Source organism: Schistocerca americana, chromosome 1 (assembly GCF_021461395.2).
Source record: "Schistocerca americana isolate TAMUIC-IGC-003095 chromosome 1, iqSchAmer2.1, whole genome shotgun sequence".
Classification (NCBI taxonomy): domain Eukaryota; kingdom Metazoa; phylum Arthropoda; class Insecta; order Orthoptera; family Acrididae; genus Schistocerca; species Schistocerca americana.
Window position 1 is genome coordinate 1,217,399,217 of NC_060119.1, and position 72,089 is coordinate 1,217,471,305.

A 72,089-nucleotide genomic window follows, 5' to 3' on the forward strand; every position below is an offset into this window, starting at 1 on the left:
AGGAATCGCTCTACAAATAACAAATTTCCAGCCTTATTAGCCAAATTGGGATACCAGTATACAGTAGTCTGAAATACGGATGCGTGTTTGTGATAGAGTAGATAACGGCGTCTATTGCGTTTTACTTTCAGTTACTCTGGACAGCAGGGGTCGGCAGTAGGTGAGGCTGCAGTCTAGCCCGCCTGATGGCCTGCAGGATTAAAGAAGATTCCGGCCCGCCAAGTTAGCCCGGGCGCATTAGCCGCCCCGCTAATGGCGGACGCCTGTAGCCAGCTAACGCTGTTAGCTCCGAACCGTCCCAAGAATCGCTGCTGGCCTCCCGGGAACTCGACGGTAAGCGGAGAACCGAGTATGCTGCGTAGCTGCTCGTGGTGCTTTATCTACTCCATTTAAAATATGAATCTCCATATTTTCACCTGTTTTACATGGTTCTGCATCTCATCCTAACTTGATAAAAATCCATGATAACACCCGTCATCCATTTCAGTTTCTCAGCTGACGCTCAAATTCGGATGTTAGTAGTGGAAGAAAACTTCACCACCATTTTTCGGCTGGCTAGATGTGAGATGATGCGTGCGACTCAGTGTCTCTAAACCGCGAGTCTCTGTACAGCGAAGTGACAAAGGCGTGAGACAGCCATATGAACATATTCAGATGGTGGGAGTATCGCGTACTCACTGTATAAAAGCTCAGCCATTTGTACTCAGGTTGTAAGTAGGCTGTTTAGGTTTTTATGTTGGTAACGCCACATAGCGCTCTATATGAAAATCGCTGACTGTGCTGTGTGAAGTCTGTGGCTGGTTTTCATTGTTGGAATATTTGCTATTGTAGTGTTGGGCAGTTGGATGTGAACATCGCGTAGCGTTGCGCAGTTGGAGGTGAGCCGCCAGCAGTGGTGGATGTGAGGAGAGAGATGGCAGAATTTTAAGAGCGGACGATCTGGACGTGTGTCCGCCAGAAAGAGTAAATTTGTAATACTGGATATCATGAACTGATATATATATTATGACTTTTGAACATTATTAAGGTAAATACTCTGTTTGTTCTCTATCGAAATCTTTCATTTGCTGACTATGCCTATCAGTAGTTAGTGCCTTCAGTAGTTAGAATCTTTTATTTAGCTGCCGGCCGAAGCGGCCGTGCGGTTAAAGGCGCTGCAGTCTGGAACCGCAAGACCGCTACGGTCGCAGGTTCGAATCCTGCCTCGGGCATGGATGTTTGTGATGCCCTTAGGTTAGTTAGGTTTAACTAGTTCTAAGTTCGAGGGGACTAATGACCTCAGCAGTTGAGTCCCATAGTGCTCAGAGCCATTTTTTTTATTTAGCTGGCAGTAGTGGCGCTCGCTGTATTGCAGTAGTTCGAGTAACAAAGGTTTTTGTGATGAAAGGTATAGGTTATTGTTAGTCAGGGCCATTCTTTTGTAGGGATTTTTGAAAGTCAGACTGCGTTGTGCTAAAAATATTGTGTGTCAGTTTAGTGTTGATCAGAATAAGTAAAGAGAGAAATGTCTGGGTACGTTCAGTTCTGCTCAGCTGTTTGAAAATCAAATAACGTAAGAGGATTTCCAGCACTGGTGACTCATGTGAAATGGTTTCCAACGTTACTTTGGTCGCAGGACGACAGTTAGTACACTGAACGCGGTATAGTAGCGGAAAATGGACACATGGGACATTACATTTCGGAAATCGTGAGGGAATGCACAGCGTCAAGAGTGCGCAATTTCAGGGATTATCGTGAACTAAGGACAACGCAGCGGCCGACAGCCTTCACCTAACGACCGAGGGCAGCGGCATTTGTGTAGGGTTGTTGGTGCTAACTGACAAGCAACACTGTGAAATCAATGTGGGACTACAACGAACGTCTCCGTTAAAACAGTGCGGCGGAACGTGGTGTTAATGGGCTGCGGCAGCAGACGACCGACGCGAGTGCCTTTGCTGGCAGCACGACATCGTCTGCAGTGACTCCCGTGGGCTCGTGACTATCAGTTGTACCCAAGAGGACTGGAAACCGTGGCAGGGGCACATGAGTCCCGATTCAAATCGGTAAAGGCTGATGGTAACTTTAGATTGTGGTGCAGGAGCCACGAAGTCATAGCCCCAAGTTCTCAACAAGGCACTGTGCGTCCTGGTGACGGCTGCATAATGTCGTGCGCTGTGTTTACATGGTAGCAACCGACCCCTTGGTCCAACTGAACCTATCAGTTGTCCCTAGAGATAATTTTTTTTCGGTTGCATTTCATTTTCACGATTAGTGATAACAGGGTTGCCCTTTGTTGTTAACGGAGGAAATTGACTGTTACCTTCAAGGCGGACATCATCTTGGCCCGCTGCGTTAACATCCTCAACCAGTTGATCGGGACTATTCTTTGATAACAGGTCATTTAAGTTATGTTTCTGACGCTGTATCAGATTACTTTTAAGAACAAAATTTCGCCGCGGGCATGTCTGTCTGAAGTGGCCGATTTCGTTACATATACGACCTGTAGCTTCCTGACCTGTATAAAGGAGTTGTGCCTTATACCCATAAACAGTTATGAGAGACAGAATATTTGTCTTAACATCCACCTCTACACGACGGACCCCGTTGAAACATTGTAGTTTAAAGCGAGGCGACCATCTTTTATTTGAAATTGGTTGAACGTCCCCGTAGTTTGAAAGAGCTTCCTTAATCTTATCATTTTCAGTTTAAATGGAAAGATTCAAGACACGAACGGTTTTGTAAGCAATGTCAGCTCTGTAGATGGAAACCTTACTTTTATAACCAGTTCTACGCACAAAATCTACTTCATAGCCCCACTTTCGTAACACTTTATCAACAGTCGCAGTACTGAATAACTTGACAAAAACACTGTAATTTTCCTGATCGAGTTGCCAGGTATGGACGGTTTCGGAATTGAGACCAATTACCTGTGTAATCCAGTCATCTATTTCCAGGGATGTCGGCTGAACGGGACAGGATTCCCTGTAAAAAGCAAATACCAGAGTATTCTGCCGGAGGTTTGTAGCCAATGTTAATCCAGCGACGAAATGGCGGTGAAATAACATAAATTACAATTAGCAGCAGCACGACTAGAAGGAGCTGTGAGATCACAAGGAATATGAACGAACACTGAGATTAACGGACGGACAGCACTCGGCGAAACACAAGTACAGCAGTGTAAACACAGAAGTGCAGAGCATCAGTAAACAACGCCCACTCGCTAGCACGGCTGAAACGGAACAGTGAATGGCAGACGCTCTATCCATCTGTTCTGAGCTACCCAAGCACGACTCACGCCCCGTCCTCACAGCTTTACTTCTGCCAGTACCTCGTCTCCTATCTTCTAAACTTCACAGAAGCTCTCCTGCGAAACTTGCAGAACTAGTACTCCTGGAAGAAAGGATATTGCGGAGACATGGCTCAGCCACAGCCTGGAGCATGTTTCCGGAATGAAATCTTCACTCTGCAGCGGAGTGTGTGCTGAAATGAAACTTCTTGGCAGATTAAAACTGTGTGTGGCACCGAGACTCGAACTCGGGATCTTTGCCTTGCGCGTTCAAGAGCTCTACCATCTGAGCTAAGCAAACGTTCCACGTTCGAGTCTCATTCCGGCACACGAAGTTTCATATCAGCGCACACTTGGCTGCAGAGTGAAAATTTCATTCTGGAAACATCCTCCAGGCTGTCCCAAAGCCATGTCTCCGCAATATCCTTCCTTTCAGCACTGCAGTTATGCAAGTTTCGCAGGAGAGCTTCCGTGAAGTTTGGAAGGTAGGAGACGAGGTACTGGCGGAAGCGAAACTGTGAGGCGGGTCGGCACACAGTTTTAATATGACAGGAAGCTGCTGCAGTGATTGTTCCTTCGGATGTGCATGCATGTTCGAAGGAACTTTGCATCGTATTTCTGATCAATATAGGCACCGCAATATCGTATTTATGCGCCGGTACCGGGCAAGCGACTACCAATGCAAATGTCTCCCCTATACAGGAGTATACATAATGACTAGACGATTGCGGGTTGTAGACACATAGCTGACGAGATGTGGATGTTTGGGTTTGGTCCTGAGTCGGGATCGGATAGCCTTTACGGTAAGGCGGCCGTTCGCGACATGCGGAAAATCCAGGGTCGAGTCACAGTCCGGCGCAAATTTTCATTATCGTAATTCCATTATACAGTTAATGATTGTCCACGTTCGCAGATTCGAATACATGCAGTAGGGTTAATATAGAAATAAACTGATGCGTTTAATCATTTCCAAACACGACGAGTATGATGTATGTTAAATAATATATCGACATTAGATTACACCCAGCCGAAGTGGCAGAAAGGTTCTAGGCGCCTCAGTCTGGAACCGCGCTACCACTACGGTCGAAGGTTCGAATCCTTCCTCTGGCATGGATGTGTGTGATGGTCTTAGGTTAGTTAGGTTTAAGTAGTTCTAAGTTCTAGTGGGCTGATGATCTCGGCAGTTAAGTCCCATAGTGCTCAGAGCCATTCGAACCATTTTTTTATTTTTTTTTTGTAATTGTCCAGATGTCCATAAATACCGGAAACATTGAATCGACTGATGCAAAAATAGTTTTAACGTCATATACAACATTATCAATCGCCGTCATATACGTGAAGCGTACGAGCACGAGTCAGCGAGTTAGTTAATTCTTTTTTTGCGTCATCAGTCTTCTGACTGGTCTGATGTGGCCCGACACGAATCATGAATTCCCCCTTTTGTGCAAACTCTTCATCTGAGAGGAGCACTTGCAACCTACGTCCGCAGTTATTTGTTGGATGTATTCCAATCTCTGTTTCCATCTTCAGCTTTTACCCTCTAAAAATCCCTCTAGTATTCTAGTATGTTGGACGTTATTCCGTAATGTTTAAAGGGTGTCCTACCGTTTTTCTCTCTTTCTTGTTGGTGTTTTTCATACATTCCTTCCTCGCCGATTCTGCGAAGAATCTCCATATACCTTAACTTCAGTCCACCCAATTTTCAACAATTTACAACATCTTAAATGCCTCGATTCTCTTCTGTTCCGGTTTTCCCACAGTCCATGTTTCACTACCATAAACCTCAGGATTTAAAAAAAATTCTCAGATACTTATTCCTCAAAATTAGATCTATATTTGGTACCAGTAGACTTCTGTTGGCCAGGAATATCCTTTTTGCCAGTTCTCCTTGCTTCGACCATCTTGGTTTATTTTTCTGCCTAGGTAGCGGAATACCTTAACTTGATCTACTTCGTGATCACCAATCCTGACGTTAAATATCTATCTTTTCTCATTATTGCTATACCTCATCTTTCTTCAGTTTACCCTCAACCGATGGTCTGTACTCATTACACTGTTCATTCCATTCAGCAAATCCCGTAAATCATCTTCACTTTCACTCAGCATATCAATGTCATCAGCAAATCTTATCATTGATCTCCTTTCACCTTGCATTTTAATTCCACTCTTGAACCTTTCTTTTTGTTTCCGTCATTTCTTCTGTGTATAGATTGAACATTGGATATACACATACGCTGTTGGATATTAATAGTTATGTGCAAGTTGGACGTGTGTTAAGGCGTAAGTGAATAATTTCGGCGATATTAAAGGGAGCCGTAGAGGGGCAAAATGTAAGGGATGGGAGATGGCAGTATGTACAGAAAATAATTGGGAACGTTAAGTATATATGCTATACTGAGACAAAGTGGTCATCACGGGTGACGAAATTTTTGCAGGACCTATCGATTAGTCAGAAATCTGAAAAAAATGGAAATGTTCTACTAGGCCTGTGTCCATAAAATATCGAAAATTCACTATGCACGAGAGATTCGTTTTATTATTGGTTATTGGCCGGGTTAGATGATAGTAAATATCTATTAGCGTCGGAATAACCAGTGTTCAAAGCACATTATGTTTAACGCACCACTGAAACGTAAGTAAAAGATCACTTGCCTTAACAACACGAAATCTTCCAAATCATTACCAACGAATGACATCCTCGTAAAGTGAGGCATCAGCAGCTACAACCGAAACGGACGGTTGGTCATACGAGTATAACAGACAGGGCGCAAAACTGCGATGCTGAGAACTTGTTTAAACTGTTACTGTTCACGAGCAGAATTAGGATTGACTGCTAGAGAACTGTCATGTGGGTGTCACGATATATACGGGTAACGTAAGGAAGTGTATGTTGTTAGAGAAAGTAGTCTTATAAAATTCGAACGATGTCACCGAGTATTTAAACTTCATGGTATTGCTAATGAAATTCCCCGGAAAGTAACTATGGTATTATACAGCATGAGTCACTGACTATTGGTTCAAAATGGTTCAAATGGCTCTGAGCACTATGGGACTCAACTGCTGAGGTCATTAGTCCCCTAGAACTTATAACTAGTTAAACCTAACTAACCTAAGGACATCACAAACATCCATTCCCGAGGCAGGATTCGAACCTGCGACCGTAGCGGTCTTGCGGTTCCAGACTGCAGCGCCTTTAACCGCACGGCCACTTCGGCCGGTACACTGACTATTGCCAGCAAGAATAACTCCGAAAGTATGATAGGAACTGAAACGTTTGTGGGAGAAAAGTTGCATTGGGTAACAGGGGCCACGTTGTTTTTTTTTTTCCTAGGTGGGTAGCTTCAAAAATATGAAAGTCAACTTTGTTTCTATCTTAAATGGGATGATGTAGTTTGGTGCTTACTTTCTGAGAGCGGCTATCGAGACGAATCCAGTGATGTGTAACAGTATGGTCTTTGAAGATAAACGAGGATCACAAAGGTGGCATGAAAGTCCATTTACAGAAGGTGTTCCAAGTGATGACCGTTGGTATCAATGCAGTGTTGCAATCTTCTTATCATGCATTGAGATTCCTTATCACATCGGCACTTACCGAAGAACATGCTCTGACAATTGTCTTCAGCTGTACTTGGAACGTCTTTATAAAGAATGTCCTTTAGGAATCCCTAGAAGAAAAAATCTAGAGACGTCAAGTCTGGCGAACGAACCGGCCACGACACATCTCCTCCGCGTCCATTCCAACGATTTGGGTATTTTGTCTGCAACTCATTTCTAGCCATCAGCGAAAAATGTGGCGGGCACCCATCGTGTTGATACCAGATTCTGTTTCTTGTTCCTAAAGGTGTTTTTTCCAATAACAAACCTAATGTTTCTTGCTGGAATGTGGTGTACTTCCTACGAGTAAGATTTCCTGCGATGAAATAGGGGCCTATAATTCTCTCCTCCAGTATCCCACACCATACATTCACCGACCGCGGTTTTTGGTGTGGAACGTGTCGCAGCCAACATGGATTTTCAGTTGCCCAATAATACATGACATGCAAATTAACATTTCCATGGTTCGTGAATGTAGCCTCATCAGTAAATAAAATCAGAATAATAAATGTGTCATCCCTTCGAATCTGAAGTTGAGCCCATCGCAGAATTCAATGCGACGCATACAATCCGTATCAGTTAATTCTTGATGGAGACTGATATGGCAAGGAAGATATTTATGGCGATGCATAACACGAAAAACACTACTCTGGCTCATGCCAGATTACTTTGCGATTTGACGCGAACTAACAAAAGGATCTAGAACCACAGTCGCAAGAGTACCGGTTTCCGTTTCCTCGTTAGTAACTTTTCTTTGTCTGATATGCTTCCGATGCGTTAAAGATCCAGTTGTTCTCAGTTTATCGTACACGTATTTATGCATTAAGTGTAAGTAGTTCTAAGTTCTGGGGGACAGATGCCCTCAGATGTTAAGTCCCATAGTGCTCAGAGCCATTTGAACCATTTTTGTAAACGGACGTTCATACCGTCTTTTTCACCTTCGTTGACCTTCGTTGACCTTCTGTTACACATCATTGGATTCGTCTCTACAGCCGCTGTCAGAAAATAAGTGCCGAACTATAGCATCCCATTTAAGAAAACAAAGTTGACCTTCATATCTCTGAAGCGACGACACCTAGCAACAAGAAACCAACGTCATATTATGGCCCCCGTTATCCCATGCAACATTTGTCCTATAAACTTTTCAGCTATTATCATACTTTCGGAGTTATTCTAGGCGCCAATAGTTAGTGGCTCACCCTGTATGTATGGATCAGAACTGACGATATGTTCACAATCACTCGAACACGAAATACTGGGCATTAGTATGAGGTAAGTCCAACTTTCGCCTTTATAACGATTTGGACTCTGCTGGAGGAACACTCTCAGTGAGGTGTCTGAATGTCTATGGAGGACTGGCAGTCCCTTCTTCATCAAGAACTAAAACCATAGAAGCTACTTTGTAGCACGATGGGGTCTGATGCTAAGTCGACGTTATAACCCTTCCCACAGGTATTTCACTCGGTTCACGTCGGGTACGTGGGCAGGCCAGTCTGTTTCAGGAATGTTATAAATACGTTCTACAGTCGTACAACATATAATTTCCTTCCACATACGTCTCGCGAAATGACCCCAACGAGAAAGGTTGAGAAGCTAGAGCCAATACAGAGGCTTAGCAACAATCATTCTCCTCGTGTGCCATTCGCTAATGTGGAACTACGGAGGGTGGAAGGGGGAAGAGGGAAATCAGTTAGTGATATCTGAAGTGACCTCCCTTTGTGGGAGTACTGATGTAGGTGCCTTCCTGAAGCAGTCGTAGTCTCCGAGCTGTTTCTCTACTGCACACATCTGGCGCTTTGCTAAAGGAAATAAGGGGATCACAAGCCATCCACGAAAAACACCTACATACAGTGACACCACCTCCTCCGTAAATCATTGTTCGCACTACACATGATGGTGTTCGCCAAACCCGAACCCTTCCATCGGATTGCCACGGACGGTAATAGGATTCATCATTCCAAATCACTTATATCCAAACATCCACTGTCCAGACGCGTCGCTCTTTACAGCGTCTCATGTGTCGCTTAACACTGACTGGTCAAACGCTTTGCTTACGGCCCCTATCCGTAATTACATGAATGCACCCTGATCTTGGTTTAGTTGTGGTTGTTCCTTCGCGTTCCACTGCACAATCACATCACCAACAGTCGATTTGGGCTGCTTCAGAAGGGTGAAACGTCCACATGGTATACAGATAAAGCCCACTGGGTAGTCCAAGTTGGAAGTCACATAGCTCTCTTGACAGATGCAGTCTGCTGTTACAGCTCATTTGTTGACAATACAATACTATCTACTTCCTTCCATACTGGCGTCTAGTGGTCAGCTATGCATTATATAAGGGTTTCCGAGTACCTTTCTCAGATAGCGAGCTAACATCCCAAAGATTTTCGGGCTCACATGCGGTTCCTCTTCGTCAAAATGTCTTGGATCAAACTCGTCTAGGGGTTGAACCGCACGTGTCGCATTACACGCTCTAAATTAGACACATGTGACCCTTTGGTTAAACTGTCTGGCTGATGGCAAGTTTGCGGAATACAAAGTTAACATAACATATAACAGTAATAATAATACCGGGAACAAAATTAACAACCCATAAATGATGTACGCCACATAGCTGCGATTTGGTTAGATTAATGTTTACCCATCAAGGAAACTAACAGCGAATGTGGTCGTATTTAGACTTACCGTTACACATGAGCCCATATCCATTTTACACAGTTCGATCATTCGCAATCTCATCGTCCGATACTCCACCACGTTAACTATGCGAAAAGTTAAGAGTTCACACCAAGCGCGCGGCTGCTCGCCGCTCAGAAACTAAGTCCACTGATACCACACAACACGAACTTTTCTAAGTCGTTTCACTTCCTAGCTACCTGAAGACCGACCGTCCGCTTTCGCGCCTCCATCAGCACCGTACCCTTCGGTGTCCCCAGCCGAACTGTCAGTTTTTGCGTCTCCATCCGAACTGTCCCGTTTGTTGTCTCGACCAGAACTCTCCTCTGCCCGTCTCCGACAGCATTTCCCGCGCACCGAACATCTTCGCTCAGCTGACTAGAGCAGTTCTTTTTCCTGAAGCCGTCCATCTGATTCTATACACCTTATCATACATTACCATCCATTTCAACATATTCAAATAATCAAAGCTTGACCACTTTCACGTTCTAAATAAAGTAACAATAATATCCATTACATAATAAACGTTAAAATATTTTAAATAAAACCAATACTACTTCCTTCTTAAATTTGAAGGTCGCGGCCAGTAGCCTTGCACCAATGTGCCTTCTGATAAATAAATGAAGAACAAAAGTAACTATTATGCACTAAACTTTACAACAAATATTCTGTTACCTAATTATTCAATAAGGTGCCATGCTGTCATCGTTCAACGTGTTTTGTGTGGAGGAAATGATGATCTGACGCTAACTGAAAATACTGACAATTTAAATTTACTATATGTTTTAAAGAAATGAAGTTACAGAGTTGATATTTACAACGTTTGTCATTTTAATGACGGTGTATGAAATGTCGATCGTTAAGATCGACCAAATCGTTCAGATTTTAGCATTCAGGAGTTTGTTACGAAACCTGTTAACTTCACTTTAACAGTAAACCCTATCAATATTCAAGTTTTATTGGGATCACCATGAAAATTAATGACGGATGGCAGATTAAAATTAGTGTGGCTTGATTCCCTGCGCTACTACAGAATTAAATACTTTTCATAAATGTGGTCGATCTTAGATCCACCGTATTTAACACTGCTACGTCTGTAATTTCTTAGACTTTCCCGGCGATTTGATGACATCTCGTGGAAATCGCGTTTTCTGCCGGATAGCAGCGTCTTCCAAACACGATATTTCGACGTCATTACTTGACGTCTTCATCAGGTGTTCCCTGAGACTGGGAACACCTGATGAAGATGTCAAGTAATGACGTCGAAATATCGTGTTTGGAAGACGCTGATATCCGGCAGAAAACCCGATTTCCACGAGATGTCACTGCTACGTCTCCTTGCCCACAAAAGCCTTCTACTGGTTTTCCGTATGACGTAGGTTCTCGTCTGTCTCATCCGCACACTACAGCGCTTAGGCCTCAATAGACAATAGACGCCTGTGAGTTTCCCCATCACGAGGTAAATCCGTGCCCTTCATGGCATCCGGTCCTGGACGACTGAGTTTGTTTCACAATTTCTGAAGGCTGACTCTTTCGACCATATACTTAAATTAGAGCGAAATGCTCGTTAACTCACATGATCATTTACTGAAGTAACTAAACCTTGTACTCATACAGTGCAATCACACAACCAAATGGTGATTCGAATATGTCGGTGTTACTCATAATGGCCATGTAAATTATGTGATGATGCCCACTTCTTTTAACTTTAGTGACACTGATGTTTAATTTTTAACAGAACACGGAAGTGGTTCTGGAAGCACTGAATTATACTTCTGTTGCATTGTATCTTCAACATCTGAAGCAGATGTTTTGATCTTAGTAAACTGCACTTACTAGAGATTTGTGTGAAGAGATAGTAGGAAATAATTATACTTTTGTCACACTTATTATTCCCCGTTTGCTGCCTTGAATGATAACTTTGATCACTCATGTACAACCAATGGTTTCCGCACTACGAAGTGTGCTCATGTGCTCTCTCTCTATTTTCTTCTTTTCTATGAAAGGTGTCGGTTTGTTACGTTTAGAACCGTGGATGAAAATTTTATAAGTCGTGACGCTGCGTATATTTCGCACACTCGTATTAGCAACTAAAACATACGCTAACAATCATCAATGTTGTTACGGTGGCAAATGACTCTGATTAAAGGTATTGGGTCGGGTGAACACACATGGCTAGTTCAGAAATACGTTTGGTTTGTTTAAAGCTGTAGTAGTTAACGCCCGATAAATAAATATTGTTGCATAGAAAGGCACAATATAACCACCCACGTAGCTGCACTATTATTCTCAATATTACATAAACTCTTTGTTAAAACGTGCCCTTGTGTACTGCTAATTATGATTTAAGTAATATTTACGGCAGTGAAAACAAGATTTTTTAAAAGTCATCGATTTACTCAGAAGCTACATTGAGTCTCGTATTTTTATCTTTGCGTTTGTCTTGCGTATTTAATGAATACTCTTCTGGCAAAAGTATTTTCTTTTCGTGACAGCAAAAATATTTAAAGTATTTTTTCCTGCTATCTTGTTTATGAAGCCCGAAAAACATGTGATTAATTATATTTCACGTTATGACTGCGAATACGCCATTACGACAAAATAATGGCAGACGGCCAATGATAAAAATTAAATTCCAGAGATAATTCATTATTTTCACTTAATTATATCCACATGGAGGGAGAGGTATGAAATGAGATTACAAGGACAAATACTTTTTATACATATTCTGAAAAACCTTACGAACAAGTAACAAAATCTTGCGTTCAGAAGCAACCTTGTACAAGAGCGTCTAGCAGGTTCGAGAACTGACACTGGGTTGAACATTTTTTTTCATCCAAGTCTTCATCACACAGTTGTATAGAAATTCCTTGACATAATATACTCACAATATTTGTTATTCTCAGTATTTGTTACACAGAAATATATTTACTATTAATATTTTTATGTTCAAAACACGTAAAGGTGAAGAGTTTTTCTAGTTCAAAACTAATATTCGGCAATTTATAGCACATTTAAAAACATAAAATCACATAACTTTGTCCGTTAATCACGCACTTCACTTGTGGTTGTCTTAACATTTTATTACGGTTTTTACAAATCATTCGAGGAGACGCTATATGAAGCCAATGCGACGACACTGTTAGTGATGCTTGAATGAAGTTTTTGGTGAAATGGGGCGTACGCGACACAAGCATAAATGTGCGCCGGCACCCTTTCATGTGGCTGTTCGGGAATAAGTAGCACTGATTTCAACAACTGTTTATCCTTCCAGTCTCCTGGGCTCACCCCATTGAATTATTTTTGTGGTGATATTTAAAGGCTTGGTGTGTTCCAGTCCTGTTGATGGCGTCGATAAACTACGGGAACACACAGCGGACTGTTTTCCACACTCGTGATATGCCTGGGTTTTACGAACGCGTATGGGCATCGAAGAGGAGATACGCTGAAGTCTGCCTTCACATGACCGGTGTCCATGCGGGAACTCTTGTTGTGAAGTGTTTGTCCTCAAGAGAATATCAACAGTTTTGATCGCCGAGGACACTGTTAAAAGGTGGTCGTGTACTCAGTCGTAATATGTAGTATCGGGGAAACTCTTGGTTTTCGGAGCTATGTTAATTGTGATTATTTGCTTATTACATTTTTCTGCAGTCGTCGTTTCCGTTAGTACCTATAACAGTGAAAACCCTGTATACAGTGATTTTAGCGAAATTTGATGCAAGTTAAAGGTGGACCATGTTACAACATGTTGCTAGTGTAATCGTTTGAGCATAAACGATGACGGGAAGAACTAAAACACAAAGAGATGAAAGAGATTCGAGTGTTTAATCTAATACTCTGGAAGAACGTCGTCAAGAGACGTGGGAAAAAACTTTCCGAGACATCAGCAGCTATGAGCTTGAGTACTCAGAAATTTGCTTGACTGTTGAACTCGAGGAGAAACGAACCGAATTCGCAGTCTCGCTGAAGAGATTATTCGATTCTGAGGATAAAGCATTCACACTACGAAATGTCGCTAGTTATGAAATGTGTGACAGAAATTCTAAGACGTTTTTTGCAGTCGCATTGCAAAGAGTAAGAGACACTCGACAAAATATCTGGGAAATAATGAACGACCTTTGTTAGCTTTAGTAATAATGAAACAGTCTTTAGAAAGGACATACCCGCAATCACTGTCAAATCTGGATTTTTCTCCAATGTAACAACAAATATTGGAACCATGAATATAAATTTATAAAGTCAAACCAAATACCGTTGCCTCTTTCGTAATGTAGTTGTCGCCAAAGTTAAAACGTACAAGCTTCTTGCATTGGACACATTATTCCATGTCCTTGCTCCGCTGTAATCAAATATTGCTGATAGTTAACTTCAACTCTCAAAAACAATACAATGGTCTACAACTTCCATTTCGTTACTCTGGGCTTAGATTTATTTGTCCCAGTACGTTGTCAGATCAGCTGCGAGAGATACGGAGTAGAATGCCGTACACGACTCTTGTGACTTTTCATTCTATTCAGCTGGGTTCACGAATTGGAAACCGGAAGTACTGCTAAATAATTACGGCGGATTTTCCTTTTTCCGACATTTGCATACCACACCGAAGGAACATACCCACAGAGTTACTAAATTTTGTAGACCAAAAAATTATTTGCATCATTTACTTAATGTATTTAACTCTCCATCCAAAAGTTCAGATACTGAACTTCAAATCTATAATTCAGATTCCATTCAGAAGATCTGTCATTTAGATTCCAGTTAAGAAAGTTATAGGAGCCATTTCCGAAAGATCACTCTCATTGCTGTTGTCTGATGAAAGCCGAGTTCTCACACAGCAATCAACTGAAACATAGTCAAGAATATTTTATCAATGTTTTCGTTCTCTGTTATTCAAATTCAAATTGCTCCGAACGATCACTCTCATTGCTGTTGTCTGATGAAAGCCGAGTTCTCACACAGCAATCAACTGAAACATAGTCAAGAATATTTTATCAATGTTTTCGTTCTCTGTTATTCAAATTCAAATTGCTCTGACCACTATGGGACTTAACGTCTGAGGTCATCAGTCCCCTAGAACTTAGAACTATTTAAACCTAACTAACCTAAGGACATCACACACATCCATGCCCGAGGCAGGATTCGAACCTGCGACCGTAGCGGTCGCGCGGTTCCAGACTGTAGCGCCTAGAACCGCACGGCCACTCCGGCCGGCGTTCTCTGTTATCTCCGACGCTAGTTTCATATCGTCAGTGTTTTGAAACGTTGCGATGGCCAGAAGGGACCGTACAACATATCTAAAGTATCTGCTTGGTAAATAAACAAAACCAAACAAATGGTGATAAATCAAATGGATAGAGGTAAAAATGAGTTCTACTACAAGGATCGTACAGAAGCTAAAAACCAAAGATTTCTTCTTATCCTCCTAAATTATTTGTTGGAGATATTCACATCTCTCTTTTATCATTTATTTCTTGTACCTATTGAACATTAATCAGCTTTCCGTATGGTTTATATACGTTTTTCACAGAACTTCGAAAATCTTGCCAAATTTCATGTGTCTGAAAACCATTTCTCAGTCGACGAACTCTGTTAAACTGTCATGATTGTGCCTAAGTCGTGCCTCAATTATCAGAATTTTATGCTCCCAAACGTTATTTCTGGGCCTCTCTGTTGCCTTTATCTTACTCTCCTCTAATAGCTCCTCAGTTGTTTTTTCCCGCACTTATCTGCCCTTAGTGTTTTCTGTCTTACGTCGTTGGTGTTCTTCGGAAAGTCCCAAATAATGTCTTCATTGTCATGGATTTTACACGCTCGCGCGAATAATCGTTTCATCGATGCTCGCTTAATGAATCTAAATAATCTCGACAGACTATTATATATGCTCTTTGTCTTGTTTGATCACGTGTTCCAGAGTTCAGTCAGACCCTGGTTCTAGATCCCCTATGTCTTCCACATCGACACTCATCTCATCCTTTATCACTACAGAAGAGAAATATTCTACGTGGAATTGACCTTGAATGCGCTGTTCCCTCTGCCCGCCCTCTGAGCTGCGTTCAGCAATAGAATTTCTCTTGCTCCCTTAATATAGACACTAATGCTTCTAACTACCCAAAGTTACATTTACTTACCAATACGTGGAATCTGTACTTACAATGACCATTTCGTTCTGTATTTCTTCACATTTTAACTGGTTTCATTTCCCTTTAATCTATCTGCTCTGCCAGCTGGATTCAGACGTAAATGACTTTCTGTTCCCGAACTTTTTGATTTCATTCTTTCCTTGATGAATTTATATTGTATTAATTGACTGTTTCGTCAGTTCTTTATGTAATATTTTATACATCATGAATAAAAATACACCTCCAAAATGTGATAATCTGCAATGTATTGTAGACTATTTATTACACCAGTGCCACTAGATCTTTCATGTATAATTAAAATATTCATTAATTCATCGAAGGCTTCACCACAGTAACCTTCCTTGTACAGGTATTTCTCTGTGAAATATCTATGATTCTCATTTTAGTGGTTTTTCTTCACTGTCAAGGGAAATGCTTTCTGCTATATTCATTATCGCAGCATCTGCAATCTTAGGAATACCAGCGAATACCACGATTTCCCAATACTTCAGGACGTCATTTCTAACTTTTATCTTAAAATTCAGGCCAGTTTACAACATTTACTTTGAGTCTCTGTGTTGCTGGGATAACCTTACAATCCGATATCGGTATCTCTTACTCATCGTGCTAAACCAGTTGATTATCGTGTTGCATTTGGAGACCTCTTGTAAGTGCACCTCTGTCTCTTGTAATTCTTGAACAGCGAATTTGATACTACTCACCGAAATTAGTTGCGTTCCTAGTACCAAGTCAGTATTGTCCTATAGGTTCTATTCCTTCACTCAATAAAGGCATCCCGATCCATTATGATTTCTTAGATTTTCGTCTCCCTTTACAAACTTTGTTATTCGTTCAGTACCCTCGTATTTTGTTTCTATCTTTTCGAACTTATGTAATGGACTTTCCTTTGCTGTCAGTCCTGATGAGAATAACAATAACACTGAGTATTCTGTAGTGTAGCAATTTTTAATCTGTCTTTCTGTTCATAACTGTCCGCCTTCGTAACTTTGTGATAAGCGCGGCTTGACTGCCATGCGGAGGACCCGGGTTGGAATCCCGCTACTGCCAGGGATTTTTGCGTGGTGGTTGGACTGGAACAGGGTCCACTCACCCATTAGTAGCGGCACCAGGCCACGAAGATTGACCCATGCCCCTCCATATCGCATCCAGTGACGTCATTAGCACAGGATGACACGGTGGTCGGCCGCTACCTACTGACCCACCGAGGCCGGTGGATGGAGTTCGTTCCTATTCATAGCGAATCCTACTTTCGTTATATCAGTTTCTTCTTATGTAGGCATTACCCTATTTTCATCCAGATAAATACACTGCTGGACACTAAAATTTGCTACACCACGGAGGTGACGTGCTACAGACGCGAAATTTAAGCGACAGGAAGAAGATGCTGTGATATGCAAATGATTAGCTTTTCAGAGCATTGACACAACGTTGGCGCCGGTGGCGACACCTACAACGTGCTGATATGAGGAAAGTTTTCAACCGATTTCTTATACTCAAACAGCAGTAAACCGGCGTTGCCTGGTGAAACGTTGTTGTGATGCCTCGTATAAGGAGGAGAAATGCGGACCATCACGTTTCCGACTTTGATAAAGATCGGATTGTAGCCTATCTCGATTGCGGTTTATCGTATCGCGACATTGCTGCTCGCATTGGTCGAGATCCAATGACTGTTACTAGAATATGGAATCGGTGGGTTCAGGAGGATAATACGGAACGCCGTGGTGGATCCCAACGGCCTCGTATCACCAGCAGTCGAGATGATAGGCATCTTATGCGAATTTCTGTAACGGATCGTGCAGCGACGTCTCGACCCCTGAGTCAACAGATGGGAACTTTTGCAAGACAACAACCATCTGCCACGAACAGTTCGACGACGTTTGCAGCAGCATGGACTATCAGCTCGGAGACCATGGCTGCAATTACCGTTGACGTTGCATCATAGACAGGAGCGCCTGCGATGGTGTACTCAACGACGAATCTGGGTGCACGAATGGCAAAACGTCATTTTTTCGGATGAATTCAGGTTCTGTTTACAGCATCATGATGGTCGCATCCGTGTTTGGCGACAGCGCGGTGAATGCACATTGGAAGCGTGTATTCGACATCGCCATACTGGCGTATCACCCGGCGTGATGGTATGGTGTGCCATTGGTTACACGTCTTGGCCACCTCTTGTTCGCATTGACGGCACTTTGAACAGTGGACGTGTCAATTCAGATGTGTTACGACCCGTGGCTCCACCCTTCATTCGATCCCTGCGGAACCCTACTTTTCAGCAGAATAATGCACGACCGCGTGTTGCAGGTCCTGTACGGGACTTTATGGATACAGAAAATGTTCGACTGCTGCCCTGGCCAGCACATTCTCCAGATCTCTCACCAATTGAAAACGTCTGGTCAATGGTGGCTGAGCAACTGGATCGTCACAATATGCCAGTCACTACTGTTGATGATATGTGGTATCGTTTTGAAGCAGCATGGGCAGCTGTACCTGTACACACCACCCAAGCTCTGTTTGACTCAATGCCCAGGCGTATGAAGGCCGTTATTACGGCCAGAGATGGTTGTTCTGGGTACTAATTTCTCAGGATCTATGCACAGAAATTGCGTAAAATTGTAATCGCATGTCAGTTCTAGTATAATTTATTCGTCCAGTGAATATCCGTTTATCATCTGCATTTCTTCTTGGTGTAGCAATTTTAATGGCCAGTAGTTTATCTTTACGTAATTTCCATTTCACTACAAAAACTCTTGTTATTGAGTCTTCGCAATTCCCTTTCCCGATTTTCTTGTTTCCCTGCCACATTCAGACTTCCGTCATTTCACACTCCGACTCGCCGAACGTTACAGCTTCCGTGGTTCTCTGCCTTCGAAGTGATTCCCATTTCAGTTCCAGAACACCGATGTTACGCTTTCGTAAAGAATGCACATAAATACTACGATCATGGGCGAGAGTCTCTGAATTCCTTCCATACAGGCAGTCCAAGAGTAACTGACAATGTCTCGAAATAGATGAGCAATATACACTCCTGGAAATTGAAATAAGAACACCGTGAATTCATTGTCCCAGGAAGGGGAAACTTTATTGACACATTCCTGGGGTCAGATACATCACATGATCACACTGGCAGAACCACAGGCACATAGACACAGGCAACAGAGCATGCACAATGTCGGCACTAGTACAGTGTATATCCACCTTTCGCAGCAATGGAGGCTGCTATTCTCCCATGGAGACGATCGTAGAGATGCTGGATGTAGTCCTGTGGAACGGTTTGCCATGCCATTTCCACCTGGCGCCTCAGTTGGACCAGCGTTCGTGCTGGACGTGCAGACCGCGTGAGACGACGCTTCATCCAGTCCCAAACATGCTCAATGGGGGACAGATCCGGAGATCTTGCTGGCCAGGGTAGTTGACTTACACCTTGTAGAGCACGTTGGGTGGCACGGGATACATGCGGACGTGCATTGTCCTGTTGCAACAGCAAGTTCCCTTGCCGGTCTAGGAATGGTAGAACGATGGGTTCGATGACGGTTTGGATGTACCGTGCACTATTCAGTGTCCCCTCGACGATCACCAGTGGTGTACGGCCGGTGTAGGAGATCGCTCCCCACACCATGATGCCGGGTGTTGGCCCTGTGTGCCTCGGTCGTATGCAGTCCTGATTGTGGCGCTCACCTGCACGGCGCCAAACACGCATACGACCATCATTGGCACCAAGGCAGAAGCGACTCTCATCGCTGAAGACGACACGTCTCCATTCGTCCCTCCATTCACGCCTGTCGCGACACCACTGGAGGCGGGCTGCACGATGTTGGGGCGTGAGCGGAAGACGGCCTAACGGTGTGCGGGACTGTAGCCCAGCTTCATGGAGACGGTTGCGAATGGTCCTCGCCGATACCCCAGGAGCAACAGTGTCCCTAATTTGCTGGGAAGTGGCGGTGCGGTCCCCTACGGCACTGCGTAGGATCCTACGGTCTTGGCGTGCATCCGTGCGTCGCTGCGGTCCGGTCCCAGGTCGACGGGCACGTGCACCTTCCGCCGACCACTGGCGACAACATCGATGTACTGTGGAGACCTCACGCCCCACGTGTTGAGCAATTCGGCGGTACGTCCACCCGGCCTCCCGCATGCCCACTATACGCCCTCGCTCAAAGTCCGTCAACTGCACATACGGTTCACGTCCACGCTGTCGCGGCATGCTACCAGTGTTAAAGACTACGATGGAGCTCCGTATGCCACGGCAAACTGGCTGACACTGACGGCGGCGGTGGACAAATGCTGCGCAGCTAGCGCCATTCGACGGCCAATACCGCGGTTCCTGGTGTGTCCGCTGTGCCGTGCGTGTGATCATTGCTTGTACAGCCCTCTCGCAGTGTCCGGAGCAAGTATGGTGGGTCTGACACACCGGTGTCAATGTGTTCTTTTTTCCATTCCCAGGAGTGTAGAATCTCCCGCATTGAGATCTTGTATGGGCTTTCCCTTACAGTACTTTTCTTCATTATATCCCTTCCTGAAATTATATGTTTTCCATTCTCTCTGCTTATGTTCCCTGTGTGTGACGTGTTCGTCTGTCCCATTTTGTTGCGTTTGCAACCATGTGAACGATGCACGCAGATGTTTGCCACAACTCTTGTAATCGATTACCCTCGGTCTCTTTCTGTTTAATTTGAACCCTAAACAAGACAATTAGAGCAGTCCGGTGAGCTAACTCGCTAAACAACACAGTAGCGTAAAAATGCTCACACTTCCGACTAGCTCAAAGGCTGGAGTTCGCTGGATTTGCGGCGGTGTGTCGCTGTCCACGACAGTAGTCTACTAAACTGAGCGGCGTGTCGCCGCCAGATTGGAGCCTAATTGGATGGTTAACCGGTGCTATAGTTGGCTCATTAGCGCCACGCTTATGCACACAGGCCGAACGCGGCCGCGTCACGTACATCGAACATTTGCATGGCACACGGCCAGGCGCAAACGCATTACTTGAGAGTAGCTGACTAGGTGAAAGGCAGCGCCGCCCACGATGGAAATACGTGCGTTGCCCAAGAGATAGCTACCTGTCGCGCTGCCCACTAAAAAGAGCTAACGTCTGCGTTGAGTAACACAGACCACGGCGTTCTAGTTTTAGCCTACGCTGAGTTTCTTTTCAGTATAAGACTAAATTAGAGGGTAAGTAGATAGCTGTTGGATTTTTTCCCGTAGTGTCTACATCTACATCTACATCTACATTGATACTCCGCAAGCCACCCAACGGTGTGTGGCGGAGGGCACTTTACGTGCCACTGTCATTACCTTCCTTTCCTGTTCCAGTCGCGTATGGTTCGCGGGAAGAACGACTGTCTGAAAGCCTCCGTGCGCGCTCTAATCTCTCTAATTTTACATTCGTGATCTCCTCGGGAGGTATAAGTAGGGGGAAGCAATATATTCGATACCTCATCCAGAAACGCACCCTCTCGAAACCTGGACAGCAAGCTACACCGCGATGCAGAGCGCCTCTCTTGCAGAGTCTGCCACTTGAGTTTATTAAACATCTCCGTAACGCTATCACGGTTACCAAATAACCCGGTGGATCTTTTCTATCTCCTCCGTCAACCCGACCTGGTACGGATCCCACACTGATGAGCAATACTCAAGTATAGGTCGAACGAGTGTTTTGTAAGCCACCTCCTTTGTTGATGGACTACATTTTCTAAGCACTCTCCCAATGAATCTCAACCTGGTACCCGCCTTACCAACAATTAATTTTATATGATCATTCCACTTCAAATCGTTCCGTACGCATACTCCCAGATATTTTACAGAAGTAACTGCTACCAGTGTTTGTTCCGCTATCATATAATCATACAATAAAGGATCCTTCTTTCTATGTATTCGCAATACATTACATTTATATCGACAGCGACAGCAAGCACACTGTGCAACGAATTTAAAGGATTACTTTTTCGAAACCCCGTTATTGCCTCTCACTGCGGTGCATGATTTTGAAATTTGGCTCAAGGTCGGGACATCCTTCCTCTCTAACGGCACAAAAGCGTGACGTCCTGTGACGTCACCCTCTGGCTCGACGACGCTGCAAACAGCAATGCATCGATAAATGCGAGAGAAAGGTCGCAGCTCAGTTCATGTGAGCTATAGGGTGGGTTAATGACGTCACCACAATTCTGATAAGCGCCACCATGGACGTGTCACATGATGAAAAGGTCTTGGGGAACAGAAGTAATCCGATGAGTTACAGACCTATATCAGTAACATTGATTTGAATTAGGATTTTCGAACGAATACTGTCTTCCAACGTTATGAATTACCTCGAAGTAAACGGATTCAGAAAGTATCGTTCTTGTGAAACATAACTAGCTCTTTATTCTCGTGAAATAAGAGTGGTATCGCAGGGGATATCAAACAGATCACCATTTTTTAGCATTTCCGTCAGGCTTGCGGCACCGTTTCTCACAATCAGATAGCGTGTCTGTGGAATATCTCCTCAGTTGCGTGACTGAATTCGCGAGTTCCTATCAGAAAAGTCATTAAGTAGTTATCGACGGAAAGCCATCGAATAAAACAGAAGTAAATCTGACGTTACTCAACAAACTATTATAGGTCTTCTGTTGTTTCTGACCTACATTAATTACATGGGAGACAGTCTGAGCAGCCATCTTAGATTGCTTACGAATGATACTGTGATTTTCCATTTTTAAAGTCATCAGATGAGCGAAACCAACTGAAAAGTGCCTTAAATATTTATATAGTGTGAAAATTGGCAACTGACACTAAATAATGAAAGGTGTTTAGTCATCCACGCTAGCACTAAAAGGAATCCGTCAAATTTCGGTTACGCGATAAATAACACAAATGTAGAGACTATAAATTCAATTAAATGCTTAGGAATTGCAAATACAAATAACTTAAATTGGAACCATCACATAGATAATGTTGTGGGGGAAGCAAAACATAGACTCATTTATTGACAGAACATTTAGAAACTGTAACGGCTCTACTAAAGGGACTGTTTACACCAAGTTTTTCTGATTTCTTCTGGAGTATTGCTGTGAGGTGCGGGATCATCATCAGATGGGACTGATCGAGGACATCGAAAAAGTTCGAACAAGGGTATCTCATTTAGTGTTATCGCTTAATATGGAGAAAGTGCCACGGATATGTTACTTGAACTGTGGCGGCAATCATTAAAAGAAAGGCATTTATCGTCGCGGCAGGACCTTCTCGTGAAATATCGGTCACCAACTTTCTCCTCCGATTGCGAAAATATTTTGTTGATCGACACCAACATAGGAAGGAATGATCATAATTGTAAAGTAAGAGATTTCAGAACTCGCACGGAAAGATTTAAGTGTTCGTTTTTCGCACGAGCGTTTCAAGAGTGGAACGGTAGGGAAATTGCTTCGCAGTGGTTCTATGAACCCTATACTAGGCATTTAATTGTAAATTTCAGAGTAATAATGACGATCTAGATGCACATACGCATAGTTTTTATCTATAACGTAAACCTCTTTACACTAAGTATCTACTAGCTGTGCTAATATCAAGTAATTTCTGTCCTTCTAAAACACGAGAGCAGAAGTTACGTAGCACTTGAATAAGTTTGATGTTTGTCACTGATTATTTGAGCGAAAAACGTGCAATACACTAATTAAATTCTAACGCAAGTCCAACATATTGTCACAAATGTCACACTACTCCATCCCCTCTATTTCCCTTTTTCACTCTCTCTCTCTCCCTCTCTCTCTCTCTTCCTCTCTCTCTCTCTCTCTCTCTCTCTCTCTCTCTCTCTCTCTCACACACACACACACAGACACACACACACACAAACACACACACCACCAACCCATATCACCCACACAAACACCCACACACCCACCCACCCACCCACACACACACACACACACACACACACACACACACACACGTACACACACAAAGGCACGAGTCGTATGTTTTTATTTAAGAGAAAAAAAATTCCAGTTTATGTCAGTATTATAACATAATTTTCCCTACGGCTCTAGAGTTAAAAGCTGTTTTGTTTACCATCATCAAACCAGTTGTTAACAATTTTTTCAAACTAGTGGGTAACTTCTGTAGTTTGCTTTGCAATAAAAGAGCAGATGTTGAGGTAGTAATGGTTTCCACGGAGCTGCAGTCGCACGGGTGTGATGCTGTCAACTGCAGCCACAAAGGTGGTGTGTGAACCTTCAATGATTTTTCTCGCGAGGAACTTCCTGTTATAAACGTCAGACATTCAAAAAGATTTCGGGCTTGCAGCCGGTCGTCGTTAGCTTCCATCCACGATATTTCGACTGGACAACTGCCAGCCATCCTCAGATGAGCCATCGAAAACTGACGAAGACGTCCTCCATTCCGTAATATATAGCGTGCAGCGATTTTTCCGCACATGCGTCAAAATCATATGGAGAGACGAACCACACCGCCCGCTGGCAGCGCCCTCGCTGGTGGAACTGCAGAACTCAGCTGTCTTCGGAGTTGTCAGTTGCCGCGGCCATCGGAGTAAGCGAACGTCTTCGTCTGGAGCAGATCTTAGAGATGACGGGGTTCCACACTTTATCTAGCTGGTAGCCATTGTCACGGTTGATAAGATTGTCTGTCATGCGACTTCCACTGATTCTTTTATGACGGAGTCCGAAAAGGATGTTGCTGTGGCCAAAATTGTTGTCTTGTCATACTCCATTGAGTGTCCAGTGGAAATGCAATGCTCAGCAATGACAGACTTGCTAGGTTGCAAAAGGCGAGTACAGTGTTGATGTTCAGTGCAACGTTCTTCTGCCGTTCGCAATGTTTGTCCTATATATAACATGCCACACTGACAAGGTATTTTATAAATTCCCGCCTTCCGCAATACCAGATCGTCTTTCACTGATCCCAGCATGTCGTAAATCGTCGATGGTGGACGGAAAATCACTTTCACTTCGAAACCGTGGAGGATTCTTGCAATTTTGAAGGAAATGTTGCCAACAAAGGGAAGAAAAGCTACAGATTTAGTAGGTGTGCTCTCTTCTTTCTTCACTCCCTGTTTCTTTGGCTTAATTGCAAGTGCCTTGCTAATTTTCCGGGTAGTATATCCATTCTCTTTGAAAACCCTCTTCAGATGGGCAAATCTGCAGGCAAACTATCTGCATCTGACACTACATGAGCTCTGTGTACAAGTGTTTTAAGTACACTCATTGTTTGCGATGGGTGATGACGGCTGGACGAATTTAAATACAAATCAGTATGTGTGGGCTTTCGATAAACCGAATGCCCCAGAGATCCATCACTCTTACGTCTCACTAGCACATCCAAGAAAGGGAGGCAACCATTTTTCTCTAATTCCATGGTAAACCGAATGTTCTCATAAATGGAGTTGAGTTGATCTAAAAACTCCATTAATTTTTCTTCTCCATGAGGCCACACTACGAAAGTGTCATCCACGTACCTCTAAAAAACAGCTGATTCGAGTGCTCTCTCCTCAAAATCCTCCATAAAAAGGTTGGCCGCCATGGGAGACAACGTCAGATATATCTAACAAATAGCAGTGGATGAGTTATTCCGAATTACGATGCAATATTCCTTGGGACGTGCATGGATGTTGCACGAAACAGGCACTGCGATAACTACAGCCGTTATACAATACGTTAAATGTATTCGCAACTACGAATATGGACAACTGTCAGCTGTGCAACGGAATGACGAGAATGAAAATTAGGGGACTCGAACTCGTATTTGTTGCTTATCGCTGGCGATCGCCCTACATTATGCTCTAGAGCATGACACTCGGCCAGATACAAGCTTCCATATGTCGTCAATCCTGTATCGATAACCTGCACTCACTCGTCCGTTATGTATATTCCCGTACAGGCTACATATTTTACTTGAAAGTCGCTTGCCCGTTGTCGGCTAATAAACACGATACTACACTCCTGGAAATGGAAAAAAGAACACATTGACACCGGTGTGTCAGACCCACCATACTTGCTCCGGACACTGCGAGAGGGCTGTACAAGCAATGATCACACGCACGGCACAGCGGACACACCAGGAACCGCGGTGTTGGCCGTCGAATGGCGCTAGCTGCGCAGCATTTGTGCACCGCCGCCGTCAGTGTCAGCCAGTTTGCCGTGGCATACGGAGCTCCATCGCAGTCTTTAACACTGGTAGCATGCCGCGACAGCGTGGACGTGAACCGTATGTGCAGTTGACGGACTTTGAGCGAGGGCGTATAGTGGGCATGCGGGAGGCCGGGTGGACGTACCGCCGAATTGCTCAGCACGTGGGGCGTGAGGCCTCCACAGTACATCGATGTTGCCGCCAGTGGTCGGCGAAAGGTGCACGTGCCCGTCGACCTGGGACCGGACCGCAGCGACGCACGGATGCACGCCAAGACCGTAGGATCCTACGCAGTGCCGTAGGGGACCGCACCGCCACTTCCCAGCACATTAGGGACACTGTTGCTTCTGGGGTATCGGCGAGGACCATTCGCAACCGTCTCCATGAAGCTGGGCTACGGTCCCGCACACCGTTAGGCCGTCTTCCGCTCACGCCCCAACATCGTGCAGCCCGCCTCCAGTGGTGTCGCGACAGGCGTGAATGGAGGGACGAATGGAGACGTGTCGTCTTCAGCGATGAGAGTCGCATCTGCCTTGGTGCCAATGATGGTCGTATGCGTGTTTGGCGCCGTGCAGGTGAGCGCCACAATCAGGACTGCTTACGACCGAGGCACACAGGGCCAACACCCGGCATCATGGTGTGGGGAGCGATCTCCTACACTGGCCGTACACCACTGGTGATCGTCGAGGGGACACTGAATAGTGCACGGTACATCCAAACCGTCATCGAACCCATCGTTCTACCATTCCTAGACCGGCAAGGGAACTTGCTGTTCCAACAGGACAATGCACGTCCGCATGTATCCCGTGCCACCCAACGTGCTCTAGAAGGTGTAAGTCAACTACCCTGGCCAGCAAGATCTCCGGATCTGTCCCCCATTGAGCATGTTTGGGACTGGATGAAGCGTCGTCTCACGCGGTCTGCATGTCCAGCACGAACGCTGGTCCAACTGAGGCGCCAGGTGGAAATGGCATGGCAAGCCGTTCCACAGGACTACATCCAGCATCTCTACGATCGTCTCCATGGGAGAATAGCAGCCTGCATTGCTGCGAAAGGTGGATATACACTGTACTAGTGCCGACATTGTGCATGCTCTGTTGCCTGTGTCTATGTGCCTGTAGTTCTGTCAGTGTGATCATGTGATGTATCTGACCCCAGGAATGTGTCAATAAAGTTTCCCCTTCCTGGGACAATGAATTCACGGTGTTCTTATTTCAATTTCCAGGAGTGTATAGTGCCCTGTTACAGTAATTCGGAACACATGGATTAATGATGTTACATAGGCAACAAAATTCACCCCAACTCTGCTAACGTCACCGTGGACATGTCACAAGATGAGAAAGTCGTCACAGTCCCTCTTACCCACATTATACCACTTCGTTAGACGCTTCTGCGATGGAGTTAAAAACCGCGACAACTAGTGTTGAAATCACATGGTTTCCGTATTCACATTTCAGACACACCGCCGCTCACAATCGGCATGAAATGGCCTCTATGTGGGTGGGGGTTAACATCAAGGGCGTCAATGAAACTAATCTTTCCCTGGGCCGTTTATTCCTACACATTTCGCGGTCGGAAACGACAAAGAAAGATGTTCTTGAGGACGTTTAACACTGCTGACACTCTCGGATGTTTCAGCCCTTCTCTAAGGACATCACTGAACGTGATCGTACTCCAAAGGGGCGTAGCGTGACCGCAATTTTTGCTTTTATATTCAGGTTGGAACTACTATGGACTATTCAAAACCCGTCGACGAAATTTCTACGTGATCCTAAGCGTCAAAGGGTACTTACGCTTTTTCTGCACTCTTGTTTTCCGCCCGCTTGCTGCGTGATCACATGGGAATGGAATGACAGTATAGGTTAAGTCGTGGGTAAAGTAGGTGGTAGACTTACCTTCATTGGTAGAATACTGATTTTAGATAGAATAATGGGGAAGTACAATAAGTCTACAAAGGAGATTGCTTAAAAAAGTTCGTGCGACCAGTTCCAGAATATTTCTCAAGTGTCTGGCACCCGTGCCAGACAAGACTAAACAAAGGATATTAAACGTATACAGTGAAGGGCAGCACGAACGCTCACAGGTTTGTTTAATCCTGTGGAAGAGGGTCACAGAGATACTGAAGGAAATGAACCGGTAGACTCTTGAAAATAGACGTAAACTATCCAGAGAAAGTCTATTAACAAAGTTTCAAGATCCTGAGTAAATGATTACTCTAGAAATGTACTGTAAGCATTAACGTGTCGCTCACATAGGGATCACGAAGATAAGATTAGAATAATTACAGCATGCACAGAGGCACACAAAGATAATTCTTCCCGCGCTCCATGCGTGAATGGAACGAGAAGAAACCCTAATAACTGGTACAGTGTGACGTACCCTCTGCTACGCACTTCACGGTGGTTAGCAAAGATAGATGTAGATGTAGATTTAGAATGCAACATTAACATGTGCGCCAGTAAAAGGGCAAACTGTTCCTCTAAGTTTGGCGACATCCTCGGTGTCACCCTAGCACCTTTTCTGCGCACGTTACAGATGAAGAAGCTGCCACCAATGCAGCTGATCTAGAGCCTTAGACTCAGGGAATCCGTTTGAAACCATTTGGGTTCCAACCTGTAAACGGGAGCAAAAATTGTGGTCGCACTGCACTCCGTTAGGCTCGAGTTATTAATTGATGTTAATAATCAATGATACCAGCAACTACTTGCAATGTCTAACAACAGACCAAGACTTACGTTAGAATTTGATTAGTATAATACGTTTTTCTTGATCTCCGAGTATTACACCATTGGCTTTCAAACTGTAGGGCGCTCCTTCCATGGGTGGGCGTGAGGACGTATCGTACAAAAGGGGGCGTTATTAAAATGTAGCTATTTAATAGAGACGAATCTGTTAGTACCTATGACGAACTGTCTACTAGCTACCCAGTATTTAGAGTGTACTCTGAGAATCATTTCCGTCTTAGTCATCAACCTGAATATAGGCGCAGTAATTGACCGTTGCCAGTCACACCGCTGGAACCATTAGCGTACGAATACAGCAGACGTGGAACAACTTGGCCAACCGTCACACGTCGGCCCGATTCGGAACACTTCGTGCCAACTGTCTTCTGTGTAGGACTTCTCACAGCGTCGACGATATATAGTAGTGGTTGCCAGTAGACGCTTCGTTTCAATGCAGCGTTGGCACTAGAGTCATAGTTTGACTGAGGTGGTCAGTCAGTATCGATCAAACAAGCAGTTTAGTAGTGTATACTTTTGATGTGAAAGTGAACTGTCGACTTGTACAGCTGTAGCCTTACTTCGTCATTGTTTTCCGGAGAAATGCAAGTACAGTGATCATTACATTGAATACGGTTTTGTTGATGCCCAAAACAATGGTGTCGACCAGGCGCACTGTTTTATATTGTTATGAAGTATTGAGCAGCGATGCCCTGTGACCTTGTCGTCTCTAACGGCGTTTGTGGAATAAACATAGCGCTTTAAAAGGTAAGCTGATGGATTTTTTGCTGCAAAATGTGAAAGTTTGAAACGTATGAAGTTTGATAGTACTGGATCCATTGCTCGAACTGTTTAGAAGGCAATCTAAGCTTCCTATGAGCTATCGCTACTTATGGCAAAGGCTAAGAAAAGCGATATCGTCGGATAAACGCTTGCCTCGCAACAACTGAAACGTCGGACTGATTATATGGTGGAAGACATAAACAAATCTGATAGTGCAGGCAGTGAAAGAATTTTTCGCACTACAGTTAGACGAGAGCACAGATGTTGCAAATTGTTGTCAAGTGTTAGCTTTCGTTTGATATATACATCACAAAACAATTAGAAACAAGATGCTATTTTATACAGAGCTAACAAATACTTCAAAAGTGATTCATATAACGATAGCGATATCTGAATTCTTTCGCAAATATGAACTGTCGTGGCAAAAGATGAGCGTCGCATGCAAAGACAGGGCCCCGTCAGCTCTTGGATCTCGCTCAGGATTCATGCGGATGAGAAAAAAGAGTCCCAATGTCATTTAAATTCACTATGCTACACACAGTCAAGCCTTAGCAGCTAGGATACTTCCAAACGAGCTCAACGACGTCTTAAATCATGCGTCACAACTGTGAATCATGTTAAAAATAGTGCGTTAAATACTCCTCTTTTTACGGCCCTTAGTGAATATTTGTGAACAGAATATAAAAACGTGATATTTCATACGGAAGCATTCTGGTTCTCAAAAGTCAATATATTATCTGAATTATTTGAACTTAGGGATGAAGTGATTCAGTTTTTGGAAATTCAAAACCAAACTGAATTGTGTGTGGAATTTAGTAAGCTAAGTGTTCAAGTCGTGGTGGTTTATCTGCTAGATATTTTCGATTCGAATTTGAAATTTTAAGGCGGAGATTCGAACACAGTTTATCAACGGGATGCCATCACAGCATATACTGATATATTTAACCAAACTGATACTACGAATAAAATATCAAATAATTTGCAGCACCTGACTGACGGATTAAAATGTTACTTCCTTAGCTCGTGCGGTAATAACATTTACAGATTGGCAACAGATCCATAGATGTGCTGTCGGAAACACTGCAAAAACAAGCTCTGGAAATTAAAAAGCATTCTGCAGTCAAATATGACTTTGAGAGTATGGATTAGTCATTATTTTGCGTAAATACCTGAAAGTTTATCCCAGCCTAGCAAAGCGAGCACTGCAACAGTACTTACCACTTTGACGCACTTACTTGTGCTAAAGGGCGTTTTCAGCAGGCGTAGCAATGAAACCGAAACAGAAGCAAATTTAATACTGCTAGTGACTGTGCATTTTCTTCTACTCAACCAGGAATTGAAAATCTTTGCAAGAATATGCAGCCTCATCCATCACATTGATTTATTCGTTTTCATAACCAAATGCGTGCGTAAATTGTATATGTGTAAAATTATATACCTATATTATAAATTTTAAGAACTTTTTGTTCCTATTACCCTTTACGCGCGCTCAGTTGCGACAGGCAGTTATTCGGTCGTCCAATATCGCCCCCATTCGATGCACTTTGTGTGAGCTGTCTTGTGTTTCAGAACTCTCGCAGTCTCACCGATCAATCAGCAGTCGCCATTTTTCTTCTGTTCATTGGGATGTATTCCAACAGACTTAATTATTTTCATAATATTTGCTACAAATAAGCGCCTAATTTGAAACTGGTGGAGGTTCGAGTCCTCCCTCGGGCATGGGTGTGTGTGTTTGTCCTTAGGATAATTTAGGTTAAGTAGTGTGTAAGCTCAGGGCTTAGCAGTTAAGTCCCATAAGATTTCACACACATTTGAACATTTTTTTTGAAATTGGCCATCTGTGTAATGAGTAGAGCCGAAATTTCCATGGAAATGCGTGTATTGACCATTTTAGGGAATAAATGCATATGTCAAAGAATTTTTTATCTAATATCTTGCATTCAAAAATTTATAAGGTATCCAAATAATTGTTCTGGCTTCAGTAGAGGTGTTGCAGTAGCTTGCACAGGTATAACAGGTATTCTCCTTTATCACGTGAATTATGGCCATATTGAAGACTTTAAAATTGCTAGTGACTTGGCTGAAATAGTTATTATCTTAGAACTGAAAAATTTGGGAAATGTTTGGAGGGTTTTGTTTCATAGAATTGCGTGTGAAATGCAACACAGTAGGCTTAAACCAATTTTTCCCAGGTCTGTGTTAAGATGTTAGTCCACAAAGTAAAAGTGTTTCCTTGTCACCCAAAAAGAAAAGTGGCCTTGGGAAGTAAAGTACACACATTTTAGATGTTTTCCCCGTGGCATTTCAGAACAAGTGGGTACATTTCATATCGATAAACTACTTTCTCCCATTGTCGCTATCTTCACAATCTTACTGCTGTGGCACTAAAGATGTGAGGGAAGTATTGCTGTGTGATGGTGTTCACAATTAAAGCAATAACGAAATGAGCGATTAATTACTAGTAGTGCTATCTGCATTTATATAAAATTACCTGACATGACCTCAAATGCTCGATACGTTTTCTAAGTGTTGTTTCCTCTGCTAATTGCTTAGTGCTACTACACCTTTAAGAGAATTTCATTTTCCTTGACACATGTGAGTAACGCGTTTGCAGATGAGCGTCTTTCTGTGTTTCTCTTCAGCCCAAGTAATGTAGATTTATGACTGGTTACTACGGTGCTACAGTTTTACACTTGACATGGCCAAACTTGGCATGCAATAGTTTAGAGTCACTGGCTTCTGAAGAAGGCCAAATTATTTTGGCTGAAACCTGGGTAAAGACTGGTTTCTATTTGCAACTGGGGCTGACGTGTTACATGTTCAGTTATCACAGTTGCTAACAGGGCTGCACAATGTTACAAATTCTTAAACTCAGCTATTACTACAAAAAAAGTAGAACGATGAGATGTGCAGTGCTACGACGTGCACTGCTTGTTTAGAAAGAGCGGTTAAATAGGACAGGGGGTCAGTGGTCGTGTTGAAAACGCGAAAGCACTTGGTTGCAACGACAAACAAAGGGGGTGTCAACCTAGTAAGCAGACCAATGCAGATCCTGTTGCAAAATCAATGTTAGTTCTGTGGGATGCATAATCAATCTGGAGTATAGCACATAGGGGTATAATATATAAAGTTTTAACAATATTCGTAAAAATAACTTACCACAACAGTTTGCTCACGTCAATTGGATGGTAGAACAATGGATGAAGTAAGAGTGGATACCACTATCTACAAGGACTCGCGGTACTGAAATAGTCACAGAGTAAAACGAAATTTAAATTGAACGAGCACAGGGTTTGAGAATGTACTTAGGCCAACCTTAACTCGATTAACAAACGCGGGCGTGTACGTCAGTGTGAAATGCGCTGCTTAATTTGAGAGCCCGTTGTGATATCACCCATCACGTGTGATGTAACATGGTGCAGATTGCAGCCAGCGTCCACCACCTAATAGTACGGAACACGGCCCGAAAGAAACAGAATTCAGGACCAAAACGAAGTTTCCGACTGATCATGCGACCACACAGCCTTAGTCTGTTTGGCTCACGCTAACCAAAGCCACTGACCAACGCAAGACGTATCACTCGCGCCTCGTTTACAGATACTTCAATCGGCCAAAGCGTTGTAGCCCGTCTAGTACTCCTTTTTGATAAACAGTGGAGAGAGAGAGAGAAGTTTTGTACTTAGGAAACGAATCGCTGCGAATAACAAAATCATTTCCAACGTCACTGTATCAGACGCGATAGTTGAGTGGAGACATATCCGACGTGGTCAAACAACCTCGCTCAATTTTTCGTAGTTTACAAGATATCCTTTAATTTATCTGATCTAGTATCAGTCTTAAACTGCCGTTCTCTTTACTTGTTGGCTCCAAGGTTTACCTTAAAATTCTTTTCCCTTATACCTCTCCTATTGTTAAAATGCACACTGTATTGTGTTGACAGCTGTTCTGACAGCAGAAAAAACTATTTTGATGGCACAGAGGTGAATTTACCAATGGTCTGTAAGTGTTACGTTACAATTTCAAATGTACGCCTTTCAAATCTCATTCAGCCAAAGACTTTCTCCTAAATCTACTGCTTCTTTGACGTTTGCCAATAATTTTGTATTTGTGAAGAGCACCAAGTTGCATCATGTTAAATTGTATTGTCTATAACTGTATTGTCTACAACTGACCGCATAACTTATTTCTGAAGAAGACAAGAGCATACCATTTCGATAGGGCAATACTCAGTAAAGCAAAAAAGGGATGGAGCTTATCTCCAGAGTGATTACACATGTCTCAAGTGCTGGGGAATATCCAGTCTCATTTCATTGTTACGTTATTAGTTTATTTGTGGCAAACATTGGTTTTGATAGTGTAATGTAATGATGTTAATTGCCAACATTTCATTCTGTTGCTCCTGGCTTAGCGAGGTTACTGGATTGCTTGTGAAAGGTGGTTTTATAACAAAAGTATTTCAAAGCCATTTTCATTGCAACAGTTTTTGGGACTTTCTGTGTTGTCAAGCGACGTCAATAATTTTAATAGCAAAATGCTAAGTGTACCTAGCAGTTGGAAGTTTGATTCTAGACTAAACTAACAAAGTGTCCTTTCCGAAACCCGTGTAAAATTCTTCAAAATATTGTCTGACCTCATTGCTAATTCACAGATGGTTACAGTTCTAACCTATCATCAAAGGATTCTCTAGTAAATAGTTTCAGAAGGAATTATATGTTGTTCATTATGTGGTGCATAGGTATTACAATTAGCAGTGACATGGATCAAAATGTAAAACCATTTTAGAGGTTCGATTGATTGTTTACATTTCGTTGGGTCACTGATGAAAATGTATAAGCGTAAATCGCATTTCCACATTCTACATACAAATTTTATTTCCGCATGAACCTTGTCTGTATTCCGCCGCTGGAAGGTGAAAGTAGGAAAGAAGGCGCTCACAGCATTACGCTAGATACCTTTTTACAGATACCAGCGACTTAATTACCTAGAAGTAGGGAATAAGAGTCGTAATCAAATTACGGTGTACGTTACATTTTGGTAAAAGAACAATTTATATTACAATTTTAACCTGTGACTGGAATCCCTCTCTGTTTTACAATCTCGCATAATAAACTTTTCCCAAGTAGGGATCCAGAAGCGTTTTCACCATACTACCTGTCTTTCCCAAAGAGTTTTCATTGACTCACTTACTGCACGGATGTTAAAATAATTCGAAATTAAACTTTTTATTATGAGATAATGATTACCTTGACCAAGAGGTACAGCACCATACTATTGTCTGGTATTAAAAGATTACGTATATTGCTCTTATCTGTGAGTTCCCCTTTGCAGACTTATACTTGAATTACAGTCATTAATTTCTGGTGTATTGTTGTGGTAAATAACTTTGCTAACTGGATTTTGTCTCAGTTAAATGTTTTACATTTTGTCAATTCCTTTACGCTATGCAACATGATACGATAAATGTAGCACCCAGTCGTCGTGATATCTCTTCAATTCACTGGTTTCGTAAGCATGAATGTACGAGAGTGCATTCCAATATCTCTTTAAACACAGCCCTACTTTAGTTACCGATGATAATAATTGCTGACATTCTCCTAAGTATCTGGCGGCACCACAGACAGACACCCAACATGCAACTTCTAACAAAGTTACTGTTCGCTCACTAAGTATAACTTCCAGTGCCTTTCAAAACTCAGTGAAAATGCTAATACGTCTCTCCGACTCACACTCTGCAACTGAATAATTCGTTGTTCCGCTTTGTAGGGCGGCGCACCCGCTACAGGCTCGCTTCGCAACTGCAGCTCTCTGAACTACAACTTTCCTGCCCGTTTTACCTGTACCAATAACGATGTTTGAAGGCAGACATGCCTGAACAAATCCACGGGCAGAGGCAGACATTTGTATTTCCTATAACCACATATTGCGAAGTCACCGTGAAGAGATAACAAGCGACAGGTCATAGGAACCCACAGAAGCTAGTCAGAGGTGGCATCCGAATCAAGGCGACCCTCCGTCAAAGAAGCGACAATACTGTGTATTAGAGTGTATCAATTCTTTAGAGTCAACATTTTATGAGTAAACATAGGGTCGAACACGCATACCTTAAGAGCTACGGGCAATCTTCGGTACTGTGAAACAAATCTCTTCTACTTCAAGCTCTTTGCTTTCATATTTTTGGAAGTGGGAGTATGGACCAAAACAAGAAAAAAAATGTCCGGTAAGCATGTGCTCTAAAACGTACACCTTAAGAGTTATGAGTATTTGTTCATTAGAAGAGTTAAGTTACAAAGTAGTGAAGATGAAAAAGTGCTCATAGCTCTTAACGTATGTATTTTAGAGCACATGTTTACCGGACATATTTTCTTGTTTTGTTCCATACTGCCCCTTAACAAAATACGGAAAGCAAAGAGCTTGCAGTAGTAGAGATTTGTTTCACAGTACCGAAGATTGCTCGTAGCTCTTAAGGTATGCAATTTCGACCCTAAGTTGTTTACTGACACGTTTTTCCTTCTAGTTTCATGTACTTTCAACTGCATGCGTTTGCGCCTTTGATTATCACACAACTTCTAAATCAATAATTAGTTTTTCATTGACATAAAAATACATCATTACAACAACAACTTGATCTTATAACTGTTCCAAGCGACGACCATCAGTCTCAAAGTAAGCGTTAGAACAATGCAGAAAGCTTTACTATACTCTGCCAAAATGCAGAGAGGTCCAAAAAAAATGTATCCATTGTTTAAAAGTCCATAACGGGCAAACTAATTGACGGAGTTGTCTCATATTTGGTAGTGTAATAGTTTATAGTTCCGGCAATCGCCACACAAGCGTTGAATTGCGTTGTTTTATTTTTTCAGATGACAGGCGCCAGATATTCAGTGTTTTGTTCTTAGTTGTACCTAGTTACTAGAGTAAACATGGCTAGCGCAAGGCTTACATTCGATGAAAGGAAGTTACTTTTGAAGTGGTATTTTAAGTACGAAAACATTAATAAAGTTCAACGGCAGTGGCGAAATTAGTATCAAACAGAGCCACCGACACGTTTAACGATTCGTCGCATTCGAGACCAACTTGAAACCGAAGGCTGTGTTAAAGATGTACACAAACAACGATCTGGACGACCTGGAACAGTAACAAGTCCAGCTAACTCCCGTCGTGTGTTACAACAATTCACTCGCTCACGACAGAAGTCTGTGAGACAGTGTGCCCGTGAAACTGGTGTGAGTCGCTCATCGGCGAATTTTGGAGACAGCAAAGTGGAAGAGCTACATCCCACGATTGCTACACGCAGTAAACGAGGACGACCCAGATCGTAGAAAGGAGTACTGCGTGTGGTTTACTACACGGTGAGCAACGATGAAGAGTTTGCAGAGATGATTGTGTGGTCTGATGAGGCACAGTTCAAACTCAACGTTACAGTAAATTGCCACAATTACATCTACTGGGCCGCCGAAAATCCGAACGTCCATGTAGACAAAGCCGTGAATTTGCCAGGAGTAAATGTGTGGTGTGGATTGTGTTACCGGAGATTGATTGGGCCATTCTTCTTTGACGGCACAGTTATCGGTGAGGTGTACCTTCAGAACCTTCAGACATTCATTTTACCTGCCATCCGAGACTTGTATGGAGACGGAAGAGATTACTTTAAAGAAGATGGTGCCCCAGCCCTCTACCAAAATCGTGTTAGGGTGTATCTCGACGAAAATCCAGGAAGATGGATAGGCCGCAGAGGTGCTGTAGAGTATCCACCACGTTCCACAGACCTAACTGCTCTGGACTTTTACCTGTGGGGAACACTGAAGGACGTCGTTTATCGACAAAATCCACGCACATTGGATGAACTTCCAGAATCCATTGTACATTCATGTGCAAATATCCAATTGAACACGTTGCAGTCAGTAGTTCGTGCTGCAGCTCGGCGGCATCGTTTGTGTGTAGATGTTAATGGTGACCATTTCGAACACCTACAATGATATCTTTAAGTTGAACTTTAAGCTACACTTTCACCGAAAATCAGACAACTCCGTCAATTAGTTTGCAAATTATGGACTTTTAAACAGTGGGTACATTTTTTGGGTCCCTCTCTATTCCTGCTGTCTGATGCAAAGGGTGAGCAAAACGTCTTTCCGTGGTTACAAAAATTTGTTTCTAGGTAATATGCTATATACAGCAATGAAGCTTGTTACAAATAGTAGTCTAACCCATGAATCATTCCATGTAGGCTTTCACGGCCGGCGTCTTTATCAGTAAACTCTTCCGGGCTAAGTTGCCGTGGTCGATCTGTAGAACTTCTTCTCCCTGACGTTTCGTTCTCAACTGCGGAGAACATCTTCCGAGGTGAGTCGACGACTGGCTGCTAGGAGCTGGGGCCGCCGCTTATATAGAGATCGTAGGGGGCGCCACCACACGTCACATGGCGTCGATGTGCAGCTATCTCTGGCTATCGTCTGTTCTCTCGATTGCAGGCAATCGATTGTCACGTGATTGATGCAACGTCGACCGCCATATCTTATCCAATTTTAATCCTTCTTCTTTACGATTAAAATTGTATTGATGTTTGTGGATTTCAATTGCCTCTCTATACATACGTGTATAATAGTGCGACGTCCTCGCTAGCACGCTTGTTTCACCAAATTTTATGTCGTGATCTCCATCCTTAAAAACATGTTCCGCTACTGCCGATTTGTCGATATGTCTCAAGCGACAGTTTCTTTTGTGCTCCGTCAACCGTGTATTGATGCTTCTTTTGGTAGTTCCTATGTAAACCCTGCCGCAACTACACGGAATTTTATATACCCCTGGGGTGGCTAGGGGGTGACGAGCATCTTTTGTTGATCTTAGGCATTCACTAATTTTCTTAGTAGGCCTAAAAATGGTCTCTACCTGAAACTTGGCTAGTACTTTTCCAATGCGATCCGTGATATTATGGATGAACGGAAGAAATACTTTTCCAGCTGATGGTTGTTGCTGTCTTCCATTTTTAGGCATTTTTCTATTTGGGTGAAGTGCTCGATTAATCTCGTTTTTTGTATAACCATTTTTCGCAAAGGCCATTCGTAAATGATTTAGTTCTTCTTGTAAGTAGCCTGGTTCACAAATATTATTGGCCCTATCCACTAGTGTTTTTATGACCCCCCTCTTTTGCCTAGGGTGGTGGTTTGAGTTCTTATGGAGGTAGCGATCGGTATGTGTACCTTTCCTGTAGACCTTATGGCCTAAGGTCCCATCCGCCCGTTTGATAACTGATACATCCAAGAAGTTAAGTTGTCCATTCTTCTCCTTCTCCATAGTAAATTTAATCTTTGGGTTGATGCTATTTAAGTGTACCAGAAAATCATTCAAGTCTTCTTCCTCATGATTCCATATTACAAAGGTATCATCCACATACCGATACCACTTCGAGGGGCTTTTTTTGGCCGACTGCAATGCTTGATGTTCAAAATATTCCATGAATAAATTCGCAATTGCGGGACTTAGGGGGCTTCCCATGGCTACCCCATCGATCTGTTCATAAAATTCACCATTATACTGAAAATAGGTTGAGGATAGACAGTGTTGGAACAAGGCTACTATATCAGTAGGGAACATATTGGCTATATGGGAGAGAGCTTCATCAACTGGAACCATCGTGAACAAAGACACTATATCAAAACTGACAAGTATGTCATTAGGACCGACAGTAATTTCCCTCAATTTCTCAATGAAGTGTAGAGAGTTTTTAATATGACTCTCAGTTTTGCCTATGTGAGGTTGTAACAAAGAGGCAAGGTGTCTGGCTAGTTCTTGGGTAGGAGCTCCAACTGCGCTGACTATTGGTCTCAAAGGAACATCAGGTTTATGTATCTTTGGTAATCCATATAATCTCGGAGGATAAGCCTCCGTTTCACAAAGATACTTTTTAACTTCTGTAGGAATTGAAGACTGTTTTATCAGACGATTGGTGGCATTCAGCACATTCGTTGTGGGATCCTTTTTCAACTTCTTGTATGTGCTGGGTTCCAGGAGATCACTGATCTTCTTGTGATAATCCTCAGTATTCATTAAAACAGTAACATTTCCCTTGTCAGCGGCAACTATAATAACATTCTTGTCTGCATTGATCTCCCGCAATGCCTTCCTTTCCCCTTGAGACCTTGCCTCTTTGTTACAACCTCACATAGGCAAAACTGAGAGTCATATTAAAAACTCTCTACACTTCATTGAGAAATTGAGGGAAATTACTGTCGGTCCTAATGACATACTTGTCAGTTTTGATATAGTGTCTTTGTTCACGATGGTTCCAGTTGATGAAGCTCTCTCCCATATAGCCAATATGTTCCCTACTGATATAGTAGCCTTGTTCCAACACTGTCTATCCTCAACCTATTTTCAGTATAATGGTGAATTTTATGAACAGATCGATGGGGTAGCCATGGGAAGCCCCCTAAGTCCCGCAATTGCGAATTTATTCATGGAATATTTTGAACATCAAGCATTGCAGTCGGCCAAAAAAAGCCCCTCGAAGTGGTATCGGTATGTGGATGATACCTTTGTAATATGGAATCATGAGGAAGAAGACTTGAATGATTTTCTGGTACACTTAAATAGCATCAACCCAAAGATTAAATTTACTATGGAGAAGGAGAAGAATGGACAACTTAACTTCTTGGATGTATCAGTTATCAAACGGGCGGATGGGACCTTAGGCCATAAGGTCTACAGGAAAGGTACACATACCGATCGCTACCTCCATAAGAACTCAAACCACCACCCTAGGCAAAAGAGGGGGGTCATAAAAACACTAGTGGATAGGGCCAATAATATTTGTGAACCAGGCTACTTACAAGAAGAACTAAATCATTTACGAATGGCCTTTGCGAAAAATGGTTATACAAAAAACGAGATTAATCGAGCACTTCACCCAAATAGAAAAATGCCTAAAAATGGGAGACAGCAACAACCATCAGCTGGAAAAGTATTTCTTCCGTTCATCCATAATATCACGGATCGCATTGGAAAAGTACTAGCCAAGTTTCAGGTAGAGACCATTTTTAGGCCTACTAAGAAAATTAGTGAATGCCTAAGATCAACAAAAGATGCTCGTCACCCCCTAGCCACCCCAGGGGTATATAAAATTCCGTGTAGTTGCGGCAGGGTTTACATAGGAACTACCAAAAGAAGCATCAATACACGGTTGACGGAGCACAAAAGAAACTGTCGCTTGGGACATATCGACAAATCGGCAGTAGCGGAACATGTTTTTAAGGATGGAGATCACGACATAAAATTTGGTGAAACAAGCGTGCTAGCGAGGACGTCGCACTATTATACACGTATGTATAGAGAGGCAATTGAAATCCACAAACATCAATACAATTTTAATCGTAAAGAAGAAGGATTAAAATTGGATAAGATATGGCGGTCGACGTTGCATCAATCACGTGACAATCGATTGCCTGCAATCGAGAGAACAGACGATAGCCAGAGATAGCTGCACATCGACGCCATGTGACGTGTGGTGGCGCCCCCTACGATCTCTATATAAGCGGCGGCCCCAGCTCCTAGCAGCCAGTCGTCGACTCACCTCGGAAGATGTTCTCCGCAGTTGAGAACGAAACGTCAGGGAGAAGAAGTTCTACAGATCGACCACGGCAACTTAGCCCGGAAGAGTTTACTAACCCATGAAGTTTCTCTGTTGCTCTAACAGCATATGATTTACTTCCTGCCTCGCTTATTAAAGGAAGCGTAATTTCAGAGTTCTGCTTGCACAATCTCGCCTATGCAAGAGAAAGCGCAGTGTGTTCTGTGGTATCATGAAACATTGTCACCTATTACAGTTCAGCAATAGTCCCGAAACGCCTACCGACGAGATTCGCGACATGTGAAGAGCGCCAAAGGATGGTACAAAAAGTTTAAACAGACCGACAGTGTCGGTGACAAAGCAAGAAGCGGTACATCTGGAATGAGTGATGGCAGTGTTAACACCATGCATGTTACACTACGAGACAGCCCGCGGAACAGACATGTAGTGTTTCCAGGAAAACAGCCTTACCTCAGAGCACTATGATGACGATTTTACAAGAATGTCTGGACTTCCACGCTTACAAAGTGCGACACTTGCAAGCTTTGCAGCCATGTGATAGGCCCAGCCGTGCTGAGTCTGACATGAACCCGCTCGACAGATTCGACACAGATAATGACTGTCATAATAACTTTTGTTTTTTATTGACGAAACAACTTTTCTCGTTTTCAGGAAAGTAAGCAGGCATAATGTCCGCATCTGTGGGTCTGAGAGCCGAAATATCGCGCATAGAAACAAACAGCATATAGGTATGGACATGGTTGCCAAGGAAATATGCATACTTGTGCCGTAGTGCTTACCGGAATTACGATATCATCCAAGGAATGCCACGAAATCATTCCTCCAGTAGGGACCTTCCAGATGATTATTGCACGGTATATGCTTTCGAAGACTTATGTCATACACACCAACGGACATTAGTCCGATGGAGCGTTAAACATGATTCATCAGTAAAGGTCACCTGTAACAATTCAGTGGACGTCCACTTGCTGCAATGGTGTGCAAATACCAACCATCATCGACAATGAACAACAGTCGGCATAACCGAGGAACTAGGTGGGTATGCAAATGGCTCTGAGCACTATGGGACTTAACAGCTATGGTCATCAGTCCCCTAGAACGTAAAACTACTTAAACCTAACTAACCTAAGGACAGCACACAACACCCAGTCATCACGAGGTAGAGAAAATCCCTGACCCCACCGGGAATCGAACCCGGGAACCCGGGCGCGGGAAGCGAGAACGCTACCGCACGACCACGAGCTGCGGACGTGGGTATGCAACAACGTTCGCTGCACGGCCGTTGAGGAGACACGGTTGCTTCGTCTGAGCGGTCAGCTGCTCAACAGATTCACGTGTATTCGCTCCACATACAACTTCGCAAGTGTCGTGCCGCATCTGTGGTTCGTGATGAACCACAGCTCCCTCGGCGCCAGTTTTCAATAGTGCCGTTTTGCCATGCGCGGTATATTTCAACCAAAGACGCACGTAAAGAGTTTAGAAATTTAGCCGTTTCGGAAATGCTTCCACCATTGGCCCAAAAGTCAGTGATCATGTGCTTTTGAACCACTTATAAAGCGCTCCATTTCCTCAATACGACAATGACTGCGCTGTGTTTCCCGTCTCCCCCACAGCCTTTATAGACCCTCCACTGCTTCTGCCGCCAACTGCCGTCTGTGAGTGGTTACTGCACGTTGACGTCGAACATAGGGTTGTCTCCAGATATATCTTTGCTAGTCGTCGGGGCTGAGTTCGAAACGGCCTCTTCATTGAAGACTTACTCCAGTCAATGAGATTACAGGCCGAAGACGAGTCTGGAGAAACTACGGACAGCATTGGGATACCAACCTGACTGTCACCTGCCATACAGACCGATAACCGGGACTGATGGTTTGAGGTGCTATATCAGTTCATAGCAGGACCCATCTGTTAGTTATCTGCGGTGCCCTTACAGCACAGCAGAGCTAACATTTCAGCAAGATAATGCTCTCTAGCACAAGGAGAGAGTTTCTAATGCTCTTCTCCGTGCTTGCCAAGCCCTACATCGGCCAGCGAGGTCGCCGGGTCTCTACCCAACTGGGAACGTTTGGAGCATTATGGACAGAGGCGTACAACATGCTCGAGATGTTGTTGGTCTAATGCGTCATTTGGATAGAATTTTGTACAACGTCCCTCAGGAGAACATCCAACAACTCTGTAAATCAATGCGAAGCCGATTAACTGCTTGCACTAGAACCAGAGGTGGACCAACGCTTTATTTGGTTGCTCAATTAGTGAAGCTACTTCACTTGAACCAGTCATCAATGTTTTTCTCCACATGTACGTTACATCTACAAATATCAGCCCCATTCGGATAATTCCTTCATGCTGCGTCGCTTTGTTGCTTAAGAGACTGTATACACTCCTGGAAATTGAAATAAGAACACCGTGAATTTATTGTCCCAGGAAGGGGAAACTTTATTGACACATTTCTGGGGTCAGATACATCACATGATCACACTGACAGAACCACAGGCACATAGACACAGGCAACAGAGCATGCACAATGTCGGCACTAGTACAGTGTATATCCACCTTTCGCAGCAATGCAGGCTGCTATTCTCCCTTGGAGACGATCGTAGAGATGCTGGATGTAGTCCTGTGGAACGGCTTGCCATGCCATTTCCACCTGGCGCCTCAGTTGGACCAGCGTTCGTGCTGGACGTGCAGACCGCGTGAGACGACGCTTCATCCAGTCCCAAACATGCTTAATGGGGGACAGATCCGGAGATCTTGCTGGCCAGGGTAGTTGACTTACACCTTCTAGAGTACGTTGGGTGGCACGGGATACATGCGGACGTGCATTGTCCTGTTGGAACAGCAAGTTCCCTTGCCGGTCTAGGAATGGTAGAACGATGGGTTCGATGACGGTTTGGATGTACCGTGCACTATTCAGTGTCCCCTCGACGATCACCAGTGGTGTACGGCCAGTGTAGGAGATCACTCCCCACACCATGATGCCGGGTGTTGGCCCTGTGTGCCTCGGTCGTATGCAGTCCTGATTGTGGCGCTCACCTGCACGGCGCCAAACACGCATACGACCATCATTGGCACCAAGGCAGAAGCGACTCTCATCGCTGAAGACGACGCGTCTCCATTCGTCCCTCCATTCACGCCTGTCGCGACACCACTGGAGGCGGGCTGCACGATGTTGGGGCGTGAGCGGAAGACGGCCTAACGGTGTGCGGGACCGTAGCCCAGCTTCATGGAGACGGTTGCGAATGGTCCTCGCCGATACCCCAGGAGCAACAGTGTCTCTAATTTGCTGGGAATTGGCGGTGCGGTCCCCTACGGCACTGCGTAGGATCCTACGGTCTTGGCGTGCATCCGTGCGTCGCTGCGGTCCGGTCCCAGGTCGACGGGCACGTGCACCTTCCGCCGACCACTGGCGACAACATCGATGTACTGTGGAGACCTCACGCCCCACGTGTTGAGCAATTCGGCGGTACATCCACCCGGCCTCCCGCATGCCCACTATACGCTCTGAAATGGCTCTGAGCACTATGGGACTTAACATCTGTGGTCATTAGTCCCACTATACGCCCTCGCTCAAAGTCCGTCAACTGCACATACGGTTCACGTCCACTCTGTCGCGGCATGCTACCAGTGTTAAAGACTGCGATGGACTCCGTATGCCACGGCAAACTGGCTGACACTGACGGCGGCGGTGCACAAATGCTGCGCAGCTAGCGCCATTCGACGGCCAACACCGCGGTTTCTGGTGTGTCCGCTGTGCCGTGCGTGTGATCTTTGCTTGTACAGCCCTCTCGCAGTGTCCGGAGCAAGTATGGTGGGTCTGACACACCGGTGTCAATGTGTTCTTTTTTACAATTCCAGGTGTGTATTTTCTCTCGGACAACAAGGCATACAGTCATTAATAACAGTGGCCGCACATCTCGAATGAAGAGCAAGTGAAGTATAACATAATGGGATGGCAAATAAGATGCTGATTGTTCATGTTGTACAATTTCTGTCCATAAGTTGATAGACTATTGCACGTCATATAAGACGACCTCGGCTTATGGATTCTGTCACTTTTAGAGAGGGTATTGCGTGAATCAAGTACATCGTCACATCTGAAAGAGGGCTCCCCCATGGACGTAGCAGAATACTAGAACTTAATCAGTGCAGATCGGTGCCAGACAATCCGTTTGACCCCCTACTTCTCAGGCAGAGACTTCAGATATGCAGGGTAGTCTGGGAAGCTTTAAGGGTGTTGCAGGGTAGGTGGTGCTCAGAAGTAATTGTTAAGGATTCAAATTCGATGCGTTATGCCGTTTTCGATTTAATTAGCATTGAAGTTTGCTAATCACATAGTTGAGCGGGAAAATTCAAGTAGTTTGCCAGAGACAGTATCGCCAGGCGTGTTCTTCGCTTTGTTTCCTAAAACCGAAGAACATAGCTTTTGCTTATTTAGTTTATCAGTTCCGAAAGAAGCACATTGTAGTTGATAATGAACATTGAAACAGGAGTAAACTCATAGACTCGAAGACGTCCGTACTTACTGCATTTTAGCGCGGGCAAGTTCTTGAATTTGCGCAAAGACGTGATTGGCTAACGTCGATGGTAATTAAATCGGAACGACACACCGAACAGAAATTTTTTCTTAGGAATTAATTCTTAGCACAGCCTCCCCTGCAACACCCTTACAAGCGTTTCAGACTGTTTTTAACTACCCTGCGCAGTATATGGCGGTGGACATTCTGTACCGTTGTTAGTCATTCCCTTTCCTATACCTCTCAAACTAATGACGCAGAAAAATTACAATAGGTATTCTTTCGGAGATTATCTACTTTGATAAGGTTTATGTAATAATGATCATGTATGTTATACTACGGAAAAGGCAGAACTATTTTACTCTCTCTTCAAATATTTGTCCGTAATCTACGTCAAAAACGATTCTCACGAAAGAACTTAGTTCCCAGTGTTCTCAGAAATTTTCCTTTTGCCGTGTGGTCTTTAAGTCCATTCACCCTTCTGAAGAGTAATGTGGAACTGCGTCTAGTAGCAGCTCTGTTTTGTGAACCAATATTAACCACTAGCGGATTGAAGATTCCGTCCCAAGTACAGAATACACTGGAATGGAAAATAACGTAAAATTACAGATACTAATAAGCTTCATCCTTCGTCACGCACGTCAAAATAGTTTGTACAGTAGGGTTGCGAAGCTACTCTATGGCGGGTGCGGGCGCCCGCAACTGCCCGCACTGCTAGCCCGCAGGTGCAGTTCTCCACCCACCTGACATCGCTCGTACGTTACCGGCTAGTCCACGGCAAGACGGTCCTCTTTAGTTCGTGTCGTTAATGTGGTCGGTATCTAAGTCGATTTTGAGTTCGTCGTAGAGCAAAAGCTGGTGACAGGAAAATGGCTGAGGAGGAGTTAAGGTCCGCAAAACGAAAATCTCTCGAACCTCCGGGCTTGAGTCCACAGTGCGAAGTAGATTTCTCTTGATTGAACCACAAATCGGCCCTCAGCACCTCTTTCGCAGTGCTGTTTTATCGGCATGGAAGAAGTACTACGTGAAGCGACATTTTCAACTCCTTCATAAGAAACTAGTGATCACCTTGGATGCTGAGGAAAGGAAGGCCAAACTCCTCGAACAAAAACAGAAAATCAATAAATAAGTTCATATACAGTAGATACATGTCATTTCTTAACAAGATTCTTATCACTTATAAAGCATTATGTCATTTTGCCCTCGATTTTACCACTTTCTTCGAAGACATTTACAGCCACAGAACCATAAAGTTCACAATGATGGTCCAATGAGAATAGGCCCGTCCCTTTAGCAATGAGAATTTGTTGAGGACTATTTTTCTGCTGCAAATATTGCGTCGTGCGATTCTTCCTCTTCCATGGAGAACAGTTTACAGAAGCGTCGAAGAAATGTCAAATGAAGTGGAAATGTGACTGACAGATAAGGCTAAAGATTTAGGTTTACTTCCTGTTTGGTTTTGGATGAAAGCACGGATGTAACAGACGTTGCTCAGCTTGCTGTGTTTGTGAAAGGTATTGATGCTGAGTTCAATGGAGGGAGGAACTCGTTGATCTAATGCCACTACACGATACAGCTAACGCCGGCGATATATTCTCTTGCTTTGAATACATTATTGATAAATACAATACGTTATAGCAGAGAGGGCTGTGAGACGATGTCAGCCAATAGTACGCTGACTAGGACGACACTACGACAGCAGCGGCCCCTACACGAAGAGAATGTAAGTGCCGCTCGTCCTAGTCACGGCGGCACTGTTAGACGAGCCGTCATCCAAACGCTTTAGCCGTGACTTACGAACCGCTGTTTTTTGCTTGCATTGAAATTGTATATACCAAAGAACATTGATTATTTGCATGTTGGCGATTGCTTGCGACACCTCTTTGTGAAGACGCAAACTTACTGTATTAGACTCCATTAAGAAGATTTGCTTGGATTGTTGTTTAGCTATTCGGGAGGACAGATTCCTGGGCGCGCTGGATTAGACGAGTGGGTGGCACACGACACAATCTTTGTTGGGAAAAACGTTCGCCAATTACACCAGATGACATCCCTGCAATGAATGGACGAAAGTCACGTGTCGTTGACTTGATAAGAAAAAAGGTGAAGTAAGTTGGTGTCCAGCAGTAAATCCTAGCGATATACTGCGTCCTGCATCGCGTTAATATGCTGCAAAATGTGTGGAAATAAGAAGCATCATGGACGTGGTTGTGAAAGCCCTTAACAACGTGGGATCGCACGGTTTGGAACATCTGCCGTTTAAGTCATTCCTTGGTGTTGCTTTAGAACGTTTTTTTCAACTTGCGTAAAGACGAAGCGTTATTTACGGACATGAAACGAACACCAGTAAAAGAGATTGGTAATCCGAAGTGAATATTACATCCTGCATTTCTAACTTACAAAGCGCATCAGTGTCTTGAGTATGACGTTTTAGGTTTTAAAAGGAAATGGCAGGTGCAGATAAAGCAACTTTCAGGATCAAAGTATGAGATGAGGAACTGGCGGAAGTACAGCACTGAGGACGGGTCTTGAATCGTGCTTGGGTAGCTCGGTTGGTAGAGCACCAGCTCGCGAGAGGGAACGGTCCAGATTTGTGTCTCGGTCCCGCATATGGTTTTAATCCACCAGAAAGTTTGAAAGTATGATCAATGTGCACAAATCCTCCGAGGTGCATTTCTTCATCTTCTTATTAGGGTTAGGCGGACCATTTGATTTTGCTGAATGAGGAAAAATTAAGAACCAAAAGAGATTCTGCGGATATATGGCTGGAAATGCGTTCCGTAGGAGGTAGGAGGAATATGTGGAAAACACTGATAAGGAGAAGGGACAGAATGATAGGACACGAGGGAATGACTTCCATGGTATTAGAGGGAGCTGTAGAGGACAAAAATTGTAGAGGAAGACAGAGATTGGAATACGTCAAGCAAATAATTGAGGACGTAAGTTGCAAGTGCTACTCTGAGATGAAGAGGTTAGCACAGGAAAGGAATTCGTGGCGGGCCGCATCAAACCAGTCAGTAGAATGATGACCAAAAAAAAAAAAAGGAGGTACAACTATTGTCAGGAACATATCCGATAATACTTTAAATGGGAAATTTCTGTCTGTACTGTTGTTTTATCTCCACACAGAGCAGGACTGAAAAGGTGTCCATGATTGCGGTGAGGTCAAACATCAGTACTAGGGATGTCTGATTCACTACTGATGGGAAATGGGTTTGACGTGTATATTTGTCGTTTAGTGCAGCGCCGAGCGATGATGGCTCGGTGCACTAACCAGGAATAGTCTGGCGTGGTCATCACATGTGGACAAAGAAAACTGCAACGTAGGGATCGGCAGCTCGCCTGCACCGGTAAAAATCCCCAACGATAACAGCTGCACCACAAACTGTTTGCTGCAGTATTCCGCGTGAAACAGGCGCATTTACGGGATTGATAACCATGAAAGGCAGGTGCACATCGTACGCACACAAGCTTTCGAGGAACAGATGTTGAATGCTATGGAACGTATCAGCAGAACGCAGTTGGCCCGCTAGCGCAGGGCAAACCAGACGATCGTGTGGAGCATACTCCAAGACAGCTGCCACACTATCCCGCTCACTTACACCGCGTGTAGGCCATATTACTTACAGGCTTGCCTCTGTCGTGAAGTGTTTATCGCCTATTCGATGGACAGGTCACCACAGTAAAGGGATTTCTGCTATCTGCCCTTTTCACAGATGAGGCTGCCATATCAAGGGATGGTATTGTCAGCACCGGCAGACAGCTAGGATGAGACAGTCCAGCGGCATCTCCTGTCTGGTCGAAGGGCATCAACCCTTTAAATTTCTGCCTGTGAAGGAACCTGGATAAAGGGACGTTCGCGGAGCCTGCTCAACAGTTAATGCTCAACAGTTTTGCATCGCGTTGCTGAGGCTCAGACATATAATCAAGAAGAAGGGGAGAGACAGTCTCCCGAATAGGATAGTGATTCTTTAGGACAACGCTAGGTCACATGTGTCCAAGAAAACTCTCGAGTTCCTTCAAGAATTTCGATGAGAGGTCCTGGAACATCCTCAATATAGCCTAGACTTCTCGACATTTGACTCGCATCTTGTAGGGCACATTCTGTTAAGTGTTCTTCAGAGTCCCAAGGTGGTGTCCTTTCAAGACAACTTTCAATTTCGGGGAAAGAAAAACGTCACAGGAACTCAGTACTGCAAAACAACAAGAATGCCTTTCGAGGTCAAAAACACCTTGGTGGAATTGGCCGTGTGAGATGGACTGTTGTTACTATGCAGCATCCACTTGCCTGCAACATCCAGTCATTCTCGGTTCACCCTTTCCCTAAACCGTCGAAGAAAATCTATCTGAAACACTTGGTTGACAGTTTGTCCTGCAGGAACAATCTCACAAGACCATGCAGATGTTCAACGTTTAAGTTGGATTTTAAAGTAGAAAGTCTTCCTGAGAGAGGTTCACTTTCAACGTGTTCTCAGCCTTTCAAAAATGATTTGTGCAAGTCAGGAATGTTTCCCATCGGCCTGTTTCAAATTTTCAAAGGTCACTCTTGAGGATTAGACAAGTGTATCACAAAATCTGATGGCGTATCGTTGCTCCTAATTCCGCTGTACCAATTTAGTAGCACAGAACGATCCTGATGGCACTCTCAAAAATCAGATGATGGGTGTATGGGGCTGAAACTAGGGCTGAACATCTGGAAGGAATGAACACATCAGTCCACACAACTATAAGAACACAGTGTTGCCAGATCGCTAACAGTGTTGTCAGTCACATTACATTTCTCTGCACACAGCTAGTGTTTTCTGGGTACTTGTATACAGGGAGAACCCATGTAATGTCGCGGACTAGGTGCCAGAGCCTCCTCTTTAATCGGCGGCAATGACTGCTCCTGTTCGTCGCGAAGCGCACCTGCGCCGCGCCAGCAGTTGCTAACGATAGCTTCATTAACCGGACCGGCGCCGGCGGTGCCTGCTATACGGTTTAATTAAACACGCGGCGCCCGGCGTCGCTGGAGGCGTCGGATGCGAGTGGTGGTCCCGGCCGGCGATCAGCGGCGAGGAAGCCGCAAACAGCCCAAGGAGAGGGAGAGGGGTAGGTGGGTAGGCAGCCCAGCGTAGCACGGCACGCCTGCCCTGGCGATTAATGGCCGGCAGCGCGCCGTTACGACCGTTTTATCGCCCTCTGAGCTTCCTGCTGCAACTCGAGCAGAGTTTTCTGCCCGCACCGCGTGATTAAGAGGCGATCACTGGCGCGGGCGGTGCACGTGTCCTCGTGTGTGGGTGCCCTTGCTAGCGCCTTTGGCTTTCGTGGGCACTCCAGTGTACTGATTAACAGCGGGTCACTTTTAGGTTTTAACGTTTAATAGTCTACTGCGTTGCTTTAGTACTTCCTATGAAATGCTCAGGTCGTTATCGGCTTAAGTAAATGTTGTCATCACTCCAATTAGACGAGCATATCCAAGACCAATATGCAGCTTCATTCCACGGAAGAGACAAAGATCTTATTCCTTACATGAATACATAATTTCACGGCAATACAGGGCTATTACAAATCATTGAAGCGATTTCATAAATTCACTGTAGCTCCATTCATTGACATATGGTCACGACACACTACAGATACGTAGAAAACTCATAAAGTTTTGTTCGGCTGAAGCCGCACTTCAGGTTTCTGCCGCCAGAGCGCTCGAGAGCGCAGTGAGACAAATTGGCGACAGGAGCCGAGAAAGCGTATGTCGTGCTTGAAATGCACTCACATCGGTCAGTCATAACAGTGCCACGACACTTCAGGACGAAGTTCAACGAAGATCCACCAAGTGCTAACTCCATTCGGCGATGGTATGCGCAGTTTAAAGCTTCTGGATGCCTCTGTAAGGGGAAATCAACGGGTCGGCCTGCAGTGAGCGAAGAAACGGTTGAACGAGTGCGGGCAAGTTTCATGCGTAGCCCGCGGAAGTCGACGAATAAAGCAAGCAGGGAGCTAAACGTACCACAGCCGACAGTTTGGAAAATCTTACGGAAAAGCTAAAGCAGAAGCATTTCTTAAACAGGAGATTGGAAAACCGATGGATCGGTCGTGGTGGAGATCATGATCAACAAATCATGTCACGGCCTCCACGCTCTCCCGACTTAACCCCACGCGATTTCTTTCTGTGTGGTTATGTGAAAGATTCAGTGTTTAAACCTCATCTACCAAGAAACGTGCCAGAACTGCGAGCTCGCATCAACGATGCTTTCGAACTCATTGATGGGGACATGCTGCGCCGAGTGTGGGAGGAACTTGATTATCGGCTTGATGTCTGCCGAATCACTAAAGGGGCACATATCGAACATTTGTGAATGCCTAAAAAAACTTTTTGAGTTTTTGTATGTGTGTGCAAAGCATTGTGAAAATATCTCAAATAATAAAGTTATTGTAGAGCTGTGAAATCGCTTCAATCATTTGTAATAACCCTGTATATATTGATAAAATTCTCTCGGGGCTCCAGCCGCGTCAAGTGGTAAAAATCAACGAGGTTTCGGCCGAGTCCTCCAAGGCCATTGTCAATGTGCATATGAATTGTCTTGTTTATTTATTGTAGGCTTTTTTGTTTATTTACGTTTTTTTCAAAAAGTGTTGAAATGTGTGTGAAATTTTATGGGACTTAGCTGCTAAAGTCATCAGTCCCTAATCTTACACACTACTTAAGCTAAATTATCCTAAGGACCAACACACACACCCATGCCCGAAGGAGGACTCGAACCTCCGCCGGGACCAGCCGCACAGCCCATGACTGCAGCGCCTCTGACCGCTCGGCAAATCCGGCGTGACTGCGTTTGTTCAGTTTTGTATATGATTTTAGTAGTGTGAATGATGGGTGAATGTGGTCTAAAGTAAACATGTAGATCACTGTTCTACTAATGAACGCAGTAGTGTGAGAAAGGCCGGGCGGGGTAGCCGCGCTGTCTGTGGCGTCTTCACACGGTCCGCGGGCCTCCCGCCGTCGGAGGATCGAGTCCTCCCTCGGGAATGGGTGTGTATGTGTGTTGCCCATAGAGTAAGTTAGTTTAAGTTAGATTAAGCAAAGTGTAAGCTTAGGGACCGATGACCTAAGCGGTTGGGTCCCATAAGATCTTACCACAATCAGTGTGAGAAAGTTTTAAGGTCGTGTGAATGCAGATGACGGGGAATAATGCATCATAATATGTTAAGTAAGTTGATGGTAGCAGGAAAGGTAATTCGAGTGCAAATGAAAACAGTTAATAACGTGAAGGATAAACAAAATATCAGAATATTAAACAATTACTTCCGGAACAGAACATTTCGAAAGTGTGTTATATGTTGATTTGTTAGTCATGAAAAGTGCGGATTAACTTGCGAGAATACCGTTTTTCTATTGGCCTTAAAACTGGCCGATCAGAACGGAGTATGCTTCGTGCGTCTTTTCTCTTGGAGACAGCAGTCTAAGTAGTCGGAGCCCATCCTGTGAATGGTACGGTCGTACGTAGTAAGAGTCCCGAAGGAAGTTATAATTTGCCGCTTTTGGTTGTGCTACATGCCTCAAAAGTGCTTTAAAGTGAAGGCATATTTATTCCGGTGTGTCTTTTTAGTAAGTACGTATTTTTTAAATAATTTTGTGTATGAGAAAAGACAGTAACTCCGCGTGGCATATTCAGCAGATCGGTGACTGAAAACGTGAGTGCATCAGATATTAATAAACTTAATAGTATGGCGAGAATTTTCGTATAAGAACAATCCGTGCTTAGTAGCTGTTCCGATTACGGGATATACGTTACCATGAACTTGCTAACGTGAATTAAAGAGTTTGTGCATGACTGTGTCAGAATTAGCACGGGCTTGGCAGTGAACCTGTAACTCTCCACTTCAGAATATACCTACATTTTCCCTGTATTTTCACCTTTCATTCAAAATTAAGACCTTTATCCGATTCTTGGAATAGTTACGTAGTATGCAGCCTGGTGCGAGTTTCAGTACGGTAGGTTTCTGCTCGGCTTTCCTACCAGCGATCTGTGGCAACGAGTTCACTGGTAGATGCAGGAAAAAAGGAAGCGCACCGCCGCAAGTGGCATACGAGCGGTGTATTGGATGTATTTTCCAATGGCAGCACTCTGTACAGAGGTCTGTAGTTGTCATGTGGCAAATCAAGTTTGTTTATTGGAAGCACACATGAGTGTAGATGTGTACGCTGTGAGTGAGAGCAGTTCAGTTTGTTAAGTATATACTGCAATTAGTTATGTTAATGTTTCTGTTTACATTACGCTTTGAACGTGACTCAGTTGTTGACACAATTCTGCTGAGAACTCACCTTTCTGCGTAATCTGTGTGAATAATCAGTTTTCGTTATTAAGTAATGTCAGTAGACAGTTTGGTAGAGACTTGTGTGTCCGCTGTAGCCACTGGTATCTGATGACGGTAGTAGTATAAGGGCGTTAAATAAGTTTTGGTTTGACGACATTCCTGAAGAATATATGCAGCACAGTGTGACTCCGATGCGGTATATAAGCACTGGCATGTAGGTAAGGAATTAGTTTGGCATTCGTATTTTTCTGACATGCGTGCCGTAAATGCGGAAACGTGAACAATTGCGACGTTATTACCAAATGCATCCTTACACTGTCAACGTGATGTAACTTTTTCTTGACTGCTGAAGGACGAGTACCACTAGACATTCATTAAAGAATGTGCATGGCGCAGAATGTCTATCTAGCGGAAATGTCCTCTAAGTTCCTTGCTGTTCGCTTTTCGACACAAGACGCTAATCCATTTGGGAGGCCAGCCTCATCCGTTTTGGAGCACAACAAGCGATCAGTTGGTGATGCGATTGGGGTGGACCTGTGCATAAACATCTGTGCAGTAGCTTGCAATCACGACCTCATCTTCGGTAGCGTGCAACACATCATCCAGCAGGGGTTAGGTTGTCATAAGGTCTGCAGCCTTTGGATACTCCAGGCACTGCATTCCGAAGAAACTGCAAACCGGATGGTTGCTTGTCTGAAGTATCTGATGCGTTTAACTGTTGAAGGCAGTCCTTTCCTTGGCCGTACTGTTGCAGGTGCCGAAATGTGGTGCCACCATTGGGAACCAGAATGAAAAACGCTGACTTTGCAGTGTTGTCATACATTTCCCTTCGTCCCAAGGATCAAGAGCCAGCCATCTGCTGAAAAGGTGATGCCTATCCTCTTGTTTTATTGTGAGGGTGCACCACTTATCGACGTCAATGAATGTGGCGTCTCTAACACAGGGGAATGGTACTGCGCAACACTGGGGAAATTGCAGCTTACAATTATGGTGAAACCTCTGGGAAATCTGCGACAAGTGGTTCTGTTGCTGCTTCATGGTAACTCATGTCTCCATGTCGGAAATATCGTAACTGGGAAGTTACGCCAACTCAAGCAGGAGACACTCGAGCACCAGACCTATGGTCCTCATCTCTCCTCAAGCAGCTATCACGTGTTTGGTCCCCCCTGACGGTCGAGAATGCTGTCAGTTAACCAGCATTGCCTTCTCATTTAAATATATGGCCGAAAGAGTCAGCCTACAGGAATTGTGAAACGAACCCTGTCGTCCAGGACCGCGTGCCGCAAAGGGCGCACATTCACCACGAGATGGGGAAACTCACAAGCGTATATTGTCTGTTGAGGCCTAAGCGGTGTAGTGTGCGAGTGAGACAGACGAGAAACTATGTCATAGGGAAATCCAGGGAAGCATAGTAATGTTAAATATGGCGGACCTAAGATCGGCCATAAAGGGACACATTTATGAAAACTATTTAATTCTGTATTAATTCAGGGAATTAAGCCACAGTTATTTTAATCTACCATCCTTCATAAATTTTCATGGTGATCCCAATAAAGCCTGAATACTGATCATATCTATAATAGTTTTGGATTTACCGTTAAAGTGAAATCAACAAGCTTTGTAACAAAGACCTCAAAGCTAAAATCTGAACGCTTTGATCTATCTTAACGATCGACATTTCATATAGAAGCACATCATTAAAATGACAAACGTTGTAAATATAAATTCTGTAATTTTATTTTTTAAAAGATAACAAATTTAAATTATCAGTATTTACAGTTAAGCATCAGATCGTCATTTCCTCCACACAAAACACGGTTAACGATTACAGCATAACACGTTATTAAACCGTTTGTTAATAGAAAACTTATTGTAAAGTTTAATGCATAATAGTTATTTTTGTTCTTCATTTATTTATCAGAAAGCACATTGGTGCAAGGCTACTGGCCGTGACATTCAAAGTTAAGAAGGAAATTGTACTGGTTTTATGGAAAAAGAATTTAACGTTTATTATATAATGTATATTATTGTTACTGTATTTAGAACCGCAGGGGGGGGGGGGGGGGAATGAAGCTTTGATTATTTAAATATGTTAAAATGTAAAATAATATACACTCGTGCTCATAAATTAAGCATAATTGCAGAATGTGGTGCCACATAACGTGGCACTACACAAAACTGGCGCAAATAGCATAGACACTTAGGGAACACACATGACACAGATATGTAAGTCCACGGTATTGGTGATAAGTTGAAAAATGGCTCTGAGCACTACGGGACTCAACTGCTGTGGTCATCAGTCCCCTAGAACTTAGAACTACTTAAACCTAACTAACCTAAGGACAGCACACACATCCATGCCCGAGGCAGGATTCGAACCTGCGACCGCAGCAGTCGCACGGTTCCGGACTGCGCGCCTAGAACCGCGAGACCACCGCGGCCGGCGGTGATAAGTTGAGAAAGCCGTCCCGAAACACATGTGCTAGAAGACGCCACTGTTTCCTGCGCATGTGCCCCGACATCAGAGTGGGATATGATCACCATGTACACGTACAGAGACCGCAGAATGGGATAGCATACTCTGGATCAGGTGGTCGAGCAGCTGCTGGGATACAGCCTCCCATTCTTGCACCAGTGCCTGTCGGAGCTCCTGAAGTCCCGTAGGGGTTTGAACACGTGTAGCGATACTTCGACCGAGAGCATCCCAGACGTGCTCGATCGGGGTTTAAGTCTGAAAAACAGGCAGGCCACTCCATTCACCTGGTATCTTCCAGTTCAAAGTTCTCCTACACGACGGCAGCACGGTGGGGTCGTGCGTTATCATCCATCAGGAGGAAGTTGGGACTCACTGTTCCCCCTGAAAAGGAGGACATACTCGTGCAATATGACGTCCAGATACACCTGACCTGTTACAGTTCCTCTGTCAAAGACATGCAGGGATTTTCGCGCACCAATCATAATCCCACCCATCAAACCACGACCTCCATATAGGTCCCTTTCAAGGACATTAAGGGGTTGGTATCTGGTTCCTGGTTCACACCAGATGAATACCCGGCGAGAATCACTGTTCAGACTATACCTGGACTCGTCCGTGAACATAACCTGGGACCGCTGTTCCAATGACCATGTACTGTGTTCTTGACACCAGGCTTTACAGGCTCTCCTGTGACCAGGGGTCAGTGAAATGAACCTTACAGGTCTCCGGGCGAATAAACCATGTCTGTTCAGTCGTCTGTAGACTGTGTGTCTGGTGACACCTGTTCCAGTGGCTGCGGTAAGGTCCCGAGCAAGGCCACCTGCAGTACTCCGTGGCCGTCTGCGGGCACTGATGGTGAGATATCGGTCTTCTTGTGGTGTTGTACACTGTGGACATCCCGTACTGTAGCGCCTGGACACGTTTTCTGTCTACTGGAATCGTTACCATAATCGTGAGATCACACTTTGTCGCACACGAAGGGCCCCTGTGCTGTGTTTGACCAGCTTCCAGTCGTCCAAGTATTCTACCCATCATAACGTCATCAATATGTGCTCTTTGAGCCATTTTCAACACACAGTCACCATTAGCACGTCTGAAAACGTCTGCACACTTACTTGCTGCACCGTTCTCCGACATGCACCAACACGCCTCGGCGTATGTGGACTGCTGCCACCGCCACCTTGCGACGACCGCAGGTCAAATTCACCGCATGGTCATACCACGAGGTGATTTAAACCCGCAAACCGCCCACCAGAGCGTTGCTGCACCATGTATCAGCATTATCCTTAATTTATGAGCATGAGTGTAGAATAAGCTTTAGCCAATCAGAATAACGGCTTCAGTAAAGGGAACTACCCTAGTCATATGAGCGAGGATATTCGGCGCTCTGGAAACGCGGCCGGGTGCGGGCAGAGGGACAGTGCTGGTGCAGACGCGAAAGCGGGCCGTTTGGCTGGAGACACCAGAGGGTACAGTTCGTACGCGGACACGAAAGCGGACTGTCGGTCTTTAGGGAGCTAGGAAGTGAAACGAGTCAGAAAATTTCACGTTGTGTGGTATCTCGCGACTTATTCTCTGAGCGGTGAGCAGCCGCGCCCCTGGTGTGAACTCTAACTTGTCGTGTAGATAACTTGTACTTCGCGATGATATCGTGAATGATCGCAGTGTGCCAAATGGAAATGCGCTCGAGCGTAACAGTAACTCTAAATACGACCACTTTCGCTATTAGTTTGCTTTCTGAGTAAACATTATTTGACCCAAATCGCAACTGTGTGGCCTACATCATTTATGGGTCGTTAATTTAGATCCCGAAATTATTATTACTGTTATGATATGATACACTCCTGGTAATTGAAATAAGAACACCGTGAATTCATTGTCCCAGGAAGGGGAAACTTTATTGACACATTCCTGGGGTCAGATACATCACATGATCACACTGACAGAACCACAGGCACATAGACACAGGCAACAGAGCATGCACAATGTCGGCACTAGTACAGTGTATATCCACCTTTCGCAGCAATGCAGGCTACTATTCTCCCATGGAGACGATCGTAGAGATGCCATGCCATTTCCACCTGGCGCCTCAGTTGGACCAGCGTTCGTGCTGGACGTGCAGACCGCGTGAGACGACGCTTCATCCAGTCCCAAACATGCTCAATGGGGGACAGATCCGGAGATCTTGCTGGCCAGGTTAGTTGACTTACACCTTCTAGAGCACGTTGGGTGGCACGGGATACATGCGGACGTGCATTGTCCTGTTGGAACAGCAAGTTCCCTTGCCGGTCTAGGAATGGTAGAACGATGGGTTCGATGACGGTTTGGATGTACCGTGCACTATTCAGTGTCCCCTCGACGATCACCAGTGGTGTACGGCCAGTGTAGGAGATCGCTCCCCACACCATGATGCCGGGTGTTGGCCCTGTGTGCCTCGGTCGTATGCAGTCCTGATTGTGGCGCTCACCTGCACGGCGCCAAACACGCATACGACCATCATTGGCACCAAGGCAGAAGCGACTCTCATCGCTGAAGACGACACGTCTCCATTCGTCCCTCCATTCATGCCTGTCGTGACACCACTGGAGGCGGGCTGCACGATGTTGGGGCGTGAGCGGAAGACGGCCCAACGGTGTGCGGGACCGTAGCCCAGCTTCATGGAGACGGTTGCGAATTGTCCTCGCCGATACCCCAGGAGCAACAGTGTCCCTAATTTGCTGGGAAGTGGCGGTGCGGTCCCCTACGGCACTGCGTAGGATCCTACGGTCTTGGCGTGCATCCGTGCGTCGCTGCGGTCCGGTCCCAGGTCGACGGGCACGTGCACCTTCCGCCGACCACTGGCGACAACATCGGTGTACGGTGGAGACCTCACGCCCCACGTGTTGAGCAATTCGGCGGTACGTCCACCCGGCCTCCCGCATGCCCACTACACGCCCTCGCTCAAAGTCCGTCAACTGCACATACGGTTCACGTCCACGCTGTCGCGGCATGCTACCAGTGTTAAAGACTGCGATGGATCTCCGTACGCCACGGCAAACTGGCTGACACTGACGGCGGCGGTGCACAAATGCTGCGCAGCTAGCGCCATTCGACGGCCAACACCGCGGTTCCTGGTGTGTCCGCTGTGCCGTGCGTGTGATCATTGCTTGTACAGCCCTCTCGCAGTGTCCGGAGCAAGTATGGTGGGTCGGACACACCGGTGTCAATGTGTTCTTTTTTCCATTTCCAGGAGTGTATGTTAACTTTGTATTTCTTAAACTTGCCATCAGGAAGACAATTTAACCAAAGGGTCACAAGTGTCTAATTTAGGGCGTGTAATGCGACAATTGCGGTTAAACCCCTAGACGAGATAAGCCAATACATTTCGACGAAGAGGAATCGCATATGAGCCCAACATCTTTGGTATGTTAGCTCGCAATATGCAGCAGGCTTTTATGGACTTATTCACGGGGCAGGACATATTGTTTTATCAAACAGGTACCTTCAACCTGGTGCTCCAATGTTCACGGCGAATTTGCCTGATTGACATACCGATTCTGGACTGTACTGAATTCGATCGGTGACTTAAGATTGTCACTTATAGTACTTGTTGTAATGATTCCAGTTACACGTGAAAGTTGTTTTTTCACCTTACGCTCTTAAGCTGATGCTGTCTCAAACATGACGACTGGTTATGTTCGAGGGCTATGCATAGTAAACCGTTAACGCTTTCCTAGTTACGTATTTTAGGGCACACATTGGATTTTATTCTCTTGTTTTGCTTCTTTGGAGCCTTACTTACTGATCTTTTCGGGCTACAGATATATCTTGCTGAACATTTCAGTTCTGTTGATGTTAAATAAAATAATAATTCCCATGTCTGCCAAACTCCCAGCCATACCCCAGTCCACCCAGAAACTACGCCGCAACTGACGGCAGAGTTCGGTTGTTCTTTGTGCTCTGGGAACATAGCTTGACAGTATTAGAATTGTGAGTCTGCTTAGGACGTAGCTGTCGTGGGCAGAGGCTGTCCATGGATAGGCCGCTGCTAGCGCAGTGTTGAGCTGTCGCGCAGGCTTCGGCAGGTCGTGTGTGAACCAGTGCAGCTTATAGCAGGAGAATGTACCACAGGATTAGTAGTATTTTTCGGTTGGTTCACCTTAAAGATTAGTTGCGTTGCTATTTCTCTTTTTATGGAAGTTGAGCCATCTTCTTGAGGTCACGTGCGTAGGTCACTCACTTGAACCACGCGGAATATGTATTGCTATGATGTTTGTTGTCAGTTGTAGTAGGGTAGATCACGTTCGTACCCGTGTATTGGACGAGCAAGTTGGTTTCTATTTGGCATCAGTATCTGCGACTTCCATAAGGACTAGGCAGGTGTTGAAAGTTATCTTACAAAATAAAAAAAGGTAAAGAAGATTATGTGAATCTGCACTTGTTTGCTTTACTTCCAGATTGTCTCTTTCTGAATGTGTAGTCCCTTTATAACTGTACGCTCTTGCACACCAAAAAATTCCATTCATATAAAAGAAATATGCACGTAAGGTAATCTCACGTTCACAGTTAAGAACTAAATCTGACTGTGAGAACGAGACGCAAATCGGACTGCGAGCAGGTAAATATGAAATATACACTGCCTGAACCAACACAGTCTCACACACACACACACACACACACACACACACACACACACACACACAAAGACACTGGACTTTAATATTTAAACTCAACAGTGCCAACTGAACCTGTAAAGTCGAAAAACTCGTATCTCCTGTATGAGGCTTATCTGTATCGCAATGGAATACGCCGAGAAACTGCTCTCCTAAAAAAAGGAGAAAAGGTGCATGAGTTTCTGATCTGCTACTAAACTACAAAGAACCACGGTAGAGCAAGGCGATCTCTTAAATATATGCAACTGAAACAGCCTTGATTCTCTTAATATTTATCTATCACAAAAAAGAATGTTCATCAGGTGATGTGACTGCATAACGAAGTAGGATAATCTGTGTTACTCTCTGGGCAAAACTTCATCTCCTGAAACAGCGTTAAAAAGAAATTCATCTAAAAAAATTGACACTATCTAGTTTATAAAATTTTACCACTGAAGGCTTAGCAGGCAACAAGATAATACTCATTACATTTTACAATTATATAACATCAACACTGAAGAAATATAAAAATGTAATGCAACCAGAAAATGTATTCTAACACAAAGTTCTCTTGCTAATTATTAAATTCTTGTCACCTTTTCAAATCTATTAACATTGGCTGTGACAAAAATAGCCTGAAAGTCTTGATTTGGATGTCTGTGATGGACCAAGAATGCCTAAATAACTGCTGCAGCAGAAAAGTAAAGTATGTTCTTTTATTTTATTTACACGTCTAGTTCCGCAGGACAAAATTCAAGAGCTAATCTCAAAGTTCGTGGAACGTGTCAGTACATGAAATTACGACATAAATGTAATAACAGATAAAATAAAATGTTTACGAACCCAAAAAAAGTCCACCCATAAGGTTCAGTAAACGCAATGAACAATGTAACATAAGAATCAGCTTCACTTTTCAAGGAACTCCTCAACAGAATATAAGGAGTGACCTACCAGAAAACTCTTCTGGCTGGCCGGGGTGACAAAGCGGCTCTAGGCGCTACATTCTGGAACCGCGCGACCGCTACGGTCGCTGGTTTCGAATCCTGCCTCGGGCATGGGTGTGTGTGATGTCCTTATGTTAGTTAGGTTTAAGCAGTTCTAAGTTCTAGGGTAATGATGACCTCAGAATTTGAGTCCCATAGTGCTCAGAGCCATTTGAACCAAACTCTTCAGTTTCGATTTGAATACGCGTGAATTACTGCTATAATTTTTGAATTCTTGTGGTAGTTTATTGAAAATTAATGCAGCAGTATGCTGCTTACTTTCCTGCACAAGAGTTAACGAAGTGCGCTCCAAATGCAGATTGGATTTCTGCCGAGTATTAACTGAGTGAAAGCTACTAATTCATGGGAATAAGCTGATATTGTTTGCAGGAAACGACAGCACAGAATATATATATATATATTGAGAGACCAATGTCGAAATACTCAGACTAGTGAACAGGGGTCGAGAAGAGGTTAGCGAACTTACTCCATCTATCGCCCAAACTGCCCGTTTCTGAGCCAAAAATATCTTTTCAGAATGGGAAGAGTTACCCCAAAATACAATATCATTCGACATAAGCGAATTAAAATAAGCAAAGTGGACTAATTTTCGTGTCGGACTGTCACTTACTTCAGATACCATTCGAACAATAAAAATGGGAGCATTCAGTTTCTGAACAAGATCCTGAACGTGGGCTTTCCATGACAGTTTATTATCTGAACACCTAGAACTCTGAACTGTTGAGTTTCACTAATCATATGCCCTTTCTGTGAACTTAAAACTTTGAATTTTGTTGAATTGTGTGTTAGAAACTGAAATGAGTCTTACTGTGATTTAGCATTAGTTTATTTTCTACAAGACATGAACTTAAGTCATGAACTGTGCTTTTTGAAACCGGGCCAATGTTGCACACAAGTTCCTTTACTACCAAGCTAGGGTCATCAGCAAACAGAAATATTTTAGAATTACCCGTAATACTAGAGGGCATATAATATCTTTCGTTACCTTAAATCTTGATCTTCCCAAAATAGTATCTGTCTAAGTAGAGCCATCTCATTCAATGCATAGCGATAATATTCCTATTGTGATAATAATATCTTCAATTAGATCAATAAAATAATTTACAAGCGCACTAAGTCCTGCATTCTTCTTGTACAAACTCACTGCCTCGACACCCCGCTGCCAATCTCTATCTCCTCTCCTCGCGATCAACATTTGACACCTGGGCGCCTTCGCACAGCAAAGATGACCTAACTAGTCGCCAGGCATGGCAGCGTCTCTGACGAGGCCGAGTGCGCATTTAACAAAACCGTCACATGCTCGTCTAAGACATCCAAAAACAAGAAAATTATCTATAAAATTATATACACACAGAATCCTTTGTCAGTTTGGACAACTTTTCCAGAGTTATGATCGGATTTTCTTTCTGCTGGAGTGACTTTGAATGTTGCCTAGTCTCGGGGCTAGGCAACAAAGGCAGGTCCAAGGGCTACGGTATTTTTAGTGACTGCTGTTCGTGACTGTATGTCACTTCGACATGTTCTGGCCGGGTAGTGTAGTGTCGGGTTCTGTTTTAAAGGTGAATAACAGTGTAATAAGTTTGTTCAAGGCTGTGAATTGGTAATGTTATATAGTGACATTATATTCTGTAGCCGTGCGTGACTGTTATTGCTTTTGCTATTTCTGGTACGCACTACTGGCATAAGGCTGCCTGGAAGTGGAAGGACTAGGCAAAATAAGAACTAAACGTCATTCGTGTCAACACATTTATTAACATTCCTCAGGAAAAGTACCCTTAGCAACTGGGACAACAAGACCTTAACATACTAAGACAAAACTAACCAATTAGGTAAAACAATTTAAGAACACCTACTGATAATCGATAAAACAGTCTTCTGAACATTTCTTTTCCTTCTCTGGAAGGGTAAAGAATTATCCAGATAACAGGGTTCTGTAACAAGTATAACATGATAGGAAAACTGTCTTCAAAACATGCAAGCAATAAACATCTTTAGAATGTGACTAAAATACAACAGAAAATTCAGGTTTACGTACAAGTAGTTCACCAAAAGAAATAAATATTAGAGCTGACTGACATCAAACCACCACACATCGCACAATTTGCTCCGGACGAACAGCCTCAAAATTACGTAGGGCAGGCCCGAGAGACTGAGCCCCAATCGCTGCTCACGACGCTTTTTCTTTTCCAAGCAACCAGTGGCTACAAGCGCCAAGACACAACATATAATGATAGACTGATGAACTGAGAACTTAACTTTGAAGTAAAACGAGAAAAAACTTCAGTCTCAGATTACACGCTGGCAGTATAGACCAATCAGTTGTGATAATTCGGAAACGTGAATAGTTGGCTGCTGGACCTACGTTAAACACAAGCTTGGCTTGGAAGTATAACTCACCAAGATACGTGCAACAAGATTTGCCACCGCAGGACGGATGAGCTTGCGGTATCGAAATAGCTGATGGAACTGACATGGTTATTTAGTGTACAACAAATCAAGCAAAAAACATATTTTGAACATCACGCATAATGGCGCATTGAACGTACAAAAATTACATAGCCCCAAAGAGTCTAAAACGGCGATAATTTAAAATATCCAATCAAATGTCAGCTCTGTGACAATCAACAAATTGAAACTATTATGTTTTCATACGAGCGACACACTCCTCCAATCGCTTGGTCAGACAGAGGAACAGAGCAACAGGAAGCTGAGCTGAGTCCGATACAGAGGGAGCAATACATAAACACGTGTAGGAACTGAACCATTCACAAGTGTCACACTCACAGCGGAGAGCAACATCAGTCTTTACAAATGATGCCAGGTCTCGGCACCGAAGCAACGAACTAAAAGTAGGTCACCCAGCATTCAAAGCCACTGTGCGATGACAAACAGTGGAAAAGCTTGGAGCCGCCAGGAGATGCATGGACGACGACAACACAACGTCTGCCTTCGGATGTGTTTGGCCTAAGAATAACATATCCACCTCCACTTCTGGTGCACGGTTCTGATGTCTGGAAGATGCTCAGCCAGACAAACTTTGAAGTCCCGCAGGTGGAAGAACAAACAGCCAGCCCGTTGATCCACCAACTTGCACTGTCCGTGCTGCTTCTGCACTCAATGTCTCTCGCAGATAACGGGCTCAACGTCACTCAACGGCAAAAGTGCCAAGCCCCCTTCAAGCCAAAGATCGTGTTTCAGGAGACGCAAATAAGCTACTGATCGTGCAACGGCTCAGCTCTCAGCCTCCCCGCAATTACAGAATTCTCGGCGCGGAGGGTGGAGCAGGTCTTATGAGGGAGGTAATTAATACTACCTCTTTTAACATAGCTAGCGTGCACCTGCAACGTATCTCTCTTCGTAACGGAGCCTAAGCTTGACCGTAGTGGACACCTTCCACACCCTATATTGGCCCAGAAAGCTGGGTGACAGTTTTCCGTATGCCTTACTCGCAGAGTCTCTATCCCAAAATTGCTCTCTAGGACTATATCCTAGACCTAAATATTTCCAGGACATCGGCCTTGGCTATACCACACTGCTTCCGTAATACGAGCGCTCTGAACATTTGCCCTAGCTCTGCACCAGTTACAACTGATTAACATAGAACTAATATCATTGGGCAACAAACTATGTACGGACCAGATATCTGATACAGAGGAATTAAGAGGATAGGCAAACATGAGAGAAGCAGGGGTTGCTCTGCGCTCATCATCTCTGGCAGTATTAAAAGCTAGGTTCAACCATGGTAAACTAAGATTTTATTTAGTTTGAGCCTAAGAGTGGGAAACAATCAGAAAGGACTATAGGTTACAATTTACCTGCTCCATGAATGACGGGTAGTGGTAATGATGTGTGGTGGTGATGCGTTTAACCCCTAATCAGAATCAGAAGTTGCAAAACTCCCTCGAAGAGAAACAAGGTGCATTATCGCTGAATGTGACCTTCTGAGAATTGAACCAAGAGAAAATCTTACTCAAAAGTCTAATAGTTAGTTCGCAAGTAACACCATTAATGGGCAGCAACCAGCTGAACCGAGAAAAACATCCAAATACCACAAATACATATTGTGGCCCACCTTGGGTCCGTGGAAGAGGACAGAGGTAATCTGTAAAAAGATGCTTCATGGGGACCTCCACTCAAGTATACTGAAGCCTATCGGAATCCAACTTCGACATCTTGCGTTTCCGACACTGATTAACAATTCTTCAAACAGCACGATACAGGGTAGGTCACGTTATGGATTCACGGACCTTATGAACATTTTTATATACCCCCAGATGACCACTCCCGCAACAGAACTATGATAATATTTAAAAACAGCCGGGACAAGGGCTGCAGACAAACACCTTTTAAGATCTCCATCCCAGCACTCGTGGCAGCAGAGACTGTCCTTCCACACTTTGTACCTGGGAATTTGCTGACCGGTTCCCAACTGCTTCCTAAAGGAGCCCAACTTGAAGTCCTGCTCTTGTTGTTAGGTATGTCAGCACACAGTACCAGAACCTCAGTAAACAATGAATTAACAAGACCTTCTACAACATCGTCATCATGGGCAAAAAAATCCACCTCCTCGTCTTCGAAAATTGTGTTCAAAGTATCCAGTATAATGTTATCCCACCCCCTAGTGTGGTGCACCCTGAAGAGAGAGATGGATACTCGGGTGGTCTGCCTCGAAAAACGCCCATTTTCTTAATTTTTTTTTTTTTTTTTTTTTTTTTTTTTTTTTTTTTTTTTTTTGCGAGAGATAGAAACCAAGAGCCAGGTTGCCCTTCCCCAGTGTGAATTCCCAGTGTTCCCAGTGTTGAGGCTGTATTTAAACTTCTTTAGCGTGAAGAGGACAGCCAGCGCTTCCATCTCCCGAGTACAGTATTTTGTCTCACTTCGAGACAGGCAACTAGAGGTGTAGGCTGTAGCAACACGGCGGGATCCGTAGAGTTAGAGGCATTGGTTTGGACCATGTTGGTATGATTAAAGTTAGGAATTTCAGAAGTGGTACATTAATCAAAGCGATCTGAGGCGCATCAAACGCAGTCTGCTGACAGTCGGTCCAGAGAAATGACCTGCCCTTCTTTCGCAACACGTTAAAGAGACTAGCTAGCTCAGAAAACTTTGAAACGAATTTTCGGAGGAAATTAGTCATTCCAGTGAAATAAGCTCCCCCTTTCATAGCCTTAGGAGGGTTGGAAACTCTAAAGAACTCAGGTCCTAGATTGATAAATCCTTACGAACCTCCCCCCCCCCCCCCGCTCCACTCGCACCCCCCCTCCCTCCCCCAAGACTTCGCAAGAGGAAAGGTATCGCACGATGAGTTCAGGTACCTTTAGACAATTTGACAATTAGCTTCGCTTGTCTCAGACGCTCCAGAACCAGTCACATTTCCCCCAAATCCTCGGAGAAGGAGGAACTGTAAATGACAGCATCGTCCTAGTGATAAATACACACACTTGGACTTCAGATATCCGAGCGCAGAATCGAGTAATTTAGAAAGAACTGCCATCCCGGTAGATTGGTCGAGAGCCATGCGGTTGAATTCATAGAAGTTCCAGTTAGAGCAAAAGGTAGTGGCCGCTTGGGACAGGAAACATAGGTTGAAGGGAGACGCGGACTGTTGGCTGGTGAACCTCACCGAAGGGTTATTTGCCATGTTATGTTTTACTGCTGAAATTGTTTCCGACATGATGATTGCTTACGGCCGAGGGCGAGGCACACTCAACTGTTTATGCTGTTGCTCAGCTACGATTATTAGGTCAGTGGTTGGATTCCATTCTTTTATTTAATGGCAGTTAGTGTGGAGCTGTATGTAAGAATCTTTAGGGACTACAGAATTTTTCAGTTCGGTGAAATAATATTTCTGTTTGATGTTAAGTAAAATAACTGTTAAATTGAGCCCCACGACTGAACAAACCCACGTCCAAATCTCTCGCCACCTTAATCCTACGACACAGTACACTCCCTATCGAAAAATTAATTTCACACACGTGTTCACTTTACATCTGCATCTGTACTCACATTATCAGTTGGACCTCTGTTACTGCGAAATCTGACACGTGTGTCGCGTTCACTTTGGGAAGTGGAGTGAGCAACGTTTGTCTTCTTCTACCATACACTCCCATAGAGCTTCCGTAACTCCATTACGGAAGAACTTACATCCTGGTGGCTACCTGTGTTAAAAGAACAAGTTATATTATCGCAACCGCAGTTTTCTATTTAGAGTCTCGGATATCTGTTTTTATATTTATTCGGAGTAAGGTCATATAAGAAAACTCAACTGGAAACGAGTGTCATTCAGTTAGTGAAATAACCTACATGTGTAGACATGTACATGGACTACTAATTTTGATTGCAGATGTAATTTGGAGGTACCTTTCTTGCTAATTTAAGTGACACAATGATTTAGGAGCTTGATAAGGACTTTTAGCTTTAAGCCAGCCGCAGTGGCCGTGCTGTTCTAGGCGTTGCAGTTTGGAGCCGAGCGACCGCTACGGTCGCAGGTTCGAATCCTGCCTCGGGCATGGATGTGTGTGATGTCCTTAGGTTGGCTAGGTTTAATAAGTTCTAAGTTCTAGGCGACTGATGACGTCAGAAGTTAAGTCGCATAGTGCTCAGAGCCATTTGAACTATTCTTTTAGCTTTAAATTTGGAAGTAATCACTATCATTAAAATAATTTTAGTTAATTCCTTTTCTGTCATCAATTCTAGGACCAATTTTTTCAACATTTTCTGGCTTATTTACTGTATCTGAGATTTTGTGGATCCGACCTTGTGATTTCGCATGCAGTATTTGAGAGTTAAATTGCAATTTTGTGCATAATATTATGTCATGCGTCACTGAGCAAAGTTCTTTTGACAGTTTCGATCAGAGTAAACCGTGCAAACCTTTGCTAGTGAGCGTTATTGTGTAGCGACGCTTTGTGTATTGCAGTGTACGAATTACACGAATCATAAATGTAGACCTATTTGACGTACTACCTTTTTCAGTACTACCACGCATATTTGTTTGACGTTGAGTGGCGACTTTCATTTTGGGCAGTAGATGAACGTTTTCGATATCCTGTGAGAGATTGTACCATATATTGACTGTGATTAATATGTATCAGGAATAGACGTTAACGTGTATTAGGGAAAATTTTGTGTTCTCACTGATGTCCTCCTCGTTCTGTTACTAACATACTCTCCTTTAGCCTGTTCTATGTACACTGAAGTCGGTGTTAAAGTTGTATAAATTAGAGTACGAAGGTATTCTTACATCATGTTTTCTACAATGAAGGTGCTGTCGCCAGCTTAAATATTGAGAAGATGTTAGCAATCTAACAAAATATAGCAAAGTAAGTGCAATGAAAGATGAAGTCCATTATAAATCAATCGAGGCATAGTTCCTTAATTTTGGTGTAACGTAAACGAATGATGCAGCACTGACGCGTTGAATTTACATGTACATGAAAAAAATTGCAACTTCATAACGATGCTAGAAAGAAATTCTGAGAATCTAAGTTTGGAGCACAGTATTGTATGTCTGTTCGTTCTGGATTGCGGGAAAACTGGGAGGGAAGAGGGTGTTTGAGTTGTGGTGTTAAAGAATAATGTTGAAAATTTGGTGGACTAGTGATATGAGATTCTCCAAAAGACATCAGGTAATAACTGACATGGAACTAGTGGGAGCTGTAGAGGGTAAGCGCTGTAGGGCTTACGCAACATAGCAATACATACGACAATAACTGACGACGTAGAGTGGATGTGCTACTCTAGGGTGAAAAGGTTGGCGGAGGAGAGGAATTCACAGTGGGCCGAATCAAACCAGTCTAAAGACTGCTGATTAAATTTATATCATACTTGACTCGCTAGAGTAATTACGCTAACAATGTTCCTAAATATTCTTTTACAATTAAGAAATTAATCCTTTTGAGCACTTTAAGGTGTGAAACTTGCGTGTTAGCACCAATACTGGAACACAACGTTGTTAAGTATACAACCTGACATATACCACCACAAATTCAGAAAAACACTTGGAGTAAAAATTGCTATAGCCATTTAAATGTGTGCGTTAGATATGACATTGTTTCGCAAAATCGAGCTACCTTGGAGAACGTTGTTGTTTTTCACCTCCGCATGCTGAAGACTTGTTAATATATACTTTATAGCCAGTCTGGCAATTTAAATTAAGCACCCAGTGGAAGCTCTATTTTCGTTTTCCATAAGCATTCCTCTGCCACGACGCTTCCGCAGCGAACGTAACCTTCAATACGAAATTGGTGCGCACTATATTTACTTTTAAATTTATCCATGTTGTATGGCATTGGTTAAGGTTGGAGTACCTGATTCATCACAGCGACTTGCTCAGCTATTTGTTTGATCGTGTTGAGTCCGTCGTGCTTCTTATGTTTATCCTGCGGTATGTTACTGACTCTGTCTACTAGTGTGCTATATGCAGAATTTTCGACGCACTGATTGATAAGCTAATGCATAAAAAACAGTAATAAATCAAACGCTATACAAAAATTAAAAATAAAATAAAGTAAATCCATCATTTGCATACCATTCACAAGAAAACTCTACTATGAAATAGTAAGGATTTTCAGATAACACGACATTAACATCACTTTCACGATGCATAAACAAACTGCAACACGTCTGACACACAATGTTAACACACAGACAGATAAACACACACAATCAAGCATTCAGAATATAGGTCGTAGCACACGCAAAGCCCTTTATGTAAGGCAAGAAGGTTGCAGTGAATACATAAATATCTATTCCACAAACAAGAAGGCGTAGCCGTTCACATTAAGAACACCAGCAAACCCATTCCAAGATATCACAAATGATATTGACACACTACATAAATTTTATGGAGGACGCGAAATGGTCTTGTATGAGGACCTAGAAAGTTTCATTCATTGCACAGTACATGTCAACAGACTGCAGTATGATAAACTACGAAGTGGCAACGTAAACTTCTTAAAAAATTTCTACATTTAGGAACGCTTGTTTTATTAACATAAAGTACTCGCTGGAAAGAAGCTCTTAACATTACTGAATAACAAAGATATACTAAATAATTATATTTTAATACGTGCCGTAACGTAAAAATGTTTATATTAAAAAGTTTGCGTACTGTCTTAGCGAATGAAATAAGTTGTCTTAACAGTTAACTGTTGTTGGAGTGGTTTGTAAACAACTGAGTGTGAATGTGTTAAGTGGTAGAATTAGGGTTATTAGTGTGCTGTGCGTGCCACATAACTGCATATCGAGCATAATGTAAGTAAAGACGCAAATGAGATCTTTCAACCTTTTAACAAATAAAAGGAAATAATAATATAATAATTTATTATAATAATTTGTAAATTAATAGTAATTATTGTTTGTTTAAGTAATTGAGAGAATAAAATTTACGCCGTGAATTTATCGAACTTCGCACGTTCGAAGATGTACGGAACGTAGCCAGGGCTCATTATATATTTTTTGTGGACAAAGTCTGATATATGACCTCAGCTTCAATCATGAAAATGGAGTGACTAAAACTACTAAAACAAAGAAAAGCATACGATTAAATAAAACATGTATTGATTTTAACACATACATTATGATATAAGGGACACTTACGTAAAATTCTATCTAAATAATTGCAGATAATTCACAAATGAGAGCGACATATTAATTCTGCTCCTCTTTTCTGCAAATTAATATCAATATGGCTAACTGTGGAGCCTCACAAAATATTACGTCCATCTAGGACAACGAATGACAAGAGTGTGCTGATGCCTACTAGCTGTGACAAGAGAGCCGTGTTATTTTCTTTATTTTGCTTCCTCTTGTCCTAAAAAATCGATATATATAATCTAACTTCGGGAACTTAAATATAGTCTGTGCTCGAGTGCAAATGGTTCCTCAAAACCTGCAGTAGACTTAAGGTGTACAACGAAAACAACCAAATCAATTTCCGTACTTAACCAAACAGGTACACCTCGAAAATAATCCTCGTCACACTTTAGATTGATGTACATATAATTATAATGCACTTCGTGTGGCCGCATGCTGCCAATCTGCGTCTTGCTAATAAATGTAGGTAAAAGGAGACAGAAACAACCATAATAACTTCATAAACGTATAATTTTACCGGTCATCGTCTGGCAGATTTTCTCTTACAATGTTCGTCAGTAAAACGTCTGAAAAAATCATATTTCAGTACATAAATTTACTATTAGAAGCAATAAACCTGTTCACATATGTGAAGAGTGAAAGTAACACGTTATACAACACATTAATGAAGCAACTATACCCATTTGTTTCCCATCCTGAA